Source organism: Platichthys flesus, chromosome 1 (assembly GCF_949316205.1).
Source record: "Platichthys flesus chromosome 1, fPlaFle2.1, whole genome shotgun sequence".
NCBI classification, from domain to species: Eukaryota; Metazoa; Chordata; class Actinopteri; order Pleuronectiformes; family Pleuronectidae; genus Platichthys; species Platichthys flesus.
In genome coordinates, this window is record NC_084945.1 from 19,470,837 (window position 1) to 19,542,213 (window position 71,377).

At 40.4% G+C, this 71,377-nt stretch overlaps 4 protein-coding genes across 7 annotated transcripts in view; 3 read left to right on the forward strand and 1 right to left on the reverse strand.

The window, feature by feature from the left end:
• The first annotated feature begins 10,535 nt into the window (after nucleotides 1-10,535).
• LOC133954028 (RNA polymerase II elongation factor ELL2-like) lies at nucleotides 10,536-36,048 on the forward strand. Its single transcript, XM_062388286.1, has 12 exons — nucleotides 10,536-10,786; nucleotides 11,215-11,262; nucleotides 24,256-24,383; nucleotides 26,021-26,184; nucleotides 28,715-28,956; nucleotides 29,605-29,729; nucleotides 30,500-30,614; nucleotides 31,031-31,484; nucleotides 32,308-32,359; nucleotides 32,773-32,944; nucleotides 33,071-33,115; nucleotides 33,447-36,048. Exons 1-12 carry the CDS (start codon nucleotides 10,649-10,651, stop codon nucleotides 33,555-33,557), a joined length of 1,794 nt encoding a protein of 597 aa, XP_062244270.1. The 5' UTR covers nucleotides 10,536-10,648; the 3' UTR covers nucleotides 33,558-36,048.
• Nucleotides 36,049-40,226: 4,178 nt separating this feature from the next.
• Nucleotides 40,227-48,900, forward strand: wdr93 (WD repeat domain 93). The gene is made up of 15 exons (XM_062393689.1): nucleotides 40,227-40,292; nucleotides 40,577-40,778; nucleotides 41,744-41,808; nucleotides 42,064-42,142; nucleotides 42,264-42,349; nucleotides 42,718-42,802; nucleotides 42,997-43,147; nucleotides 43,268-43,338; nucleotides 43,562-43,648; nucleotides 43,713-43,862; nucleotides 46,820-47,003; nucleotides 47,089-47,149; nucleotides 47,223-47,379; nucleotides 47,762-47,954; nucleotides 48,076-48,900. The coding sequence occupies exons 1-15, from the start codon at nucleotides 40,227-40,229 to the stop codon at nucleotides 48,167-48,169; spliced, it is 1,731 nt and encodes a 576-aa protein (XP_062249673.1). The 3' UTR covers nucleotides 48,170-48,900.
• Nucleotides 48,901-50,518: 1,618 nt separating this feature from the next.
• LOC133954037 (putative gonadotropin-releasing hormone II receptor) lies at nucleotides 50,519-55,108 on the reverse strand. The gene is made up of 4 exons (XM_062388299.1): nucleotides 54,933-55,108; nucleotides 53,153-53,673; nucleotides 52,068-52,272; nucleotides 50,519-51,290 (listed from the first exon to the last, which is right to left on the reverse strand). The coding sequence occupies exons 2-4, from the start codon at nucleotides 53,666-53,668 to the stop codon at nucleotides 50,761-50,763; spliced, it is 1,251 nt and encodes a 416-aa protein (XP_062244283.1). The 5' UTR covers nucleotides 53,669-53,673; nucleotides 54,933-55,108; the 3' UTR covers nucleotides 50,519-50,760.
• Nucleotides 55,109-61,870: 6,762 nt separating this feature from the next.
• The window catches only part of zgc:123258 (uncharacterized protein LOC641502 homolog), a 10,685-nt gene continuing 1,178 nt past the window's right edge, over nucleotides 61,871-71,377 (forward strand). For 2 of the 4 annotated variants that reach the window (XM_062388311.1, XM_062388328.1), the window contains exons 1-15: nucleotides 61,871-62,062; nucleotides 63,058-63,171; nucleotides 63,550-63,732; nucleotides 64,040-64,129; nucleotides 64,227-64,360; nucleotides 65,133-65,287; nucleotides 65,375-65,471; nucleotides 65,647-65,748; nucleotides 66,093-66,174; nucleotides 66,755-66,829; nucleotides 67,303-67,359; nucleotides 67,902-67,955; nucleotides 69,285-69,384; nucleotides 69,758-69,838; nucleotides 70,346-70,509. In XM_062388311.1, the coding sequence (XP_062244295.1) occupies nucleotides 62,009-62,062; nucleotides 63,058-63,171; nucleotides 63,550-63,732; nucleotides 64,040-64,129; nucleotides 64,227-64,360; nucleotides 65,133-65,287; nucleotides 65,375-65,471; nucleotides 65,647-65,748; nucleotides 66,093-66,174; nucleotides 66,755-66,829; nucleotides 67,303-67,359; nucleotides 67,902-67,955; nucleotides 69,285-69,384; nucleotides 69,758-69,838; nucleotides 70,346-70,509 (1,542 nt within the window). In that variant the 5' untranslated portion in view covers nucleotides 61,871-62,008. The remainder of the gene's footprint in view (nucleotides 62,063-63,057; nucleotides 63,172-63,549; nucleotides 63,733-64,039; nucleotides 64,130-64,226; nucleotides 64,361-65,132; nucleotides 65,288-65,374; nucleotides 65,472-65,646; nucleotides 65,749-66,092; nucleotides 66,175-66,754; nucleotides 66,830-67,302; nucleotides 67,360-67,901; nucleotides 67,956-69,284; nucleotides 69,385-69,757; nucleotides 69,839-70,345; nucleotides 70,510-71,377) is intronic. The other 2 variants (XM_062388319.1, XM_062388337.1) reach the window with 2 other exon arrangements.

Consider the following 71,377-nt stretch of genomic DNA (forward strand, 5'->3'; position numbering starts at 1 on the left):
ATATTACACACACACACACACACACACACTACACAAATCAGCCTCATTTAGCATCAGGCTACATACAGCTGTGTTGCAGTGTGCAGCTACACTTGATGACCTGATACGGTTCAATTCACTCTTCTCCTACTAGCAATGGAACTACAACATTCATTCATGGAGAAAATCCTGGCGCACACATCAAGTGTCTCCTAGTGTGTTTTCATGTGATAATGTCCGGGTTTGAGTCACTTGTAACTCACTAGAGACTGCACAAAATAAGTGCTGCTGATTCCACAAACCCGCAAAGTTACTTGAATTATTTTTAATCTATTTTTACATTTGACTCTGTGAAAAAGCCATAGTGCTGTTTTTAACATTGTCATTGCACACGTTGTCAATGTGCAGAGCAAAATGGGCACATGGAAATCAGGCTTATTATAATAATGAAATTAAATCATGACATTGTCCAGATGATGTGTTTTTAAATGGTTGCCAAGGTAACAGACATTTTCTGAGCCATTGCATTAGCTGAGAACATAGGGGTGACTAGACTGATGGTGTGCTCGATCAGACCAACAGCTTCTGACGTGTAGATCCAACAGCAAACTGATATTGGAAAAGGAATTCTCGCACCAGAACTGTGAAAAAAAACACATACACCCTTTTTTATAAAACTGTCAACTGCTGCAGTGGCTTTACGGCAGTTTAGTTTGAGCTAGAAAGAAGAAATAAATATAAATGGGTGGGTGGAAGTGTCTTGGTTTAGTGAAGACTGCCTATATTAAAATGCAGCTATAGGAGACTAAACAGGCTCTTTTCTGTGAGGCATTCAAATAGAATCATGAGATTCGTAATTTGGCAGAATTTCAACCACCTATTCATTAAACTGTGTAAATGTAAATACATAAATTAATAAAATTAAATTAAATAAAATTTTATGAATTCTGCACAGTCCACTTCTGCGCAGGATGTGAACAGCTCGCTTATGCACAGGAAGTGCGCAGTCCGCTAGAGGAGGCAAATAAAAAAATAAAATGTAATTAAATGAAGAAAATTACAAAATAAATAAATAACAGAAAACAAATGAAAAGTAAATTTTCACCACTTTCTGTATTAACTCAATACAACAAATTTAGCATGTCCACTGTTCCTCTGCAAATACATAAATCAAATATAAATGTTCAACGTGAATCTATGTGTTCCCAAAAGAGAGACTCTAAAAGTAGCATCCCTGGTGTGGGAGTCTCCTCCATGGCAACTGGCCTTTACCAGGCCTCAATAAGCTGAGTGGCACGTCACATGGGGACGCCTTACCCATCTTGAGACGACCAGAGGGGAGTGTGAGTACAGCTGCCTGGTTCTGTACAGTCAAGCCCATTATCGTTGGTCCGAAGGGTGGCAAACATCCACAGTGCCTTTTCCCTGGGAGAACACAATGTGACAAACATCATGAAGGGTACAGGTTGCTCCTTATCACTGAGCCCAGCGCTCATCAGATCTAAAAGCCAGTGTAATGAGGATAATGATGAATACTTAACAGACGTTCTGTTGTGAAGGGGGAGTAATTCATGGCCTCGTTTCAAGACATCATCATTTGAAATCTGCAAAGCAGGTTTTTGACCAGACGGGGCTAAGAGCATATTATAGGCGCTTAATGTTAAATTGAATTAAGAAACGCACAGAATGTCCTGTTTGAGGAGAGTTACTTTTTTACCCATTAAGCAGAAACAAAGCAACATTTCCTTCTGAGCCATCCGTTTGGGCATCTGATTAACAGAAGTCAGATTTTCCTTTTTTCCATCACTTCCTGACGAGAATATCAATTTTTCTCTCCCTGCCAGGAAGAATATATTTTTTTTTACTGAGAATGACTGGAAACAGGGCTGATGAACAGTACATCTGTAGCTGAAAGACACAAACACACTCCATGGCACTGACTCATAGCTAAGTTGGGTGTCAGTTTTTTCTGTGTGTTTGTCGCTTCTTGAAACACTTTTCACATTACACAGTCATTTAACTCAAAGCCATTATTCTTTATAGCAGCTTTAATTCAACCCATGTCATTAAAATTACACTCCGCTTGAATGTACTCGTCACCAACATGATAGTTTTCTGGATCTTATAGAAATCCACAGTTTTATTGTAGTAGTGCATGAAAATCTATTGCAGTGAACATTTTGCCTTATTAGACCATGATCAAAGAAACCAATTCAAGTTAAACAAATATATAGACCAGTGTGTCATCAGTGTGTTTTTATTGTTGTCTGCTGTTACCATTTACTCATGGTTAACTGAACTGACGACAACAGGAAATTGTAACTCGCCCACAGAACACGGTGACCTTAACTGCCTCTGCTCATCTGTCACAGACGGACCATGGAAGGAGGAGAGCTAGTGTCTGAGCAGGATAATGCATGTTCCACCCTGTCTCTGAAAATCCACCATCTTAGTCATCAGCAGTAATGATGAAGTTGTGCTGTATGCTGCACTGTATGCTTAGTGGCTCTCAGACTAGCCGGACCTAAACTTTCACATGTATAGTGTTTAATAAAGTGATTTAAAAAACAGTGCTAATAAATGACCAGAGGTGGATGACGAGACTCCACTTCCTCCCAATATCCAGAAGTGAAGCCTAAATATTCCAGGAACAAACGCTGACATCATGAGATTTTATAGTTTTATAGTTTTTATAGCATCAAATAACAAATTTAGACCAAACTCATCAGAAACATGAACACTTGAAAATCAGTGCGAGAAGAACTGACTAAAAATAATAGAAACCATGTTTGAGTGAAAATAAATTGACATGGTACTCTGATTTTTTAATCTGATCAACCCCGTCCACTTGCATGACAGAGGATTTACTCTGTGGTTACTCATGGAGCTGCTCCTGCTGTTTTTGGTCCCAGTTAATCATATTTTCACTCCTCCCAATCACACCTGTTGAACAGATATGTCTCATATGTTTCCTGATCCAAGACTGAAAGACTTTATTGGTCATTTCAGAGAACAGACTCCAGAAATTATATTTACTACAGTAGGATTATTGTGGCACTTGGGAAAGTCCGCTCACTGCGTTCCTTTGCTCCGTCAAAACATTATTTCAAAGACACAACCCGGTCCTGGTCCATCTATATAAATGTTCCAGTCGTCTGGTGTCTGACTTTTATTGGATCACCCAGCCTCTACTCCCAATTACCCAATCCTGTTTCAGTGGCAGGCGCCATCAATTGTTGTCTATTGTAAGTAGCTGGTTTTGACCAGACCAGACCAGAGTGATATTTTAATCCAAAAAAGTCCAGTTCTGCTAATTATGCTGAAAAACACATTAACTTTCCCACTGCTACAGGGACTTTCCTGTTGGTGGTAAAGTGATTTCACTAAGAACAGGGAATTAACAACAGTATGAGAGATTGAATAAATGCTTACATTTTTCAGCATTGCTGTTATAAAGACTCTGCACAAGTGATGTTATGAGGATGTTGTTCAGGTCGGGACAGCACAGGGGCAGCTCTTGTTTGACTGCTGTCTCTTTTCATGCGTGGAATGATCAGTCACACCTGTACAGTCACTGTAAAAGTGGTGGCTGTAAAGAGCCTGTGATCTCAATAAAACACCAAACACCTGGGTCTGCTTAGCAACGAGCGTGTACATGCGTGTGAATGAGTGTGTGTGTGTGTGTGTGATGGCACAAAAAGGAACACACAGGTACACACAAAGGGAATGAGAAGCTGACTCCTAGCTGATTGTGTTTCTTTGTGGGAAAGTTTGCGGCCACCTTTGCTTTGAAGACAGTGAAAACAAATGTGCAAATCTCAGATGTGGATATAATCCTCAGACTGTGCTGAATAAGCCTCCTGCTCTGCGGTTACAGTCGACTCACCAGGTCCAGATGTTTTTCTGTTTTGGTTTTTCTGATGTTTTTGGATCAGTCGGTGTGAGCTCATTCGCTGCACTCTACCGCCTGTGAAATCATCAGGTTGATGGTCTGGATCCGGCTCTCTGTGCGACAGCTTCAGCACGATTTCATTTTGAGCCACCTTACCATAGTAGCTCTGAATCTGTCTAAGGCAGCCCCAGCGGAGGAGATCATGATACTAATTTTGTATGCCTAAAAGAGCAAACAATAATCCTTGATAAGATTCCTTAGTTGTACCTAATTGTAATTTTATTTTTTACTGTTCTGTGAGATTTGACACATCACAGGTTCTGGAAACCCCCCTGACTACCGACGGCAGCTTTCAGGGAGAGATGAGGAGGCCTCAGAGCTTTCTACTGCCAACGAGCCTTTCAAGTAACACACAGCCTTGAAATTCCGCCTGTCCTTTGACACACAGTCCTTGAGTCTAGCGTGATGCAATGATATCAGGATTCCTCCTTATTATTCTCTGGCTTAAAAAATCTAATGTTTTCTTATAGAACAGTTGTTGTTTGTGTAAAATTTGGGGTGGGGCAATTGAACTTTCTTAGGATATTTATTTAGTTTTGTCTCTGTTTATAATTTGTTTTGTTCTGTTAACATACTGAAAGTAACACAAAGAATAACATATACAACACAAAATGTTACATAACTTACCTTGACTCAGATGGGTTTGATTGTCTACTATAAATTTTATAAAAATGTAACTTTAAAGTCTTGACATTTTTCACCCACTTTTATACAGTTGTTTGTGGAGTCTTGGGACTTCTTTAGATAAAATAAAGTTTGGTATTTAGGTTTACAAATAATAAAAATGTGTACTATTAATATGATTATTGAAACCCTATAGAATGAGCATATCTTCCATTGACACAATACTTTACCCTTGTGTATAAATGATTTGTACAAACTTTAAAACTATATATATATCTATATATATACTGTATATACTACAGTTTGATATCATGTCCCCTTTTACAAAATTATGAATGAATTGTCGTGCTGCACACACTTTACACAAGTGGGTGTGTTGCATGTCTTGACACATGTGATAACACTCCTCATTTTGACAAAAGTCAGATGTGCAAAAACAGTCACTGAGCCAGCAGGGTACATTTATCAGTCTCTTTAAATACCAGAGAACATGATGATAGTTGATGTCTAATTCACATTGATGGGGAGTTTCTCACACTGCACACGTTTTCCAGTTTTAACACCGCATATATTTGTTTGTTTACGTTCATATTTTTCGATATTTTCTATATTCTTTACAGTTTTGCTTTTTACTTATTACTTTCTGAGGTCTATCTTGACCCTTGCTGCTGTAATACTGCAAACTTCCCCATTGCGGCACTAATAAAGGATGATCTTATCGTATCTTATCGTACATGTACTTCCTTCATCATGCTCATTTACAAACCTCACACATGCTGCTGGGAAATATCAATCATGGACAAGTCAGTGTAAAATACATTTAAAAGAGGAATTTCCATCAGCAGGTGAAAACAGATCTGTTCTCGGAAACACTCTTCCTACAGGCTGCCAGTGAGAAACCCTCATCAGATAAGTCTGCTACACCAAAACCACATCCTTCTTCACTCCATTAAAATATATATCTGCATTCACATTAAAAACCTGGGAAAACTGGCCAGTATTTAATGTAATCACGGCGGCTGTTCGAATCTATAGCAGTCACATTTGTAGAACATTAAACTAATCTAACATCAAGTTTGTGCAATATGTTTGAGACTGTCCTTTGAGAAAAAGACCCCATATGTCATATTTGCAACAAGTTTATTTGTGTGGTAGTTAAGACGGGAGCAAATGAGGAAGTTTGGTTACATAAAAATTTACTTGAAGTGACAACAGAGTTATTAAACTTTTTATGGAAGATCTCTTTATGGTTGTGCACTCACTGCACAAGGTTAGAAACAAGTTTAGAGCTCTAGTTTAATGTTAAAAGAATAATGTTTATATCATTTTTACCTTTAACACAAAAGTACTTCTGATGCCTAAACCCAAACACATACAAAAGCCCGGATGCGATGCCCAGTTGGGTGAAAAAGTTGTGTACTTTGTACATCTTCCATCCACCCGCACCACTCTGCCCACTCCACTGCTGTTATCTAGCTTCAGTCATTCAAAGAACGGATAAACATGTTAAATCTGAACATTAACCAATCAGCCATTACATTTCCCACAAAACGTGTGTTTTGGTGCCTGAACTGAACTGTGGTGGTTCAGCAGCATCAATATGGTCGTTGTCACGGCGGGGAAAAAATGATACAGTATGACCCCCATATGGGTCATATATAGAAAAACAACCTTTGTGTTGATTTTACACATCAGTGTTTGTACACACTGTACGAACTGTACGTAGTCTGATGAATTGCCTCAGGTGATGTTACTTGGATTTGTGTGGGTTGGAGCTCAGAACACATGACCTACAACAACAAATAAAAACTCTGGTTTTGTGGCATAGAGTAAGACCATTGCTGAACCCCCCCCTCCTCCCGATCCATGGAAGACATATGATCTGAAAGTATCTGGAACTAAACACAGACGGGTCAATCATTTGAGAGTATATGCTGTCAATATAAATAAAGATTATATATCTATCATGATGCGTTTGAATCTTCAGGAATCTGGAGCATTAGGCTATTTGTTTGAATTAATAAATTAAAGTGCTAAATATATTAAAGGTCTCTGTTTAAGATGAATCTGTATCTTTTCACACTAGTTTAAATATATTTATTTAAATATATTTATTTAAACTAGATATTTGATCATGTTATTTGAATTTATAGAAAAAACAGTTATCCTGAGCATCTGTTCTTCTTCTCTCTCCTCCTCCGCAGGCTCGAGCCATAACCTAGACACATAATGTTTCACAGACCATGGTGTTGTGTCTGTGAGGCTGTGATTTCTGTATTATATAACCCTTGGTGGTAATGTAATGGACAGAACACTGACTGCTCTGCACTTAAGAAAGGAAACACGAGGGACGTAACAGAATGTGAACGAGCTGCACTTCTTGCCAGTTGCAGGTGTCCTGAGTCATTGACCTCAGGTGGGAATCGCACTCCCTAGGGGTCGCTCTGCATTACCGCTCTCCCATGCAGCAGATGGCAAACCACAGACAATGAGTGGATGAGACAGATGAGCCAGGTAAAGACGAGGGAGGGGTTGTGTTAATCTCCCCCCGCTATGCTGTTGGAGGAGCGACTTGAGACCCTCACATGCATCAGTGGGAGGGGGAGAGAACTGCTGCATGTAAGTATTATGAGTCAGTGTCTAGGGCGCATGGCTTAATGCACAGCACATATGGTTGAGAATTGCGTGATGATCAGTAGAAAGAGAAGAAAGACGATTTGTTATTATTGCAAATCTCAGATTCATGGAGGTGAGGCATGACATCACGGTTCAGCACCACCTGTTCTCTGTCGACCTCCAGTAACCCCTCCCCCTCCTGGTATATACTTTCATTCAGGGAGTAGCTTAGCAATTTAGCCAAATAGGCTTACATGTCAGACTCATCTGCTTTGCAAACGTCCATCACTTGTTGTCTTTCTCCCCGTTATGCAAACACTTAAGTTGCTTAGGTTTGCTGTGGTTTTGGCTCGGCCATGTTGCTGGCCTGTGAGGCTCGTAAACTCAAACATATCAGTTTCTGTAATAGAGAACAGGTCTGCAGTGTCTATAGCTGCTCCTGCTCCTGTTCATTCACCGCTGGGTCAAGACAATGGAAAGTTGGACAGACAGGTGAAAATAAGGATAGCTAAGCCCATTAACTCCACGGATAAGCATCTTTTCCGCCCAGGACTATTTGAAAACTGACCCACATAGTAATTGTTGCTCGTTATTTCCTTTTTCCTTTTTTAGCCATAAAGAGGTCCACCAGAAAATGCATAATTGAATGGTTTTCTATATATATTCTCTAATGGTTTTTTCGAATTGATTGAATATTTACCTTGTTCAATTTCATTCTAATATTTTCCTATGAACTGAATATGGCTGTTCCCATACACACACAATAAAAGTATTAATAGTAAATAAACAATTCAACCATTGCATTTTTGAATGTCTGTTCATACAACAATATGTATTCAGCTTGTACATCTTAGCTTGTATTGCAATAGTAAATAGTGGCCGCCTTTTAACTTTTTGTGATCACTATAGCACAATGTGAAAAAATCCACCAGCATTCAAACATTGAACCCTCTTAGTAGGAGGCCACACTGCTGACAACTGCCTTACAATTCCTTTGTGTATCGCTAAGTATTTGCTCTTTGCCCAAAGACCTGCATTTGTAGTAATTTGACAGACAGTGTGTTCTATGACTGTAAATATTACATCGTAGAAAAGATTTCATTAGCATACACACTCTATGTTAGCATCCAATACTTCACAGAGAAAATGTTCTCATCTCTTTCCCTGTTAAATATTATTTGATTAAAGTATGTGGCATCTAAAATGTGTTTTTATGTATTGGTTGGGTGTCTTGGAATTTATACCTGGCTATATTGTTGCTACTATAACTGCAGGATTATAGTGATAAACAAATTAGCTGATATTGAGCTTATCTACGTGTTGAAACAACATTTACATCAGCAAAGTATTTCCTGTTACTAAGACTTTAACCTAATTATCAGGTCTCATTCACAGATTGCTAAAGGTTGTCTTCCCTACAGTCCTGTTTCATTGCCAGGTTATGTGATGGTTGTATCATTTAACAGGCACACTGACACATGGATTATGGGTGACACATTTAACATGCATTGCTATTCATCAAGAAAATGTTGATCAGCTGGTTTCGTCCTGCCTGACCTTGTTGATTGCCAGGTTATGGTCACAACGGAGGCAGTCTGGTGACACACTTCTTCACATATTTTTAGTGACACGCATCAGAGCTGCGATATAACCCTTTTTCAAGGTTTGCCCTGGGAGATTCTTCCAACCCTTCATCACAAAAAGACCAGTCTTTGTCACAGCAAATGCTACATGATGTGTATGAGTTCATTTTACGGGCTGAAATGGCTGAAAACTGAAACTGTTTTGTAATTTTAATTTTCAATGAATGGTTTTAAGGTAAAGCTCTGAAATATGTTGGTCTCAATAACATCCCTAAGCTAGCTCGTAATTTATAATTTAAATACTGTGCATGGCCGGGATATTGGGTTTTATGTTTTCTTATGTAAATCAGTCATTTTGGTCGAATGGGACCAGAGGAACAAGCTATTAAACCAACACTGACATATGTGATAGGGTCATAGAGATTGTGTTTGCTAACCGTAGACTCTTAACACATTGAGCAAGCACTCCCACTCACATCTCTCTCCATATGGCAAATTTAAGTTCAAAATACCTTCAGCTTTTAGCTTTGTTTTGGTCTCCACCGGGGGAAATCCAAGGCTCCATGGCTGCTGAATGCCTCAATGTTTCTTCCCTCTCTGACTTTGTGTGTCTCTGTTTAACTGGCGGGCAGATAGCGAAATGTTGACTCACAGGGCTTCGTTAATGAGATGGATTAGATGAACCAAGACAGTTGTGGGCCGGTAATAATGCTGAAAGTGTGTTTGGGGAGTGGCAGAGCAGGTGACAAGCATCATCCTGAGATATTTGTAATCTTGTTTGTTTTAGTTATGTGTTTGTCACTTGTTAGAAATGTCTTTTACACGCCCACTAAATTGCAACATTTCCTCACATTAGCTCACTATGACAGTTTCCAGACATTCTATTATTAATGTCCGAGGCAACTGACTTGGATATTGTGTTCTATCATCCAGCCCCTCTGGATTATTTTAGATAAATCTCTGGAGTTCAGTGCATTTCTGAGAGCAACTCCTCCAGAAACAACTAATCCGATGAACCAGATCAGTTTTTCTCATATTAGGGTCCGTGCCAGGGTTCCTGTGAAAAGTTTCCAGATTCATAAATTGAAATTATCATAGGTATTCTGTTTACATAGTGAAGGTATTTTTAAAATATGTTCCTAGGCTGTTTTTAGACATAAATTCCGGAGGAACTTCAGAGAATTGGGCCCCTACCTTCTCCAGAGGTTTCCGTTCACACATGAAGAACACAGCAGGAGATTCTCCGCTCAGTAGCGTTCACACCAGCAACAAATCCACCAGAGATTCATGCAAAGGGTGGTGCAGCAGGAATAGACAGGATGTCACGTCTTTAGACATTCTTGTTTACTTTCTATTTTATTCATGTTTGTGTCTGTTGCATACAAGAAAGCATCATCAACACGCCCCATCGGACCCCCTGCTGTGTTCTCACATGGCCCCTTCAGGACATTCTGTGGTCTTTTTACAAGGTGGCTGGCCAGAGAGTCAGGAGGCAGTCACTGGGACTTTTGTGTTAACACAAATATCAAATAGGTTCTTCACATTTCGCTGCATGTACATGTCAAGGAGATGTTTCCAAGGGACATGAGAGGGTCCCCAGGAAATGATCTATCTTGTAATTTTGATAAAATCTGATCCAGATAAATAAAACAAATATGAAAATGTGATTAAAAAAACCATAGGAAATAATTTGATAGTTTGTTCAACTGATGAGTTTATCGTAGCAAGTATAAATACAGTCATACACACAAACAAACACACACTCAAACAAACACACAAACTCACTAAGCACAGGTCACTGGTGCTGTTGTCGCCGTGGCCCCGCCCTCGCAGCGTGACGTCAGGGCAGCGGACGGTGGAAGCAGCTCTGACTTGAGTCTCAGAAAAGCCGGAGATGGCTTCTCTCAGGCAGGAGCAGCTCTACGGGCTCTGCTGCGGGAAAAGCAGCCGGAGCGGCTCCAGCAGGACGCTGCTCCACGTCAAGCTCACGGACACGGCTCTCAGAGCACTGGAGGCTCATCAAAACCTCAAGGTACCTTTGTGTGTTCACGTTTGCGTGTGTGAGGACGTGGATTCATCAGGAGACAACTTTGACAAGTGTGGCTTCTTTGCTCCCCCACCGCTGTTTCACTCTCTGGTCGTCTCCGCTTTCTTCTTGTGTTACTACTAGTTAAACTAGAGAAGCTCCGACTTGTTCACTTGTGTGTGTTAACCTGCTGAACGTGTGAGGCTACGTGACTGTGTGAGGGACATACAGGGTCTGAGCCCGCTGCCTGACGGGAAACACTCAGCTGTCTGCTGGGAAGCCTTCACGATGAAGTCTGACTGATCGACTTGCTACTGTCTCATAATGAGCGGAGACCATTAAACACCCCAACAGGCATGACCTGTCCTATGAGCTCAAATGACACGTTATCACATTAAATGATAATGGTTTGTTTTTCTGCTTCTTCCTCTCAGGGAACTTTGCCAAATCAACCATCCATTTGTTTCAAAGGAAACCAAGGGGTAAGTTTCATTTTTGGATCTTATTATTATTATTATTATGTATGCCAGTGGCAGATCTATTCTATTTCTAAATCGCCGGCCACAATTGAGATTACATTTCATCCATGCACCGTTCCCGATTCATTGAGGTGCACATTGAAGTCAATTCCCTGTTTACTGTTGGCTCAATAGCTTTGGTGAAAGTCATACGTGATTGAACATGTTTTGAAAATTGTTCAAACACAGTGTGTTCTTCAAAAACGTAATTTGTCATATTATTTGTTAGCATTGATTTTAAGAGACTAGTTTGCTTTTAGAATTCAGTGCCCCCTGAGCCCATCCCTGGAGCCGCCCCTGATTTACGTTTAGTAAGGGTTAGCTTTATTTCTCATTTGATATATATAGGAGACCAACATGGCAATCTCAAGTGCATGCATTTCTAAAATAAAGGTTTGTGCCAAATAATTTCACAAATTCAGCAACTGCAAAGACGCTTTTGTTCATCACACAAAGCTGCTGTTGACTCACATGTGCCACCGCACTGCTGCGCCTCGCAGCGGCTCAGATGAGAGCTTATAGCTGCTCGTCTCCAGCTGATAGGAGGCATGCAGGTTATTGGGTCAGGCTGGAGACTGTGGAGAGGCTTTGTTAGGTCAGTGAGTGACGCTGGGAAAAGGGAGGGAGGGAGGGACACACAGAGTGACTGAGCCGGAGTCAACAGTGTGGAGGGGAGTAATCATAAGTCAAATAGGGTGACAACAGGATTAAATGTGTGCAAAATATGTCTGTGCGTGTGAGTATTTACTGTATGTGGTGCAAGCACATGGCGTGTCATCGCAGCACAATGATCCGCAGCACACAATCTGAAGTATTTGTGTTTGGACTGAAGTCCGGAGCAGCTGTGTCCCTGGGGAATACTTTACCTTTCAGTCAATGCTAATTGCATGGGGCTGGCCAGAAAGAGTTGCAACCCCCTTCCTGTCACGACAAGATGAGCTGAGTGGTGGTGAAGTTTGTGAGGGGCCTGTGTGGTTAACAGTGCAATGGGCGCTTTACTCCTGTATTATTAGAACTCAGCTGATTTAGTTTTAACTGAAAGAGTGTTGCACTTTAATAATTCCCTGAACCACTTGTCATTTCTTCCTTGAAGGAGTCAGGGTGGTCATATTAATTTATACGTCCTCCTTGTTGTTGTTGTTGTTATCATTAGGATTATAATTAGGTGGCTGTGGCTTTTTTATTAATCCAGTAGGTTTGCTTAAAGTGACCTGACTGGCTTGTGCACAAGCTGTCAGTCAGGGCTTGTCCACCTCCACAGGAATATGTGTGGCATTAAATTAGAAGACAAGCTGCAAATCCAATCCGAGGCTTCACAGCTCACTCACTAAGCTGAGGCACTGAGTGTGTGCTGGGGAGTAGTTGTCCATGAAACGCAGCACGCTGACTGGAGTCAGTGAACTCGACTGGAGAAACTGCTGCAGCTGCCAAGTGAAGTGTTCCTGAACGGACACACATGGATCCACTCCCCTTAAGAGGCAGTTTGTTGACTTTGCTCTCTCTCTTTTGGAGAGCCAGCTTTTCAAATCAAAAGAAAGCATTAACTGATTTTGCATCACCTTATATTGTAAGTTAGTTTTTTTCATCAAGTGCTTGTAAGACTGAATGTAGCAGAGTATTGCATTGAGGCCGGTGTCTCTGGCTTCATCCATACTACAGTATTATGTATTTGTTTGAGAACACGTCCACTCTGCATGGCTACATCTGGCGTCCACAGTACTCCGCTGAAACGGATAAGTTTGGAACCGCTGCTGTCCCTGTTTAAATCTTTGGACTCTGGAGTCGACGGGCAGAAACTGTGATGGTTGGAAACTATTACGTTGACACTCATCGTGAATTCTTCAGGCTCTTATCACATGATCTCCTTCTGGAAGAAAACCACCGGCATTAGCCTCGGCCTGCTGCCCCTGTTGTCTTTACTAACAGCAACTCACGTGTTCAGTGTGTGTGTGAGTGGTCACGTGATATCTGTTTTCAGGCATGTTAGTATGCATGGGCATTAAAACTGATTTGGAGCCAAAAGGCTTGTGTGGACAGGGATCGTTTTAGTTTGAAAACGTAGTAGTGTGGAGGTAACCCTGAGTTTTGACAGCGTCACAGTTGCTCTTCGGACCTCTACTGACTCTGTGAGGGAGGAGGGATTGTTCCCACACCTCTCCCTTATATGGCACGGAGAGCTCAAGTTATTAGCCAAATGAATGTTTAGAGGTAATTACAGGAGCCATAAGGCTGCTGATTACAGTGTGAGACATGATGACTTCAGTGTGCATTACCTTTCCCCTGTCTGCCTGACTCAGACGAGCATCAATGTGTGTGTTTTGCTATGTGTATGTAGCTTTGACACAGAGAGAGACAGAGTAGACGAACTCTGGCCAGCTGACTTTCCCCATCCTATTGGCACGTTGGAGTCCAACTTTTTCTCCCTCTGTGTTTGTGTGTGCGTGTGAGACAGAGAGAGAAAAAACACCTTGTGTGTCAAAGTGGTGTGTACGGGTTAGGACTGGCACACCATTCTTTAATTTGTTTGATTCTGTTGTGTGTTGTTGTGTTATTTGGGTGTGTGTGTTTATGCTGTGTCCTGTGTGGCCTAAAGGCATGATTTATTCATGTCCCACCTCCCTTTTCCTGTCCTGCCCTCACTGCCCATTGTGTAGCAGTGTTAAAGCAGCCCAGAGAGGATCCCCCTGAGGACCCTGTGTGTGTGTGTGTTTGTGTGGTGTGTGTTTACTTCTGTGTATAAAAGAGCAAGGGAATGAGGGAAGTTTTGCCACTTGCACAAGTATCTGTGTGTTTGAGTTTGTGGTTTTTTGTGTGCGTGTCTGCGTGTCTATGCCGAGATCCCAGGAGCCCTCTCTCTTATTGTGTGTCGTCTCCTCTGATTTGAATAACAATAAGTGGGGGAATGCAGCCTTGTGTGTTGTCACCCCGCTTAGATAACCCGAAATGAATTGAGTTTTGCAGCCCGACACATTACAGTCGGTCCAGATGTGTGGTGGCTTCTCCCCAGGGTTCGTTTGTGCTCAACATGATAGAAACTTTCCTGCTGTGGAACTAATTGAGTCAAGACTTAAGACGGAGAAGACTGCAAACATCTTCCAGCATAAACAAGTAGCAGTTTAACCGTGACCAAAGGTTGAAGTCTAGACTTTTATCTGATGTTTTTAAACATGGACCAACGTAGCTTTGACTGCATTAAGCAATGCAAGGCACATTTACTTGTATAGCTAATTACCATACAGAGAGGTCATCCAATGGGCTTCAGAGAAATATAAGGCATGAAAAGATTTAAAAGGGTAAAACATAGAAATTGTATAAAAGCACAAATTGTAAAACTGTAATGTCTAATTAAAGAGTAAGATGAATTGGTCAAGTGAAGTAGTGAACTAAATGGAGCAGTTTATAACTTCTGATTAAATCAGGTTATGGTTGACTCCATTGGGAGCTGGTTCCAGCAACGGGCAGCATAGTGGCTAAATGCCATTTCACGCTCTAGTTCTAACACACCACTAGCTACCATTTCAGAAATACACTTAAGGCCCTGACCATTTAGTGTTTTGTAGATGACAAAGCTGCTTTCAGAGATGCACTGAATCTCCTAACATTCTATGGAGGGGCTGTGTGTGAGAACGCAAATGTCCAAGTGACAGAAACTCTGTCTCTGGAGTTTCTCCGGCCAGCCCCCCAGTAAGATCTCTGGATGATATCCGAAAGAGCAGATGTGAGAAAACAGTGTGTGAAAGGCATGAAAACGGCTTGAGTTGCAACCGTTCCATCTTTGTTCCCAAACAAAACACTCGCTGTCTCGCAGATCATCTAAGTGTGTAAACCACTGTAAAAATGTACTCTTAATGTGTGTGAATCCTCTTGGAACGTACATAGCACAAAGTGTCTTCATGTTTCCAGGAACAGTATCCACCAGTGAATGTGACTTCCATTGTGCTGCAGAGTTCAAGGGTCATTGCAACACGTGAAAAAAGTATTGCAATTGAAGTTAGCACATGCAAACGTTGACATTCCATAAGAGCTTTTACTGCATTCCAGTGTGCATGTGTTGTGTGTGTGTGTCACTTGTTATAAACGTGTGGTGTTTTCTGGCAGATCTTGTTTATGATTGTGCGTGTGCCAACAAAGAGGAAACTGTTGAGGGATTATAATGTTTTGAACACCATAATCCCAGTTTACTACTATCTTGCTACGTCTGCTAAAAACCCAAGAATGAAAATCTCGTGTGGCGACAGGATTACATATTTGTTTAGCAAACGTGCAAGCACGAGATGAAGACAAGTGGCCCTCTGAGATCCTGCAGCAGCTCTGGAGAGAAAAGCTTTCTCTGTCCAATTAAGCAGCTTGAGATGTGGAGCACATCTTGGCTCACTGTGGAACGTGTCCCGTCTAATTCCCTCATGTGAAAATCCACACCATAAACTAATGAGGCATAAAAGGTACACACACACACACACACACACACACGCACACTCACACACACGTTATGGTTTGGTCCTGCATGTCTAGAAACATAGCGTTCTGTGGGGATGGGGTTGGAGGAGGGGCGGTTGTCGGGCACAGTGACCCACAATTTGTGGATAGTCGACAGTTTGGCCCTCAGGCAACTGCCGGGGATGTGTCTTTGTCGGCACTGCAGTCGGAAACCTCTGGGGACTCTCATGGCACAGCACCCCTTCCTCTCATCCTCCCTCATACCCGGCCTCTCTCTCTGAGTGGTGGAGCTCACAGCTCTGGTGGCAGCTATGTCCCTCTGTGAAATTGCAAATGAAAAGGAAGATAGAATGTGATTATAGGCTGCGGCTTGATTACATGCACTGTCTCCCACTCAAGGCAGCCACATTAATCACTCACTTCCAGCATGTGGGAAGAGGCAAGAAAGAGAAGACACTGCATGGCTCCAAGTGCTGACTGATTGACTGTTGGATTATAAACAGACTTATGCATTAAACACTGGAGCACGTCCAACACTGGGATTTTTAAACTGATGGCGACACTGATTTGAAGAGAGTTCATAGGATTTTAGGGAATGTGACCTGCTAGTAGATACGTTTGGAACAAATCACCTTTCTTGTGTTTGTTAGCAGGATTTTGCAAAAAAAATGTCTAGACGGATTCAATTAAATTCCGGGCATGACCCAAGAGGAAACCATTCAATTTTGGAGATGATCCAGCCATTTAGCTTCACTTTCTTGCATGATATGATAAGGCTTTTAGCCTTTGTGGAGTTATTCGCTGTCTGCCCTGCACTAAGGACTTTATGTGTTTGTCCACATTTGTTTGTCTGTTTGTTAGTTAGTGGTGTTGGTCAGGAAAGAACTCATAAAAGTTTGTTGCGGATCCATATCTGGGGCAGATCCAGGATTTTGTTTCAGTTCCTGGAACATTTTCATTGATTTCTCACAGAATAATTTATAGATATTGATGAACTTTTCCCTAATTACCTAATCATGTTTTAAATTGTCATGTCTCGGACAGCATATGCACCAATATACCTGTGAAAGGCATGTAGATTTGTTAGGCTTTATTTAGCATTAATATTCATCTAGTTTCTATCTTTGTATGTTCTTCTGTGTCTGCTGCCCCTCATCCTTCTCTCTTCCATTGGGCCGCAGACACAGACACACATTGTGTTGTGTATCACTGTCTTCCATTGTGGAGGGGGCTAGTCTTAAATGGCATGTGTCAACTTGTGGCCCTGGGAACGATTGGGCTCTTTTGTTTGTGATGAGATGATGAGAAGCAGTGTTTACTGAAGTGTGGTGCGGATGAGGGTGGAGGCTGGCTGTCTGAGCATGTATGTATGTGTGTGTGTGTGACTGTCGTTGTCTGTGTGTCTTTAAGCCACTGGTGGAGATGTTTAGCTGATAGACTTTGTTCCTTTCTCGGTCTTATGAGTGGCAGTAATGCTGATTTACGCCCCGGTGAGAGGAGCTGGAGCTGAGGCTCTCTCTGCTCATGCTGGATTAACGCAGACACACACACACACACAGTTTGCATTTACACCCGGCACAGACTGATTTGCCTCCTGCTGATAACAGACAGCGGTGGTGGCGACAGGTTTCACTCCGTCCACCACCTCCTCATGCACCTCCTCCCTCTCCTCCTATCCACCAGAGAGGGGAAGCTGTGCCACGGCATCCCACTCTGGAGCCGAGGAGGCCAGAACAAAAGACGGCCTGTTTTCAGAAGGCCATTACTCAGGCTGCAGAGGATGTGGAAACAATAGGCTGCATGAGATCTACACCCAAACCCCACATTCAACCAAAAGCTTGCAGGAAACATAAGCCCCATGCACTGACAGGAGTCTCTCACAGCTTTTGTTCAATCGACTTTATAGTTTGATAAAGCTAAGAAAACAAGCCTTTCCCGTCCTGCTGCTTCAACATGGGGAGACATTTATGACAGTTGAGAGTGAACTGTGGCTCATTAAGAAAGTGTTGCCACACACACACACAGGCTCGTCCTTCATTGTGTCAAAACTTGAATTGCTGAAATTTGACAGTAAAGCTGCTCTCAGACATGCACTGAACTCCGCAGACACCGTGTATCTTCTCCAGGGAGCACATTGGGGGATACCACCCTGCTGGATGGTTGAGGAAGCTTTTCTCAACAGAATCAAAACAAATCTCTCCCCGTGAAAAAGCGGTGACACACACGTAGTAGACACTGACAGAGAGAGTTGGTGATAAGAGCTGAGGGCGCGGCCTGTGTGTTCACGTGATCTCCACAGCGCTCCACCTCTCGCCTGGATAACGGGGAGGATTTGTTTCTGTTGTGATGTGCTTGTGTGGAAGGCAAACTCTGGGTAAACTCCTTATCCAATTCTCCGGATCTTACACGCAGGTCACATCTAAGATCGGCTTAAGGTTCTGTGTTACTTGGCATGTGTTATTCAGGTGAACATTTTGAATCCTAAACATGAAAATCATCGTATTTGGGGTTTTTGATTTTAGATTTCTAACTTGTGTTAGAAATGTTTAAGTCTTGGCACAGTTAGACAACACTGGCATAATAAATGTAATAAATATATGTTTTTCTCACTGAGTTGCCATTCAAAAAACATAATTAGGGAACTGCAGTCAACATCTTATCAAACCTAAAAGTGCTGCTGTGTTTTCCAGGCTGTGTGAAATGTCTCCACATACATTTTCTAACATGATTAATAGAGCAGGATCATGAACATAATTGTTGGAGGCCCTGAGGGAATGCATGTTTGCTGATAAGGATTCTCAATGAATATTCGGAATTAATTTATAGCAGAAAAGTTGCGAAAAAGATTCATTTGATTGTGAAATTAATATTCAATCGTGAATATAAAGCTGCACTACCATCGCTGTCTGCCTTGCGTGGGCCCTCCAGCTGCTGGAGGCTCTGCACAGGAGACACACAACATCGCTTCCATTTAATCACCAATTTAGTTTCTGAATATAGATTTTCATTATGTTGTTACCATCCAATTTGGTCTGTAAAAATAAATGATTTCATATGCTCCTTTTAGAGGACCCAAGTCGGAATAATAACAAATGTGTTCTAAGAAAAATGTGTGTTGTTCGCGATGTCAAGAGGAAATGCTACACTACCCACAATCATTGTGTGTAGTAGTGATGTCTCTGATTGGTAGAGCTTTCTGTTACCATGGAAATGTTTCCCATACTTCCCAAAATCTTGTTAGCTACGATCAGCTCTGTCTTCTTTACTTTAAATAGGTTACACTTTATAAAACACTATATACGCACACATACAAGACACAAGCACTATGACAACAACAAGGGTCAATTCAAGAAGAAGCTCAGTGGAAGTGAAAGGGCTCAGTATCAATGGCCTATTGGATTTGTAGGTTTGACACTTTTAAAATATTATGAACACAGTCTTTTACCTTCGTCCTTTTTTCCATATTCCAAATGAATTCACTTGACCATAATGACATACCTAATTTACATCTGTCTCCTTTAAGCTTTGTTGTTGCATCTTCGTCACACCAGCATTTAAAACCACTAATATTTGAAATTTCATTTCTTCTTGTCCATTGTTTCATCTGTTTGATTTGGTACACTTTACTTCATCCAGTTTTTTTCCTTTGCTCCAAATCATATTCCAAATAATCTAAATGGTAAAACGTATAAGGTCTCGAGTAAACAGCTAAAACTGTTGAGACAAAAAGTGTTGTGAAGTTTGAAAACGCAGAGAACAGATGGACGGATGGACATACGCCTGGAGTAACGCCTTCAAGAGAGATTGATGGAGACAAGAGGGGAGTCAGGCATGCAGGGCTTGATATTTGCTTTTTGTTGAGACTCAGGAGGAATTATTGGACCGTCTTAGCTGTACTAAATGAGATGAGGATGTGGAATGTGGAGAGTGAGACGGAGGCACAGGGATAAAAGTGAATCGACTGGAGGTGAATGTGTGAGGCTGCTCTGTAAAAAGGGGGGGCCACAGTTTGGATTAAAAGAATGAGTTGTGTGTTGAATCAATTGTCAGGTTCAGGGTTCTCTCGGTTCGCTTCTTTGCCTTTTGGCCTCTGGGGGTCACTGAGCATTACTCAGGACATAAGTCACTGGAGACTGTAGGGAAATCTTAGCAACATTTAGTTCTCACGGATTGACCCTTGCAAATAAGAGTTTTTTTTCTACATAACCACATTGTGAACTTTATCTCTGCTTGTATTGTTACTGAAGCTGTATTTCTGCTCCCTTTGACGATAGCAAAGATCAGAAGGAACCCGCAGATTCCCTGAATATTTACCCTGAAAGAAAGACAATAAATATTTAATTATTCATGGTCAGTTGAGTTCTTTAAGTGCCAAGTCCTTTTGAAAGAGAGCCTCTCTGGGTTTGAATTGTCGTGTGTGCCTCTCAGGAGGATGCACAAGGCTTTAGTGCTTCAGCCCCGCTGGCTGGGAGCGAGAGTGCTCGTCGTAATTTTCACAGCGGGGGGTCAAGAAATCTGCCCGTTAAAGTTCATTGGAACCATGTTCACTGGCTGGATGCCATCTAACTGCTGCTGAACGCTCTGCATGTTGGTGCATTTCTAACAGCTGGACTCCTGTAACGGCACACGGCACAATCCAATAACACCACGACAGTAAATTATTAATTGCTGCCACTCTGCAGGAAGACTGGAGGAAATGTCCTCTGATGATCTTCTCTCTGACTGAGCGGCACAGTCTTCTTATCGTTTTCCATTAATGAGAATAACACTTACATTCTTGCACATTAAAGGCATTTAATTCCACTTAGATGTCCATTACGTCTGCCGCTCTTCCCGCCAGCCTGAGGAAGACATGTGTGAACTCAGGCTTTTCAGCCCAGACAAAAACAATTGCTACCAGAAAGCTTGAAAAATCAAAGGTTTGTTTGAACAAGACCAGTTACTTTTTGTGACTTAAAATTTGAGCAACCATTCAACGTTTCTTTTTAAAGCAATATTTCCTGACAGCCTTTCCTCTCTGCTGCTCTAATGCTGCACATCTCAGGAAATGCTAATCACACTTAAAGTGAAAGTTGGTTTTCACTGGAAGTGGAATTCAACTCAGGCAACAGAGCTCAGAACCATCTGTCTGGTTTATTCCAAGTAATCCACGGGAGCAGCGTTTGCCAGGTGGACGCTGAATCTTTTCATTTAGGAAATTCTACCTTCTCCCTCCTCTCTCTTTATAGGATGTTGTGTTCTTTCACTTTGTGGATAGTTATTATCATAGAGTTGACAATTTTTTGTCAGCACGTAAAAACTACGCAACAACTTTCCACACAACATGGTGGAAGGATGGGAACCCATTCCATTTTGTCTTTAACATTGCGAGGTACTCTAGGTGTTTTTAGACAGGTAACAGCAATTGGGCCTTGTTGAGCCTTGGTGGAGGTATGTGCTCTAGTGCCATTAGTATTGTCCGATGGCTTTAGCTCTTGTAGGAAATCGAGAGTTCCAAACCACGATTAGCAGAAAATTGAAATACGAGCTTGTGACTACAAGCAGTTTGTCTGGTTTCATGTTGAGGCCTGATGAACACTTTCTCAAGTAAGATCTCGTAAGATGAGCGAGAAGTGAGTGTTTATAGTGACGTTACTATTTATTTGTATCCCCACAGTACTTGAATTAACAAAGCTTTTAAACTTTATTACTGTTTAGATGAGGGATAGACTAAGTGGTCATGAAAAGTCCAGTCATCATCTTGTAAAATGTTGAATAGACTATCCCCTCTGTGACCCCCTCCAGTGTGATTTAAGCATTTATGACTGCAGGGCTACCACACGTAGCTATTACACAATCCACAACAGGACACGTCAAATATAAGATCCACCTGTGCAGCTCCATGAAAGCTGCTGTGTATCTTGCGGTGCCATCGGAGCTCAGCTGTTTATAGCATAAATTCCTGTGGTGAGGGCCTGCATGTAAGGACACATGCAGAGAGCTGATAAGAGAATAGAGCCAACGTCTGGGTCGGGGAGAACAGCTGAAATGACTTTTAAGGACAGTGCAGAAGTAATGGACCACCCCTGCTGAGTATTGTCTCTGCAGAGCTCACTTCACAAATCACTTTCATACGCAGCATACTTGGACTGACAAGCCGTATCTTGTGGCACAGATTATCCTGCGGGTAATTTAAAGTCCTAATTAATTAATAAAGGCTTATACAGAGTATTATGTGCTATAACAAAACTTCTTTTAGAAAAATTCTGCTGAGAGTCTCTTTATTTACTGTAGTCCCTGTTGCTACTGACATCCCAGAATCTCTCCCTCTGTGTTTCGTATACCCCCAAAATGATGTTAAGTGCAGTTTTGCAAATTTCTCATAAAACTAAATGACAGCACCAGGGAAGTATTGCAGAATAACCGTGCAATTACATCTTTTTCAGTGGTCAAATCAGTCGAGATCCTGGCCTTTTTTACTGATTCTCATTTTCCGTGATCTGTTATTATTTCTCTGTGTGTGTTCGTGTGTGAGTTTGTCTGCCCTGGAGGTTGCAGCCTTGGCTCAGCTGCGCTCCACTGAGTCTGCCAGGAGATGTCATGGAGGCCTCAGTGGAGCGGACTCTTAAAAACACTGTTTACCCAAGGAGATTTATTTTAAGTTACAGAGAGACACAAAGTCGCACTCTGGATCCTGGGTGTGTATGTGTGTGTGTGTGTTCATACATACGATGCTGTGGTGAGATTCTATGAAAATAGAGATGAGGGAGTGACATTGTTGTTTCCCAATAGTTTCTCTAAAGGTGTAGCTGACCTTATGATTTTGCTTTAGCAGAATTTTTCTCCACAGCTCATCTATCATAGTCAAAGTGCTCTACAGTCAGCCGACAGCACGGTGTGCTCACAAGTTCTCATTATCTCCCAGATTTTCCCCAGTGACATTCATCAGAGGTCACACGTGTATGTTCTTTCCTGTCCTCTGCAGGAAACCACATAAAACTCATATGAGAGTCATCTTGTTTCAGGACGATTTTCACAACCAAACCTCTGCAGAGCATGAATCGGACTCTGCTGGTCTGTGAAGTACTTTTTACACCATAATATTGAAGTACTGGTGTTGAAGAGGTTGTGCAATTTAATGTGTCCAATGTGGGTCTTTGAAGAGAGCTTCCTTCTACAGGTGGAAACTCTGACATTTGTCAGTACAGAAAATAAATTCTGTGGTTTCTGGAAGAGAGTCTGATGAATCAATTAGGAAATGTTAAATTGCACAGATGCATTTCCTGTGTCTTTGGTTGTCCCGTATCATTACGTTAAGATTGTATTTCACAGATGAAAACACTAAGTTGTCTGGTCAAATGTTGGTTGGTTGGTTAGATTTTCCACCAGTTCGAATGCATGTTCCTTTAATGTAATAAGGTCTGAATCAAACCCTCACCTACAATAACCATTCTAATTGAGTATTTCATTATTTAACACACTAGTTGCCGGCTTAACATTTAAGATGAAACTCTCTAAAATTCAACTTCTGTCAAGCAGAAGGAAGCTGCAGATTCAGATGATAATTCATCGTACGTTCATCAACAGTAGTAACTGACCTGCGCACACCCTGTCCTTGCTCTCACTGCAAATTACTCAAGTCTTCGGCCGGAGAGACATACAGCGCTGTGAGCAGGAAGTGAGCAAGCGGGTTTCAGAGAAGTTGTCTTCCAGCAGTTCATGGTGCATTTGTATGTGTTTTATGGGCGTAGCTTTGACCAGAAGGCTGATGGAAGGGGGGGGGGGGGTGTTACGGTAGCATATTTTCAGAGTGCGTTTCCTAGCTTTTCCAGGATTACCAACCCAGTCTTTAGTGTTCATTGTTTTCCATTTATGCCCAAAAAATGTCTGAAAAATCCGAATCTGATGGTCACAACAGTTTCCGTCATGATTATACTTACAGTGAATGCTGAGGGATCCTAAGACAAAATCTGCTGCACGCAATATATCTGCTGTTTAGGCCGATGGCTGCAGGCCTCTAGGAGCTTCTCTCTTTGGTCACAGTCTGGCCTTTGCAGTGGGCTGAAAGTTGTGAAAAGAGAAACTCCATTGTTTTATGCTCATTGTAAAAACCTTGACTTTGGACGGCCCTGTGTTCTTGGCTTCGATGCTTTTGGCCTCAGTTTGCCTGTGAAATTCTGCTGAGTAGATAATCGCTTTTCCCTCCCAAGTCTGAAAGATAACAAAGGTTGCTTGAACTCGGAAAAACATTGGCGAGTTAAAGTGACTGGCTGGTACCAGGCCAGTGAAACAATATAACTATTCTTCAACACATATTGCACAGTGCACACAATTTGTGATGAACACTTGGTTTAACATCTTTACAAACAAAAGGAAGATAATAACAGAAAGGGAAATCTGGCATTTAAGTGACAACACTAAAATGTGGGTGCATTTAACTTTTATGTGTTGTTTGTGTGGTTATACAACAATGTTCAGGTCGTCTGCTTCTATGTTTTATAAGTTTAATAAAATCTGACCTTCTCCGGTTTTTCCTCCTAGTACATCAAGATCCCAGCTCCCACTGAGGAGTCGGTGTCTGCTCTTCGCATCTTCTCCTTCTACTTATCCAGCGACAGCAAAGACCAGCCTCAGGCCAGCTTTGACTGCATCCATCAGTATGTCTCAAGGTAAGCGGTTAATCAGGTGGAACTTGTTAGATTTGCCAACTGCAAGTCTTATTTTGCTGATTCAAGACTCTGCCTGAATCTCCACGGGAAATAATTGATGTTCTGATGCCAGAATCAGAAATACCTCTGCAGAAAATAGGTTGGGCACCGGAGAGTGAGCTAATCTATATACCCGATCCAATACCACGTCATTAAAGTTTATTAGTTTCACCCAGATAAAAAAAACACGTTCATTTTAATAATACCCAGAAATCACTTCTATGCCGCTCTGGTCGTACTGTACTGTCACTGCTAACGATATGCTGTGGTGAAGCGATAGCATTTGATGTGCAGCGTGAGAATTTGATTATAAAAAGTTTCCAGATCTGTCAGTCCCAATTTAAGGTTCAAGTGTTATAGTTTTTTGTCATTTTATTTTTCTGTTTCCTCTGCTCTCTTTGTCCCCGTGTCTCTGAGGGCATCGTGAGAGACATTTCTAAACAGGATGGGGCAGTTGTAATTTCCGGTATATTTCTGGGCTGACCTTCTCATTCTTCAGACCCCATTATACCTTGTTTATGGGGGGCTGTGGATGGAAACTGTGGGCTACTCTGCTCTGCTGCTGCCTCCTGCTGCCAGACAGTAAACTGTGGTCTGAAGTGAAACGCAGCTGCTGGAGCCAAGAGCAACAGAGAGAGGGAAGGTTTACTCTCTCTGCTCAACACCACATTTGATGTTTAGAGGATAAGGAGGGATATGATCTCTGGTCAGATATACTGTTATATTCATAATTTAAATTGTATCTCAGAAAAGAGGTATTCAAAAATTGAAAGAATTACATTTTTCATCACGGTTAATTCACTGATTTATTTTCCCCTGTTCCCCTGGGATGCACTATTGAGGCCATGTTGAAGGAAAAAAACTTTGATATTACAATAATAAAGAAAAAAATTAAATTTTTCTGCATCCTGAATCTTAAACCATCCTTGAGAAATTACTAAACCCTTTTGAATATCTGAGAGATGTAGTGAACGAACTCGCAGTCGACCACCGATTAACATTTTCTCCTCCACAAAAGAGGCAACGTACTCACAATCCGGATGCTTATGACAAGTATTCTATTACAAGTATTATATGGGTTGTGAAACTTATACTTATGTAACATTTCACACGATGCTCCACATTCATCATTTGAATGCAGGCAACAGACTGATCTTCTGATATTTCCCATGTAAAATTTTGACTTTCTTTCTCATTATATTATAACTTAATTCTCAAAATATAAGATTTTTGTTTGTTTAACATGGCCTTAATATTTCGTCATAGCAGCTCATGTTGTTAATGTAAACCTTTTTTCACTTTGATCCAAGATTTGGTTTTGCAATGTGCCGGTAGGTGCGAAGCCAATGCTTCCTGTTTTCCACAGGCTCTAACATGCTTTCAACCATATCTGGCTTCCTCACATGTAGCGGCCTGCAAGTCTATATCTAGTCTGTGACATAACATACAGTAACCATAGAGCAGACTTAGCCAGCGTCCACCACAAAGCCACTTTATGCTGGAGTTCACGTCGGTTCGCTGCTCCAGTTTCTACAGTGTTTACTGTATAGCCAGCAGAGAGGCCTGCGGTTCAACTGCTCTGTGATTGTGTCCTGCAGTGACGGCCGCGAGCAGCTGGAAGGTCAGGGGGTCATCCAGGACAAGATCACCGTGTGTGCCACAGAGGACTCCTACCAGGTGACCCGCGAGAGGATGTCCCAGGTGGAGAAGGACAGCTGGAGTCGCTCCGCCATAGAGATCAAACCTGGAGCCACACATCCAAGTAAGAACAGAACAGGGGCCCCTGTGGAGCAGAAACAGGAACAGAGGATGATACATGTGCAGAAAAGGCCAAACAGCTTAAAGCTTGGAGAGAGATCAGCTAATTGGATGTGAACAAACTGACGGCATATAAAAATAGAAAGAGAATAACACCAATAAAAGTCATTGGAATATTTGCCTTGGTTGAAAGAGCTGGAAACCAGATACCTTCCTGTTTTGATGTGGACTAAATCCAGATGTGAAGACTATATTTTTAGTTATAAAACAAGACCAAAACCCAACTCATGTCTACTATATTAATTATTTTGTCATTTCCATTTATTCCTTCTGTGTCTCACATCTGGCTTTAAACAGAATAGATGTTTGGTCAAAGTCAGCAGCGTTTGTCCTTAAACTTCAGAGGGAGGAGGTCAGCGTGTTATTTAGAGCCAGGTTCTTAACATTTATGCTACTGAAAGGAATTGTTTCATGCAGATGTGATAAATTAGTTAATAAATTAATGTTTTCTGCACGCAGCCGTAAAATAGTTTCATTTATATAGTCAAAATTTTAATTTGTTGCAGGTTGGAGCCAAACACTCAAATAGAAATGGAGCAATATATGTCTGCAAATGTCTGTCTGTTTGTGACTTGCACTGTTCATGAAGAGTGTTGAATTAGGTGTGATTTGGACTTGTGATACATTTAACCTAGAATGAACAGGCGACCAGCGCTCTGTAGCAGTGGGGGCTGGTGCTCAATGCAGGTGATGTGGTCGATTATCACAATAATGACAAGAGACACATTCACGGTAATGCAACAACAACTGCTTCGCCGGCTCTGTGTTTTAAGTACTGAGTAGAGCTTCTCCAAACTTTGAATAAACAGGTGAACAGCAGCTCAGCTGCTCTGGGTTCTGTGGACTTGCTGTGGCTCAATTACTCCAGGGAATTTTTCAGTGTCAGAAAGAAAAAGTGCAACCAGCATCACCACAGAACAAACAAACAGAACTAGTTGCTCCAAACATTTCACACACCTCTGATAATTACAAAAAGTTGAGATGTTTTCCACAAAACTAAAAGTAGCATAAATTAAAATGTGATACGAGCAATTTTACCCTATTTGTCAGAGTTCAAGAAAACCTTACAGTATATTATTATAATGAGAATATGAGTGGGCAAACATGCAGTGAAGAGCTGTCTCCACTTTACTTTTCTCTTAAATTCTCTTCTCCTACGATAACTGAGATTATACAAGATTGTTTCTTGGCATGATTCTTGACCCCTGTGTCGGTGCCGGAGCTCCAGGGAAGCTGAAACTCTGGCTGGTTCCAACCAAATATAGATTTAGTGGATTATGTAACATCAGGTCTTAAGGTGAAAATGACTTGGCAACATATAGGCCCAGAGGCAAACATTTAATAACTGCACTCTACATTCCCCTTTCAGTGTCAGGAGGTAATCATGAAGACAGTACACGTTATCAGGCATGCCAAAACCGATAGAGCAAGCACCTGGCACTACGCACATCAAGCAACCTAGTTATTACATAATCCAGAATATTTCTTATCACGATGTACGGCTGGCAGTAGATACATGATATGGATAGAGATATTATCTAGTCTCAGGACATACGTTTGGGTTGAGAGAAAAGCCTTCTTTTTCTGTACCTCCCTCTCACCTTCAAAGCACAGATTAACCTGTAATGGGATTAGTGCAGTGAGATAGCTTTCACTGCTCTAACTTGGCCTGTCGGCAGCAGAGATGTAGCCAATGATCGGCCGGGTGTTTATGACATATGAAGACAAATAGCTGCAGGCCTGCGTGCACATGGGATCCAGAAATAAAGGTTATCATACGATATACTGATGTATGTTTCCCCAATTAGTCAATCAACTGCCAAGACAGTTTAGCTAAGATGAAAAAAGAGAAAAGATGAACCCTATACTGTCACATCACTGCTATGAAGTATAAAAATGACTTAAGTATAAATAAATTAATCAATAAATAATTAAATTAATAAATGGAAGAGAAAAAATACAGTTTTTAATGAATTTATTGATTAATTTATTGGTTATAACAGTGTAATCTTTGGGTCAACTACTTCTGTCTTGAGTTGGCCCAAATGGGATATGATATGTAAAAAAAATGTGTTTAAATACAGTAGAAAAAAACGTAGACCTATTATATATTATTTGTTACTTGTGTTGCCTTTCAAGTTTACCAGATCTGCTTACCCGTGGCTTGACCCTGATGTCAAGCCACGGGTAAGCAGGTCAAGTCACTTCCATTTACCTGATGTGTAAATGCTCAGGGAAAGCAAGTGACACTAAACAATTATTTAAAAGACAACAACTCCCATGATCCTGTGTTGCTTTACACATCATCAAATTAGGTCTTTTGTTATTGTTTCGAATGAGAGACCCCTAGTGGCTGAAGTATCATATTGAACATTTCTCTAAATGTCTGAAAACTCCAACGATTTTATTTCTTGTCACTTGTGAAGACACAAATGACTGAGTCACTTTAAATCCTGTTCTTTTCCTGTGCTCAGGTAAATGCACCAAGTTCAACAAGAAGTCAGCTCCTTCTACGCCAGACAGCAGCCTCTGTAAGCAGTCCACCAACAACCAAAGGATCAGCGGTACAGCCACGCCGACCCAGAAGCCCCTGAGGGAACGCATTATCCACCTGCTGGCTCTGAAACCCTACAGGAAACCAGAGCTGCTGCTGTGGCTGGACAGAGAGCGAGCCGGACCCAAGGACAAGGCCGAGCTCAGTCCTTTACTGGAGGAGGTGGGCAAAAGTGATATATGTGTGCATACATGTTTAGAAACACTCACATACAAACATATGTATACATTTCAAAGGTTGCATCATGCTCAAATGGACCTGCACACGTGTGTTTCACATTTAAATGACTTGTACAATGGTAAACAAACATGTACACATCTAATAAAAATATTGTGAATTGTGCTAATTACAAACCCGGGGCTATTAAATTAAAATAGCAATACATTGCAGTCGTTTCGAAATTATACTTTTGTGTTTGTATTACCATCACTGGTGTGTTTGTGTATGTGTTAGAATGCATATGTTTTTTTGTGCACAATGTGTATAATTAGGTTGATGCTGTAATTGTCACTGCAGTGATTTTGTTTGCAGCGGGGGGGCGGGCTGCTCTGTCAGGAGGCTCCTGAAAGATGGATGTCTTCAGAGCGAGGCAGCCTGAGCAGCTTAGAGAGGAGAAAAAAGACACTGAAAGAAAGAGACAAAGAAACTGACGCACTCAATTGGAAAATTATGCATTTGAATTGAGCTTTCTGATAAATAAAGTTAAATAAGAAATTCTAGACTTGACAATAGTTGAAGGGCCTTTCCCCCAGTGTCATAAAAATCCAAAATAAGTTGAATGTAACAATCGTATGGCGTCTTGTTTTTCAGGTGGCTAAAGTGAATCCCAAAGACAGCAGCTACCTGCTGAGGGACGACTTCTACAAGCATGTGCAGAGGGACTGGCCTGGCTACAGCGAGGAGGAGAGGCAGCTGATCAGCAGGCTGCTGGCCAGGTGGGTCTCAGGCATTGAGCCCAATAGGAATCTCTGTTTTTACAACAAACCAATACTCACATTTCCCTCTCTGCCTCATCAGGATGCCTGTTTAGAGGCTCTTCTCTTTTCACTCCCTATTGGCACGAGTAATGGTTTTTGCCTCGACTGACGACACATTCTCTTACTTTCTTTATAACGCCCAAGGTCAGGTGTTAATCCTCAAAAACAAATGTAGCAGGCTAGAGAGAGTGGGAGCAACAGATGTAGACCACTCACATATATTTAGGAAATGCCAGAAATGATCAATGTTCTGGAAAACGATTGTACATGACTACAAAACAGATACTAGGATATGACATACACAAAGTGGATCCTCCCCGCCCAAAAAAGTGGATTGATATAGTGGAAAAATTCAGAACATCATCTATGACTACTTGAAACAAAGCTGGAGGAAACGTGGGAGATATTAACTTAACCCAAAACAAACATAGCAATAAAAACCATGGAGAAGACTTGATGGCCTGAAGGAGATTTAACCCCAAAACTGTTGTGTAAAGAAAGTAGGACATGAACACTTTTCTTTTTTTGTGATAGCATTGTTTGAACACGTTTGTGAACAGGCAGTGGCTGCCATCTTTATCTGGCGTCTCTTCTCCTCCTCCACGTCTTGTTCTCTCATTCCCACACATCTCACGCACCAATCAACTCTTAGAAACAGAACCTTTCTGTACCTGCTTCACAATGGTCTCATTGTCGGGGTTACCATGTTCTTTCTTTGTGTTTAATAGGAAATTGCAGCCGCAGATTAGCAACCATTTGAGAAGTCTTCAAGCAAACGCGTCGATACTGAAGACCTCAGAGGATTCGACACTTCATCAGAGCACAGTAAAAAATCCCCCAATGGTAAATAATCATATTGTTTTCCTTAAATCCTCTGAACCCCAATCCTCTGGTCTCAAATATGTTTTCATTTCTTTCAAAAGAGTTTCACCAGTTATTTTCAAACAGAGAAGTCATTTTGTACGTCTAAATAACTTTGCGGAAAAAAACCAATAAGAATTTAGATAAACAGCGTTTTCCTTTTCGATGAATAATGATCACATCTTCGTTATACTGCACACGGATGGATGGTAGTGCCATTCAGTTTCCATAGAGGTACAGGATTGTATATTGCAGTAAAATGAGCTAACAGTGGGAAAATCCTGTCAGTAGGAAAACAGATGCTGGCTTTTGCTCTGTAGAGTTGAGACGGGACGAGCGTTGTTTCAGGTTGTTTGTGTGGTTTTGGTTGATCTGTCTTTTTCTTCCTCTTATCCCAGAAACGCCCTGTGCCTTCTGACTCACTGGAAAGGCTCGCTGCCAAGAGACAAAAACTTGTGGACCAGAGGTTGCACCAACAAACACATAACAATGCAACTCCCACCCTCAACCACAGCTTCCACACAAAGACTGAGTTTCAAGGGACAACTAACCTTACTGGTAAACAGAGCGCCTCACCGGGGAGCCACAGCAGCTTTTCTGCAGCCCACAAACTGTGTAGCACCTCCGACACACCTGTTTCAGAGAGCAGGGAGCATGGACCCAAGGGAAGCGACCACCTGCCACCGCAGGGCGACTCTGACGGCACAAACCAGCAGCTCTCTACCTGCCAGAACAGAAAGAAGAAGTCTAAAAAGCACAAAGACAAAGAGCGGGAGAGGCAAAAAGACAACCAGGGACTGAACTGGTCGGAGACGAGTCCTGATCTTAAGCAGAAGCCGGAAACACTTGAAAGTAAGGCTCCTTTCGGCACATTTTATTATTTTACTGATCGTGGGGAAACATTATTCCGGTTTGGGTCGGGTTCGGTCACGTTGGATTGGATATCTACTTTATTGTTTATGCTGCAAGTGCCTGTAATCGGGGAAAACGTGGGGCTCGGGGTGGGTTCGGTTACAAAGATCAGAATGCCTGTCAGTTTTATATCATGAACGGTTAGTTTCCTCATAGACGGGTTTGAACCGAACATTGAGGCCGTACTCTCACTGGTACAGCCCCTTTTCGTTTTACCATACCCCGATATCAACACAGTGATTTATGACAAGAGTCTGTGTTTGTTTTGTTGACCTAATTTCATGCTGTTGGCTTTGTTTGAATACTCTGTCATGTTATTGTGGTCACATTCTCAGACAGCGTTTGTTTTCATGCGTCTGAAATGTTATTTTTACCCTGGCACTTACCTGCACGGTAATAAGTTGACCGCAAATACTCCGATGACCAGCGGTAATGGCTTGAGGGGTCGGTGAGTCTCAGAGCTCACTGGTGCTTTTATACAGTATTATCTCATAAGCATGTGTTCGCTCCCTTAAGCTGCGTCTCTTGGGTCCGCGGTGTTCTGTGTGGCTGATTGACTCAACAACAGCTCGAGCAGCGCTTTGGGTCTCTAAGCGGAGACGTCTCCTGACACCCACAAGCTCAAACACACACACACACACTGTGAATTTTTGAAAAACAAAAACACATTGCTTAACTTACAGTGACAACATGCCATGTTCGAGTTTTTCCACTCAACTCACACTAAAGTCATTTTCTGTGTCTTGTGTTTTTCTTTTTTCAGATCTTACCATCAGGAAAACTGTGGCCTCTGAGGAGAAGCCGGATTATGTTCTGTGAGTGTAAAGATAATTTAAACTATTTTATTATCATGATTTACATGTAGTGTCTACTCTGTAGTTTCCCTTTACATTGAGTATGTCAGTACATGTGTGGACTTCCACATGCATATGTAATAATACAACCATTCAATTTTATTTTATCTTCTGTTCATCAATAAGAACTTCCACTCGTTAGCTCTGGTACGAGATAGTAAGAATACATTGTGTCCATGTGCTGCCATCTTGTGTCAGAAAGAGCAACTGCAAGATTGATGGAAATTACCTTTTTTGAAAACTTGACTAGGACTATGTATCTTTAGCTGTATAAGATCTGTTACACTGGCAGAGATGAATATCATCTGGGATGTGTACAAATATTACATCCCATGTATATTACTAAGTCTTTTTGTCTGTGTGTCTTCTTGTAGCACCTACAGCCCCATAATAAGTATAGAGCAACGTAAGAGATACCAGGGCGATTTCTGTGAGGAGTACGATGAGTACAAAGACCTCCACTCTCGCATCGCCACCATAACTCACATGTTTGTTCAGCTAGGGTCCAAGATCAAGAGCCTGTCCCCGGGCACACACGACTATAAGGTACACATACAACCACAACTCCTCATCATCACTGACCCAAGGCACACACAAAGATGCAAAGGTATTATTTCATGCACCTGAATTCATATTAACAATTTCAAAATGTTTCGTTTTCATGCCATGCAGATCATGGAAGACCAAATACTAGAAAAGTACAACAAATATCGAAAGGTGAGTCAAACACACTCTGTTAAAAGTACCAGAAGTTGTTGAACTCTAAGTTCAGTGTCATTAGAATTCAAAGGGTCCATGCAGATACACTTGGCTCCAAATGGGTTTTGAGCTCTGCATCATCATTTCAGATACTTCACATTTTCAGGTCACTTGGCATATGGCACTTACCTATAGCACTTTATAGTTTGGCTTTCTTGATTCTTGTTGTTCTGGGTTTGTTCCCTCATAGTTGAATGCACGTATTTTAAGTCGCTTTTGATAAAAGGGTCAGCTAAATTAAAGGTAATGTTATTAAACATTGTCTTTCCTCTGTCTTTCTTCTTCACAGAAGTTCCCAGGCTACCGGGAGGAGAAGAAACGCTGCGAGTATCTCCATGAAAAACTGTCCTACATCAAACAGCTCATCATAGACTATGATGTCTCTCAGGTTTCTTCGTAGCAAACAGGCTTTCTGTCGACTGCAGAGATTTTTTTATTGGAGATCCTTCTTTGCATAAACATCAGCACACGAAGCATTTATACCTGAGGGGGATAGAAGAGGACTTGTTTCTTCAGGGACCACGGATGATGCTGTGAGCACAAATGATTTTAAGTCAAGAACAGATTTATGTTATTTGTAATTCTGTTTGTATTGAAGAAATCATTTGCTTCATATGTTATGTTCATGTTAAAAGTCCAAGGAGGAAGGGACGATGGTCTTGGGATGATGAGATTTGTCCATCTTTACGTATGATGATGTCAGGACAGATAAAACCATTGTCAGTGTCAGCCATTCTCATGGCAACATTTACAAGGTAACAAACACAACTTTAACTTATTCACTTTATTTCCGACATATTAAGTCAAATATTTCTTCAGGCAAATTTCTCTGTTCCTCTACAGCATAAAAAAAGAGTGAGTCCATATGAAAGTCGCCTCATGTGTGAATCATAATTGAAACAGACGAGTCATTTCAGTTCAGATTCTGTCTTCACCGATTATTATGAAAGTGGGGTCAGATAACTCCACTTGTTTCTAATGCTGTTTTCTTTCATGTGTTTAGAGTCCTAACTGCATCAACTTCAAGACACTGACATTTCACAAAGTCTTATTATACGTCTTATTAAGACTTTGTCAAGAATACATTTCCATTGAAAACATGCAGTTAAGGTTATTACGACTCAAATAACTAAGAGATGAATGAACAGGAAGATGTTGTTCATGTTGAGTCACCCGGTTAGCTTTTGTTATGAAATCTGAAAAAGCACATTCTTATAATATTTAAAAACATTTTGAAAGCAGCTGAATTCATGGAAAAAGAAACTGGAAACGATTTAAATGTCTGGACATGTTGATCTGTAAAGATTAACGTAGAACCTGGTGCAGTACGATATATGTGCTATCTGCTATCTCCTAAATGCACTTGTGTCTATCTTAAGTATTTATTCACCTCAGCCATTTCTTCTTAGTGATTGGTAAAGGTACCAAAATGGTCTCTGTGGCTGTTGGAATAAGTTGGCGAGGAAAGAAAGATTTCCTCCTCACAACAATTTATTGGCCTTGATTTATCAGGCACCAAGTCTATGTTGAAGTATTTGATCCTACTGGAAAGAAGTTTCTCTCTTTTGCTTAGAACTACTGATGTATTTATTTTTAAGCCTCCTCCTTTATAACGTGTTTTTGTTCTCATCTTGATGCGTCACATCTCGTTTCAATCAAAGTGTTTGTATCCCAGCAGCTCGGGAGGGAGGCGGGAGCGGTCGTGAGCAGCTTAAACATTCAGCTGACGTATTGTGTTGTTTCTCTGCTCGACCTGATGATTGTGGACTGTCACTGGGTTAAAGCTGCATCGAATTCACCTAAACCTTACGGTTTAAATGACAGAGGCTGCAGACGGGAGGTCAGGTGCCACTTCAACAAATACTTAAAACATCCCTGAAAATCATGTAATTGCTTCATCATAACCAGTTGTGGTACTTGGGCATTTTCCTTAATTAACCTGGAGGATATATATCCTTCAGTTTCCAGTTAATAATCTGCACCGAATAAGGTTTTTTTGCACTAAACCCAGTTTGAAAAAAGGGGGCAGCAGAGTCATGACATTTTCAGTCAGATTGTAGTGTATGGTTGCAGTTTCTATACTGAATGTCAATTTATAAAATCAATAATGTACATAGAAGCCTTAAGATTAAACTTCTATAGAACAAACATCTGCCAATATCAACATGGTGATATTATCCACTCTTCATCTGTTTATCTGCCTTATGTTAGAGTTCACTTTCAAACCTGTCTTAAAATGAAAATGTACTTTCAGGAGGAAAATGTCGTCATGTATTTTTAAATTGTTTAGTGCACACTTTGATTTGCTGTAATGACATCGCTTACTCAGCAGTTGTAATCCTTATGGTACTCTGTTTTGAAAATCACCAATGAGGCATATGGTCAGGCATTTATCGTCAGGAATATAACTGTGGTCTGTACCATCACTACTTGCATCGCACCGAGCCCTGGACATATGGTTGGATTTAATCATAATTAAATTGCCAATACTCAATCACTTTCAGGTAGTGGGCGGCAATTATGAGAATGTTTCAGCGAGGAAAGGGTTTATTAGTGTCAAGTAGTTGATTAAAGACCATCATTATATGTGGGTTATTGACTATGATGAATGAATCACTGGACAGAATTTTTCTCACAAAGTCAGATTTATTTATCTTTTCAAATCTTTATCACAAGCCACAATAAGAGGTTCACACTGTGTTTTTGTGGTTCTGGTTCTGGGCGTTGACGAAGCACCAGTGTGTACTGCACAGCGGGTGTGTTAATGTGCCGCACACCTGCTGAAGGGAAGAGAGTCAGAGAGCATCATGGACTGTGTTTTACAAATGTATACTTTTTTTCTTTGCAAAGTTTGAACGAATAAAAGCATAAAAGTCATTTTTGCCCTCAGAGTTGATTGGTCGAGACTTTTATTTTCAAGTTATCTGTTTCACTCTGGTCATCATCATTAGTCTTTTCTCTATTCACAAAGTTGCTCAGCGATACAGGACTCAGCAAATGTACTGGACAATAGAGGAACAACATGACAAAATTAAAAACAAATCATCCTGTAAGTGTTTTGGGTTAAAAAATGTATATTGAATGTAAATGAATATAAACTAATGCATTATAAATGTCTTATATTCTCTAGAGCACATTTTGCATGTCCACATAAAATAGATCCTTGTGTTTACTCTTCTGCAAAGTTTTTTTTGTGAAGACAACTTCTGAAAAAGTAAATTCTGGGGTAAAATCCATTTATCATCACGTTGCATTAAAACCCATCCCAACACATTAAAAGCAACTTTTTATTAACATGGGGTTATTAACAGTGAGATTGGTGAGGAGGAAAAACACAGCTCTTGCTCTGTATATATATGTAATCTTGATAGGGGCACAAAAATGAAAATGATGAATGCTGCATGTTTTTGTAATATAGGATACAATAATCTATGGTTCTATATCACTGTGTGTCAGTAATAGCATTAGATTGCACAAACAAACAAACAAAAAGAAGTCTTCTGGATCCCTGTGCTTCTAAATGGCAGCACATGACTAAATGTGACTTATAATCACTCAAATCATCAATATCTCAATTCGTGTTACGATTATTGATCTTGAATTGCTCATTTAGTTTATTTAATTCCCTAAAGGCTCCAAAGGCCCACAATATGCAACAAAAAAACAAAGTTTACTCTATCACACAGGTAGGTCGGCTCATAGACGCCATATTCACATGAACAGACCCCCCCACCCCCACACACACACACACACTGCCAGTCAGTTATTACCAAACAGAAACGACAAAGACATAGAAACAGAGCTTTTTCACAACCTGCCAACAGAACTCCTATGCCATACACCATTTGTAAATGTCTCTCTAGATTGTGAAGGAATCACAATACTTTTATTTATTTGTAAAACACAAGTGATCTGTTTTCTTTCTGCTTGAAGGATAATCTACTGTGAAACAAAGAGCCACGGACTCGATGGAGGTCTTTCATTCAAATGAATGTGAGTCAATGTACCTGACATCTCTCACTATTGATTAAGATCCATTTATTTATCCCAAACACATGCACAGACATGCATGTGTACACGGCATGCATGTGTACACTGCATGTCTGCAGGCACACTCAGGCAGGTAGGGAAATACCTGCAAACACCCATCTGTGTGCAGGACACACAGAGCAGTGAGCGACCATGTACGGCGCTCGGGGAGCAGATGTTGGGAGAGTAAGATGCCTTGCTCAGGGGCACTAGACAGGATAGGGAGACTCTTGGATATTTGGACAGATCAATCCAGGTTCGTCTTTTGTTGTCTCTCCGTGGAGTCGAACCGGAGACGAACCAGAGACCTTTCCTGCCCATAGTCCAAGTTTCTGCCACTTGACCACCGCCTACTGAACCTGGATGGAAACGAAGCCTCGTGGTGATCACGATATCGGAAATCCTTTATCCGTGACGTGTATTAACTTTGGCGAATTAAGGGCAGGACCCAGGGTGAAGTAATAACACGAGGAATAACACTTATCCTCACAGATAATGTCGCTGATGGATTATTGATCATAAAACATCAAAGCCTCTGAAGAAGCTTTCAGCCCACCTCGTTGACCTGGCAACGACGCGTCCACGCGGCCCCTGTTGCCATGACGACCCTGAGGGAGTTAGCCCCATCAGCAGGTTCCTGGTGACACCGAGCTCAACTGCAACAGAGAACTTTGCCCGAATGAAGGTAAGACTTTTTAATTTTATAGAGAAGTAAAGGTCACCGGTAATAATTGGTCCTTTCCATTGTCCTCGTTAGCCTGTGTTAGCAGCGAGCTACTTACCTGTCCAGTGCGCGAGCTGCTGAAGACCTCGTTAGCTGCAGCTGCGTGTCGAGTGGATCTCTGGTGCTTGAGGGGAACTTCCGGTTGCTTTGTCAGAGCGAAACTAGCCTGTGCAGCGAACTGCGGCTCATTCACAGCATGTCTAATGTTCATTAATAAACACGAAGCTATCAAATAAGTACAAAATAAAATAAATCAAAACACGACTCTTTCTCAGGAACATCCAGACTCTGTTACCTCACCCATTAAGTCAGCCACAGTATTAGTTACTTCACAGTCAGTTCATAGTCACGTGAAGGGGAGAGCGTGTTAATGAGAGACACGGTACACATTTGTGGTCATGTGACCATTGTGTTTTCAAGCCCCTCCCATTCCCCCCTTGCCATGAAGGAGAAGTTGGTGCTGGTGCTGTGGAAAGTATGTTTTTTCACAAAAATTGCTTTGAACTTAATCAACTGTTGTGTCAAAACAAATTGAATCAAAAAAAACTTATATCATACATGTTGATTCCAACATATAAAACCATGTGAGTGATGCTAGCTGAAGATTAGCCTGAATTGCGATGTTGTTTTTTCTAAAACGGTGGCTGTGGGGTAAAGTGAGACATGAAGCACAAGCTAAGTTTAGTCTTAAACATATTTTAGTGTAATATTACATTTGTTTTATTTTTAATGTCATTAACATGGTAGAAAAGCCAACATGCAAAGAAACTATACACCAGGAAGACAACCTGGGGCCATCACCCCTCACAGAGATGGAGAGTGCAGCCGCTGAGGTCATGCAAGGAAAGAAGTCCTTAAGAAAAGCTGGAAGGGATAGAAATATTGACAAGACAACCCTCAAAAGATTCATAAAGAAAAAAGAGAAAGGGAAAGTAAAATCAGTAACCTGGAGTGCAGTAGCTGAGGTAAAGAGAATATTCACAGATGAGATGGAGGAGGAGCTTGTCAAACACTTGAAACAACTAGCGGACCAGTTCCATGGCCTTGCTCCACTTAAGTGCCGTGAACTGGCATTTGAATATGCAGAGAAAAACAATATCCCTGTCCCTGTGCAGGTAAGCTAAGGTGTGCAAGAGATCACATGAATCATAAAAATCATAAATGTGCTTAATTGACCATCCCCATGATTCTGTTACTAGTTGGAAAATTAGTTTTGGAATGTGTGGTTGTCAATCTAGCTGTCAGGATTTTAACTAATACAACATGTGTTGTAATGGTATTTTTAAAGTGGAAAAAGTAAGTGGATCACTTTACCCCCTAGATTTCTCTTGTCTGTCTCACTTTACCCCTTAGCGGGGGTAAATTGAGACACAAGACCACTTTTTAAAAACAATCATATTTTCACTGCGCTTTGTCCTGAAGACATTCTCATCATTTCAATTGATAGGAAACAAACTGAATTAATGGGAAATGTGTACATTTTACTGATATATCACTTGAGCTCGCCTAGAGGGGAGCAAATGTAAAAAATGTCTCACATTACCCCGCTCTCCCCTACTGATGCACTTGTACTTTACTTCTGTTCAGTTATGTTGAATATGTAGATGGAGCAATATTGACACATATATATTCACAATCAATCGAATACTACTTCAAGTAATTGAAATGTTCTGAGTGACAACTTTGAAATGGTTCTATGTCAAATATAATATAACACTATATTGTTCCCATTCTTTATGAGGAGCACTTTTAGTTTGGATACTTTGAGCATATTATGATGATAATGCTTTAAAATAATAGTTCTTTCTTCAAATGGGCAAAATTAATTCTTATGAATGCGGATATTTTTCACTGAAATATAGATCTTAGTACTATCAGCTGCACCTGCTGCTTGGAATGCACTGCAAAAATCTCTAAAGTTAAAGGAGCTCATAAACCTTGAAACTTTGAAGACTCATGTGAGAGAAATTGGAGCGGCTTCATACCGCACTTGTTCTTGTTTTGGTGGGAATCCGGAGCTTTAGTCCTGTTGCCTTATCTTAAGGGAACAGGGAACTTATCTTATTTGATCTGTGTTATGTGATTTTTGTGTGTCTTGTGACATTTTTTGTATGCTGCTGTCTTGGCCAGGCTTCCCTTGGAAAAGAGGTCATTGTATCTCAACGGGACCGACCTGGTTAAAGAAAGGCAAATAAAAAAAATAAAAATAAAATCAGCCTCACTTCATACATGCCTGCATTGCCTGATTCTGACTGAGACAGGTTTTGTGCTTTTTGATGTTCCTGTATGCCACAGAAAGGAAAACCCGACTCAGACATGGAAGCAGCTTGCAACGCAGAGAAATCAAGAGTGGAACCTTTGAGACTGTCCAGGGCAGCACAGGTACTGACGTTGTGAGAGAAATTGTCCCTAAAAGTGTATTTATATCATATATTATATTATTTATTATACAGTTTATTATTTTGGAAAAATTTAAAATAAAGCCAAATAATGTAAATGTCTCATGTAGCTCAATATATGAGTTGTACAGGCACACACAGCCCTTATTATTATTCTACCAGTGAAAATAAATTTAGTTTTCTGTTTAAATATTTGTTTATTGAGTGCAAAGATAAGTGTTTTCTGAAGGAAATGGTTATTAATGACTTATGTGGCTCATCTGTCAGCTTCCAGAGAGCACCAACTGCCTCACATGCTCAGAGGATGGCAGGTACCTCGGCCTGGGTCACTCCCAGGGCTTGTCTGTGTGGTGTACATCTACTCTGACCCGTGCTGCAGACTGGCTGCAGGACAGACTGGAAATTACATCTATTCAGATGACAAGTATGGCAGAGACGGCATATCTACTCGGCACTATTGATGATATGGGTGGGTAATCTGCCTGTGATCAGTCACCATGTTTCTTTACATTTCTTGTCGATTTATTCTCCCTCTCATACTTAAAACCTGTTTCTTCAGTTGACAAATTGCGAATGACATTCAGTTATAAACTACGAAGGCTCCAGCTGCATCTCAAGGTGATCTGTGATGCACTGGACTGAAAAAAATGACACCTGCGAACCAGGGAGAGGGAGAAGTGGAAACCTGCAGGAGGTTTACAGAGACAGATACTTTGCTAAAAATGTAATGCTTACTTGAGTGCTTACAGACTCATTCAACCCCGCTGCTCTAAGGAACGATACAGGAAGTCGTTCCTCCCAACCGCAATAAGACTGTACAACGCATCTACCTCTGTCAGAGCCACCATCACACAACTGTACTAAATATACCTGTCTCAATTCATCACTTTATACAATAATATTGTCTTTTGCACACTCTGTTTACATATTCTTACACTCATAGTATATTATATTATCTATTGTATCGCCAAATACTTATATTTATACCCATACTATATATCATATATTATATCATACTCTTTATATATTCTTTGTATAGATAAGTCTATGTACACATATTTATAAATGTGTACATGTTATTATCATCATTATCATATTATCATATCATCAGTACTTACCATCATATGCCACTGCACCTTATCTACCCATTTATCTTGTGTTTCTGTTTTTATTGTTTCTACCGCAATATTTTATATTTTATATTTTTTATTTTATTTTATTTTATTTTATTTTATTTTATTTTATTTTATTTTATTTTATTTTATTTTATTTTATTTTATTTTATTTTATTCTATTGTATTTTATTGTATTCAAATGTACCGGCTGCTATGACAACATAATTTCCCTTCGGGGATGAATAAAGTAATCTATCTATCTATCTATCTATCTATCTATCTATCTATCTACATCAGTTGCTATGGTCTTTCATTGCAGGTGTTGCCAGAGTCTTTGCTTATCACTGTGACACGATCCACCTCCTCAGTGTTGTTAACATCATGGTGGGTAATATCATTCACCATTTTAACTAATTAGCCATAACCTCTGCCTTCTTCTGAAGGTGTTTGAATATGCGTTTGTATGTGTTGTGGTTAATGGAGTTGAAACTTTATTAGGTTAAGGGCACAACCAAATTATTTTTTGAAGTATTTCAAAAAGCATCATGTATAGTTGATTGGATGTAGGTTTCATTTTTAGCAGTTAAAACCTTTTTTTTTATTTAAAAGAGCGATTTTAACAAATTCTGTCAATATCAGGATGACATCAACAGAAGAAGCGTTTGCTTGACCTTTGAACTGTCTCATGGGGGACATTACGGCGCAGCAACAATCAGTTGTAAGTAAGAACTTTACTTCTTGTTTCTGCTATTTTCATTTGTGATTCTGTTTAAAAAAAATCGAACCCAGGAATTCGAAAGCTGATGAATGAATCATACGCATTTCATATCTCCTATCAGGTAACGGTGCCGTTTGGCTCGAAGTCCATCACTTCCCCTCAGAGACCTGGGTGAAGGAGTTGGAGATGGTGGTAACACAGATGCAGGTACGACACTATAACTTTAGTGTTTGGCTGGCTTGGACATGATTGTGTATCAGATGTCATCATGGCATCGTATTAACAGTGAAATGTGATTGTCAGCTATTTTAATTTAAAAGGTTTGCAGTCAATGCCACAAGGGGAAAAGCACACAACTTTAAATCCAGAGAAGTTGCTATTCCAAGTCTTCTTGTTTTCTCTCATCTCACAAAATGTTGTCTTTGTTCACATATTTTGCACAACAACCTGTCAAAATATTCCCACCTCCTTTTTTCATTGTCAAATTAAACTGCATGGAACTGTATGATATTGATTTGCAATTTGTATGAATGATAAGAGAAATCTAGATATGGTTTTTCATTTCTAATCTTCAGGAACACAACTCCTCAGGAGACCGGGGGTTAAAATGGTCTCCGTTGTCAGTGGCAACTACAATCAAGCCACCCAATATTACAGCAGGTAGAATTTTATCGATGGCACTTATAATCCTAATAATATGAGAATGCATACAGCTGTGTCTGTGGACCTACTCTATATCTCTTGTTTAATCACTGTGTGCTCAGAAAATGTAAAATTATATAAAACTGTGAGAACCCAATCCAGTTGAAATTGACACCAAGTCAATGTCCTGCCATGTTTTTGCTGTTTTGCAGGGACAACACTGGAAGGTCCACATGTGGTGCAGGTGACAGATTTTTTGACGTACTTTTCGGCTTTGGATGTGGATACCAGGCGTCACCGGGAGAAGGAACAGTCTTTCGATACGAATGCAGAAAAACGAAAACAATCAAATGAAAGCACAAGGTACAATTAATGTTACACAATTGCCATCTTTGTTTCAAAGCTGAGCTGTTGTGAACTTTATGATTGCTCTGTTGTGAACTTTATGATTGTGTGATGAAGTCTTCTTTTCTTTTTTTTCAGATATTGCACCCAGCACTTTCTTCTGCCTTGTGCGCAGTTTCCTGGTGAACGCACTGCAAAGCCTCAGCGAGGTGTGTAATGGAGGAGGGGGGGGTTGAATCTATGGATTTTCTATGAGAAACAGTTGACTTGAAAACGCACAGAAGAATCCCTGCTGACTATTTCAATGGTTTTCTCACCCTCTTATTCCTGAAGTCCCTTATAAAGGCTTTGTCTGTGGTTGCAGGTCCTGCGGTGGTGGCAGGTCCTGCTCCTGCTGATATCATTTTTCATCTTTGACTTTTTTCTCAGCAGGGTTGCCTGTTGCTGTCTGTGTGTGGTGGATTGGTAGTCACAATCTTCTTCAGTATTTGATCAAAAAGGCACCAAAGAACGAACAAGGTAGAATAATTAGTTGTTCAGAGTGTATTTGTATCTTTTTACTATAGGAGGCAATAACCATAAGCATATTTTCTCCTTTCAGACCTTGAACCTATGCCAGATATGTTGTGGCCAAATGCAAAGAAAATCCTCTGCTCTGCTGTGAGTAGATGCACCCGCTACATCGCTCTTGGACTCGACAATGCTCTGGTGTCTGTCTGGGACAGGCAAACTGGTGGGTAAAATTACAGTGAAGTACCTCTTACCTTCTATCAAATCTGAACCCAGTGCTGTTTACATACAGCTGTACAGATTATTGTGGTATTTATGGTACATGATAGTATCTACTTGATGTTAACATGGTGAAAAGATAGATAAAGCAAAATAAAGTTTACCCTCTTGATTGTGTTTATCAGTATCCTCTAGGACATTTTAGTTGTTATACACACATACATAAATATTTTTTACATTTACACTTTTCTGATCTAGTGACAATCATCAGTATGACAGCAATTGTTTAACTTGTTTTATTCACTTCATTTTCCCATCATGGTTATTTAATTAACAGACATTGAAAATGCTAATACTGTTACCCTCTATCCACGTCACTAGACCCCTTTACTGTTGAATATAAGCTACTGACATCAATTTTCTCTACCTTCTCTAGATACTATTTAAACAATAAAGTTTTTCGTTTACAAATTTTGTTTGTCAGATACAGTATCTATTGTTTTTATCCCAAAACCTCAGTCCATAAAAAGACAACTAATGTGAAACAGATGAACAATTAATTATGTCAGAACAAATAATACGTAAAATGGCTGAAAACCTCTGACAGGAAGTGAGAAGAAACTCGCTGCCTCTCTGTCGTGCCATGTGTCAGTAACATAATTAGAACTGAGCATGTATGTTATTATGCTAAAGCTGTGTGCCATTACAACGCCTCCACCATGATTCACATCAGCAGGCCATACTCTAGGGCAGTTTTGATGAGAGATGGAGGCGCCTTACTTCCTGTGTGACACTGCAGTGAAGTATTGATTCGAAAAGGCAGATTTTACTGTAAGAGACTGTGACCTTTAAAAGAAGGGACAGCATGTTCCTCCTCTTACCAATGTCAAATGCAATTCATTAATTTCACACTCCTGAATAAATTACGATTCCACATTGCTCCTTTTCCACATTCACAATCACTCACTCTGATATTCAAGATCTAACCAACTAACTCTTCATGCCTAGATATGGTGAACCTAACTGTTATGGAAGATATAGTGTAATAAACACTATATACATAATATACATAGTGGCACATACAGTAATGAGGATGGTCAAAAATTCCGTGGGACATCAGTTCGGCAGAATGAGATGAATGAGAAAAGCTGCTGCACGATACAATGGGTCAAACAGAGTGTAAATTCAACATGACAGGTCTCACACACGAAGCCTTAATTGGAATGCACAAACAAGTCACCGTAGAAAGTAGTCTGTCACAGGCAAAAGCTCTTTTGCCTGTGACGTTGAGGAGAAAACGTTGAGGAGAAAATTGTAATCACAACATCAGGATTCTTCTTTGGGGCGAGTCAGTGAGTTTTTAATGATCATCATTATATATTAAGGGCCAGTGATGCATAAAGAGAACGACTACGTACATTGAGACGCACAATATAAATCAACCTACATCAACATTTCAGACCCAATATAACAGTTAAACCTTTATCATTCCAATCAGTTCTATTCATATAGTGGCAAATCTTGCTTCCGGTTCACGGTGGGAGTGGTGTCTAGGGAGTGAAGCCTTTGACCTTGGTCCTGCTCTCGCACTTCCCCAAACACAACAGACAGCTGCACTACATCTCAAAGAAAGGAGACAGTGTCTGCAAACTAATTCCTGCTATCTCCATCCTCTTCTCAGAAAGACTCATTAAGGTCTTGAAGGGATTTGACATTAGAGAATGCATCGAACTCAACATATTTTTTAACAGATCCAGTCAAAGGCCATTATCTGCGTGTTTCTCTTTGCTCTTAAGGAAGTCTGAGGTGGTTTGAGTCAAGTTAGCTTTGTTCATCTGACCCCTCTAAACCATGTCAGTGTGACTGTCATCAGTTATTCTGCTTGGCGGTTCATTTAGCTCCTTTTATTCTATTTGTGTACAGTTTCCCTCTGCGTCACCTTTCATGGGCGACTGGGGGAAGGGCTGGCATGTATCTTGGAGCGTTGATCCCTTCAGCTTTACCTTGGACCCTAAGGGCTGTTCTGCTTGTTAACAGCACCTGGAACAAGGCTTTTCACCCTTTATGAGACAGAGACACCTTTGTAGAGATTTGATTAGTACATAATCTCCTCCATGAAAGGGATGAACAGGTTCATTTGAAGGTTTTGGCAGTTTGCCTGACTCCTATAAATGAAACAAGATCTGGTTTAGTTGAGTTAGTTGGTTGGTTAGTTAGTTAGTTAGTTAGATAGTTAGTTAGATATATAGATTTATTAACATACTCTGACTAGTGGTCTTGATCATTTTCCTCAGTGTTTCTTTTATTGTGTTTCATTCTCTCACCCTTATAGCGAAAGGCATCCTCTTAAGGGCATTTAATTACCTTTTTTTGCATCTTGTCTCCTAGTAGGGAAAGCATCAACTTACTTCAAACCTGGTTTTCAACTACTAGCAAGTATTTTTTGCTCTAAAAGCTTCGCACATGTTCCATATTTGTAAATGGACCCGATGAAGGTAAAAAGAAATTCAGCTTCAGCAGAAAACCAATAATGTGAGAATCACTTAACTGTACAATAGGATGTGAACACCTACATGTGCTGTTAGAATGGGTGAGGCATGTAGAGGGAGTTATATGTGGAGGATGTGAGTGACATCTTCAGACTTGGGGGGGACAATTGCTCATGTGTTAGTGCTGGTACATTGTTTCACCTTCTAAATCTTACACACTCAACTTTTAAAGCAAGATTCTGTGAACTCCCTGTCTCAGTTAGATAGGAGATATATCTAGGATTCCCTAAAGACACACTTCACAGAGAAGAAATAATGAGGCTGAATCAGTTGATGGAAAGTTGCAACAACACTGTGCCTGTGTGTGTGTGTGTGCGTGCGTGTGTGCATGCGTGCGTGTGCGTGTGTGTTACTGACTAACTGATATGGCCTGTTTGATAATCCTTCTATCATTTTCTTTTATTTCCCTCAGGGTCTCAACTGTCTGTCGTTTCGATGTCCGCAACAGACTGTGCCATCTCCAGGATCCAGTTTGCTGATCACTGGCATGTGTCCACTGATGAAGTCCATCTCTTGCTGGTGTGTAAGAGTGGAGCAATTCACAGAGTCACCACAGGACGAGGGACAAAGTGCTGCACAGAGCTGCTCACTGAAAGGTTACCTGAGTGAATCAAATGCAGTCTCATTCAAATTTTAAATATTTATATTTATCAACACAAATTATATCTTGTGTTGCTACAGGCCGAAAGACAGTGGGGGCCTCCCAACTAGCAGCGCGTCAGTGCCGTTCCTGCAGAGCACGGTAAGGAACACAGCAGTTGTTTCATCTTCAGCTCCTTTGATGCTGTTGTCTTGTTTTCTTCTGCCTCAACTAGTTCCTCGTGGTGCAAAGAAATGGAAAAGTTTTCCTCCAAGATGTCATCGACAAAACCCCAGTGCGCTGCTTGATTCCCCCTGAAACTCATCTGATTGCTACTCCCTGCAGTCCTGTTTATGCTTTGAACACTAAACGGCAAACTCTGTTCATACGAGGTAAACCCAACATCATCTTCGGTGGCCGCTGTCTGTTTGTTGGTTTGTTGGTTTATTTGCCAGCCAGGATATGCTTAAACTATTAAATTTTTTTTTAACATTTTCTCAGGTTTCCCAGAAAATAATTCCTGGATCAAGATTTAGAAAATCAGTAAATTTGATGCTGTGGTTTGATTGAACAAGAGGGGATTGTTGGGTCTTTCTAGTTTTTCATTTAACGTTTTTTTCAGCTTCAACAGAAAAGCAATAATGTGAGAATCACTGATGATAATCTGCAGGAGCGTTAGATTCAGATGAACTGTCTATTTAAGTTTTATGCTTATTTAAATTGTTAAGCTTCACAAACAAGGTAACTTATATAATATTTGTATGTTTCACGCAGGTGATCAGGACTCCAGCTACAGCGCGACCCCTAAAGAAGACAAAGATGGCCAGAGTCATCTTCTCGTCTTCAATTTTGGAGAGTCTGATATTATCAAGCAGTTTATTGTTTCCCCTCCAGACTCTCCACAGCGGGAAGAAACACAGAGCTTTGTCTCTCTAGAAGAAGCCTGCAACCTCTACCTTCAGCAAAGGTTTGTGTTATTTGTGCCTCGATGCCTCCGATATCTGATCTTCATCCCAAGAACAAAGCACAATCAATTCACACATGGATATTAATGTTGTCTCATGTGTGTCCTATGTTCCCATATGAAGGGCACTTTCTGTGGCTGAGAGGAACAAAGCTCTTGCACAAACATGGAAGCAACTACAAGAGGCTGCAGCAGAGACACAGCCGAGCTGCAGCTAAATGAAACACTGCAACACATGGTACAGATATAGTCAATATAGAAAAAACAGAGAGGCAATTTGAGGCAGTGATTTCGAATGTGTCTGAAATGGAAATTTCTCCTTAAAAATGTCAAATGTAGGTTGCTGGAGGCCACTTCTAATCTGTCTTTTGAAAGGGTGACTCATCGTTTGCCTTTGGGGTCCATGAATGTTTCATATTTCATGTTTTAATGTCAAAAGAAAAAACCAGCTTGGACAGGCTGCAGAGATGTAACAGGTTTAGCTTGGCTTCGGCCAGTCAGCAGCAAAGAGACACACATGTTCACCTGCATCTAAACATTCGCATGCTACTTATGCAGCTTATAGTAATATAAATAGACATTTTCAGCCTACTGAAGACATAAATAAAAATATATCACTCAATGTACAATGTAATGCCAACCACCTTAGAATCATGGCCAGGAACTGTGCTTTACAGGTTTATGTGACCATGGGAAAGAGTTGTGAGCAGTATTTATCTCAGAGACCTCTCTGTTTATGTGTGACACACTGAGATAAACAAGAGCACAATCAACTACAAAAGCATGTCCATGTTTATTGGGTCACAGAGTAACAGCAATCTGAATAAAAAATGTATTAAATAAATGTAGTGAAGATTCTAACCTGTCATCAGCATATTGTTCATCTCCAACCAATCAGCAATGCACAGCTGTTTCATTAGACCTCATTGTCACCCTGTTGGTGTTTAGATTGGTGACCAAACACTGATGGGAATATTAAAATGTCTTTTTGAAAAGATTTATCTGCACTTCATTTGTTTTACCTCTTCACTGTTCGTATCAGATTATACTCTGGCATCGCTCGAGAACGACAGCACAGGTGCTCCATTCAGAGAGCTCTGTATGTGCTGCAGTCAACATCAGTTATCAACCAGATAAATGACAGCGATGGCTGTTTGTTTGTCTGAAAATCATCTGTCTACAAAGATAGATGAAGATTTGTTGAACAGTTCAATGATACAAAAACTAGTAAGAGCAGCTCTGAGATTATTTCTGATAAAAAAAATATAATTTCAAGGAGTTAGACATGAAAGGGCACTACAGAAACGTATACCACCTGTATGGTAAATATGAATCACCAAGCAGCACTCGAATAATTAAGATAAAATCCGTACACATCATAACTTTAATGTTGTGATTTAGCAAAAATATATTGTGTTCAATATAAAGCTCCCCTTTTCTTTATGATAAGCTTTTGTAACCAGCTACTGGAGTAAATACCTTGTTGCTATTTTAAAAGGGATTTCTTGGACATACTCATAATAATAAACAGTAGGGAGTAAACCATTAAGATATTGCATGTTAATGAGCTTTACATGTGCTGGTGGTTTTGGACAGAGACTATCAGAAACTGTTTCCAATGTTTTTGCGTCCTTATATGTACTGACAACAAATAATGGGTGTATCGCAATAAGTATAAATTATGAAATATTTATTTATGGCTGACAAAAAATGATTAAACTACGTTTTTCAATTTTGCATTTGCTTTTCCCTGTATGATAGTTTATAAGATAGTAAGATATTGCTGGTTTTCAATTTAGCAACACTAAGTGATTAATTGGCTAAAAATAACTATATTTTGAGATTGTGTGTTCGATTTAATATTCAGGAAAATAATGCATGCCATTACTGACATAATGCACACAATCTCAAATTGGAAAAATAGATTCAGCTTCTTATTTCTGCTTAAAATTGTGATTGCTGATAGCGACAACAGCAGAAACTTACGTAAGTGTTCCACATGAATCCTGGAACATTTGTTACTGCCTCTGCAATGACAGATGTTACCTGCTCTAGCTAAAATATACATTTTTTCTAAATACGAAGGAGGCACAAAATGTTAACAATAATGATAACATTTAGGATGATAACTGTTGCTCACTTAGATATTTACTGGGTGAATACCTTAAGGTTTTATACGTTCTTTCTGATTCTAGCAACTCTGCAACAAACCATGAAAATGAAAGTTTGAGTTGAGGATGGTTCCAAAGTAATCTCACAAATCGGCCACAAATTCATTTGTCACAATTTGGCTTTTCCATTAGGGAAATATGAGTCATCTTCATGCTTGTGGACAGTCGGCCCCTCAATGTTCCAGATGCTACACGTCAATACAGAGACACACTTGTGTTTGCATTAGAGGTCTTCTGACAAATTGCACTGCATAATGTTTTTTTGTTTTCAATTGCAGCAGCATGTGTTTGACCCAATTTGCACCAGCTCACTGGACTTTTGCCTCTGAACATTGTAAATATGTAATAACCAAAACATATTCAAGAGAGACGCTTATTCCAAGTGTATACATTTAATTTAATTCATGATGTCAAATCACAAGATACAGAGCACATACAGTCATTTGCCAAGTTTCTCCTCTTATAGGAAATATAACTTTCTTTCATCTTATTTTAAACAAGCAAAATTTTATAGGTAAATTTTCAGTGTTCAAGGAATACAGGACACCACACATTAGACAGTCAGACAATGAATGAAGATGAATAAATAATAAAGTTATACAACATTATAAAAAACACTCAGGTCTCTTCTCCTGTCATCACACAGTGCTGTCGGAGCTGGACTGGTTTACATCTCTAGCTGTATTATTGTCTGCTGTTAAAAAGCTGCCACTTGGTGACGTTGACTCTTCTTTACTGTGATTGCTGCTGTACATGCTGAACTTCTCCTGGCTGGCAGCAGGGCTCAGCTCTCTTTTCAGTGGTGAAAGACTGGCAGCACAAGTTAAAGATCCAGTTATAACCGTGTGGTTATCCAGGTCAGATGCTCGGGGGGCTTTGCAAAAATACCTCCGGAGCCCCTTTCGAAAGTGAATGGTGAACAGGCCGTAGATGACTGGGTCCAGGCAGGCGTTGAGGAGACCGAAGATGAACAGGATGTGGGTTAGCGATTGGGAGACTTTCCCCTCAAGGTCTTCAGGGAAGAACCAGTACCACAGTCCCAGCAGGTAGTACGGAGTCCAGCAGATAATAAAAGACAAGACAATAACTATACTCATTTTTAGAGTTCTCATTCGGGCTCTGGGGATGTTGTTCTTTGAACACCGCAAACGCACCTCATTGGACGACACTGGGGGTAGAGCAGATGACAAACAAAGCAAAGAACACACTATTAAAGCCTTGATACAAAAAAACGATAAATGTATTGTGTAAGATGTGAAAAATGTAGCACTAATTGCATTCATACTAAAAAAAAGAAGTGTGGTCAGCTCAAAGTTTAGCAGATTGCTTCGCTGAGCCAGGCTCTCTGGGATGTCTTAAAATTGCCTTTTAACAGAATTGACAGACTACAGTCATGCTATAGTAAGACTACACAAAGTAGCTGAGGCCGATGGGTTAGTTTTTAGGTTTATGGGTATTCAATCAGAAGTCAGGACTAGTATTACATTCAGGGATCACCAATGTTACCTAATAAATGAATTCACTAAAACCGAAATTTAGTAACATACTGTGTAGCAGCATCTTACATGAGAATGATCTACATGATCTATAATTCTACACATGAATATGCAGAATGTGGAGGTGTAGTGCTGTAAGTCTCCTGTTTCTAGATTGACCAATCATGTTTTAGAAGCAGGCTTTGGTTTTTTCTTAATTGATTTGCATTCATATGAAGAAAGCTGTTATCGGAGATTGGCCATAATGACACATGGATCTAAAACACCAACAAAAATTATCACTGTTTTAGTTTTTTTGTGTGACATGATCAGAGTTCAGGCCCAGTTATCCCGTGTCTGCACTGGAAGGCCCAAAATATTGGTTCATACCCCCAGAAGCTTATTATTTGCAGATGAGAGCCAATAAGTGTAAATCGATCCACTAAGCATCAGCCTCGAGTCACACTCACAGTTGTCCATATTCAGTCGTTTGGAGATCTCACACAAGATCCTGGTGTAACAGGTGATCATGATGACCAGAGGCAGCAGGAACAGGCAGGAGAAGGTGAACATGTTGTAGGCAGTTTCATGCCAGTGACTCACGAAACTTCCACGAGTCGTGCACTGAGTGAACTCCTCGGGATGAATGATGGTCACATTGTGAAAAAGGAATATCTGAGGAGGGAAAGGAGCATTATTTATCTTCAAACATGTGAAGTAACACCCATTGATAATGGTAAGTGTTGACAAGTTACCATGTCACCATTGAGGTCCACCTCATATGTGGTGCCCCAGGATATGAAATGTATTAGAATTATTTCTTTGCTCCTATTTGATCATGCAGATGCAATTTATTGTATGTGCCCTGGTTTGCAGATAACAGGTCCTGAGATTTCTTCTAGAGTTGTAGTTGATATCTGTGATCAGGAAGTGGATTAATCCTCCAACTCTGTAAAATCATCCACTTAGAAGTTTTCTTCCTTTGTATTCCTAAGTACAAGCAACGACAGCATGCAAGGCTTCATCTGATTCTTTCCAAAACAGACTCATCTCATGTTCTTTAACAAGGAAGATAAGAGAGAAGCCTGCAGGATGCTGCTATGAACAGATCACGATCAGGCCGAGCTTATTTGGCTGCAAATCCTCTTTTATCTTATTATTTTGAACATTTCGCTTGTAGAAATCAAAGCCAAGGAGGAATTAATCAAATTTTTGCATCGCCACAGCTTGATATCATTCCACAGTGCCTCAAGTGACGTCTGTTAGAAACATGAAAGAGCCACAGGCTGGTAAATAAATCTCAATTTTGGAAAGAAGCTGTTCTTGCAGATGCGGTCTTATTTTTTCAGACTGGAGATGGGCGAGCAACTAGCCGCCACACACTTCATACATTTTTGTTACAAGGTAAATATTACTTTCGGAACAGGGAAAACATAACCCCAGAAATATTGATCAGAGCAAATAAAGTGGCTGTAATCGTTTATTGGACCATACACCTTTTAATTAAGGCCTTTTTAATTAAAATTATATCTGTCGTGTTGTTAAGTGACTTCACCTGAGGGACCGACAGCACAGCACTCATGGCCCACGCCACAGACAGCATGACTCTGTTCCTCTTTCTGGCCTCGTTGATAGCCAGAGGGTTGAGAATAGCTGACTGCCTGTCCAGGCTAATCACCACAGTGACAAAGGCGCAGGAGTACATCGCCTGCAGCTTGAGAAACATCAGTAGCCTACAGGCAAGGTCCCCAGCAAGCCACTGGACTGTGATGTTCCACACTGCGTCAACTGGCATCACGATGAAGGTCATCAGCAGATCAGCCACAGTCAGGTTGATGATCAGCACCCTGACGTGCGACTTTCGCTTCCCATCGCTGTGGGCTGCCCACAGCACGGCCAGGTTGCAGAAGGCCGACGTGGCGCAGAGGATGAAGGTAATGGTCACCCTGACTTTGGCTGCTGTGGTGAATGTGGGCAGCTGCAGGGTGTCGCCCCCTGCTGTCCAGTTGGAAGAGGGCGAGGAGCAGTTGCAGCTGGCGTTGGGTTGCTGGTCTGCCGGCAGGTGATGCATGGTCACTGCAGAGTCACACAGAGTGCTGTTTATTTTCTGAGGCGCACAGAGGAAGAAACATGCTGCTCATCCACTGGAAGAGCAGGGCTGTTAACCAGAATGAAAGAACCATTGGAAATCAACCAGGTGTAGTTGAGATGAGTCAGGGGCCAAGTACCTGGTAAAGGTCATTCAGTTTGTGTGTCACATTTATGGACACAGCATTTGCTTTACAACTCAGTGAAATGCAAGGAAGGAGCTAATGCAGTGTGAGGAACATGGAAAACATCTATACAGTACATTTAGCTAATAACTTGTATGCACATGCATGCACACATTTGCTAGAGCACACACAAATAACATTCAACCACAACCTGCGAGCCTGTAGTGCTCTTTGGGACCATTTCTTAGAAAGACTGAGAACAGTAAAGATTCAAATAAAGGTATTTTGTTCTTCAATAACAAAAGTGTTTCCAAATAAATATACTAGTAAATACATTGAATATTTGTTTCCAAAAAATTAAACAAGTGTGTCTGTGTTTTATAAGTTAGTAGCCTAATGTAGATGCCCACACATGCACAGCACTGCACTGTGTATATGACACTGGATTAATTCTACAAGCAGCACTTCTACTAAATAAGCCTTTGGAGACAAATATGAGATTTCTACTATTTTCACTTTGTGCAGGGCATTGAAACTAAAGTGGATCTACAGCCTCACTAAGCGATATTCATGCAGCAGCTGAGGTTTAAAATAACTTATCAGTGGACATGGCACCTCCTCATTTAATCATGAGATGAGAAAATCAATGGACTCATCCAGATTTATGGATGTTAAATACATCTCACCTTATTTAATCAAAAAGAGGAGTCATATAGTCATAAACATGAAGGTACACTAACAAAAGATAGCATAAATCATGTCAATGGAAATGTATGAATATCGGCTGGCTCAATTTTTGATTGAAATATTTAGTTGTTAACAATATTTAAGATGTTTTTAAGAGAAACTCGTAAAAATATCTGTAATATGTGAATACAGGCAGAAAATTGACTATTAAAGATATTTTATTATTCAGAACATTGCTCCACAACTGTGATCTCTCATTCACACATTTTACATTGAAGCGTTTGAAAGAATCTAAACGGTCGCGTTATCCCTAATTATTTTATGGCCACATGTGGAAATTTAACATTAAGTATATATGTATAGTGAATACTAAGCACAGTTCACTGTCATCACAGAGTACAGCAATCACAGTAACCAGAGAAGAGACCAACTCACGTGCACGTGTTGTGGAGGCTGCGGGTTGAGCCTCATGCGCAGGTTTGGAACCCCGAGTATTAAAAAAAGAAGAAAAGATCCCAGCAGCTGTGAGATCAGGAAGGCGTCAGGTTCAAGCACCACATCTGTGCAGCTCCTCCGCTGTCCTGTGTGTCCCCTGTCCTCTCTGTGTCCTCTCTGTGTCCGCTCTGTGTCCGCTCCACCTTTATCTGTATACCAATCAGAGCCCAGCAGGACAGACCTCCGGGGTGTGGTCTGTCACCAACTCCACATTCACGGACTCGTCCGAAAAGAAAAGAACCATGGAGGGGTTTTCTTCTCAATACATTTTCATTCAATCATTTAGATTTAATATTAATAATCATAAAATAACCTAAAATATTATATTAACAAAACAGCTCAGATGGTGCCAGTGCAGTGTAAACGTAACTGTAACATGAGACATGAGACATGATTCATGAGACGGGACTCAGGCAGCAGAGTGGCTCAGGGCTGCTGAAAACGTAATATTCTCTTTGAGAAACATGAGCAGGTCGGCATAAAACAAAATTGAAGTCTGTCTGCTTCAGGAATGTAGAGACTGGTATTAATGAAATCTGTGCAGAAAATAGAGCAACCATACTGAGCATTCACAAGCTCACAGGGTTGTTGTTCAACTTCAGTCTGTATCTGGAAAAAACATGGAAGCTGTCGTATATAAAAGTGTAATGACACTTTGACACGTCTGTCCAATATTTGCACAGCAACGAAGAGCATAGAAAAGGGAAGAGGTGACACTGATAGATAATTTAAAACGTATCCGTATTAATTGAAAAACATCTGTATTGGTGTATATGGTGTTATAGAATTAAATAATTTTTGGCCAGGAGCAAAGAGTTGAAGCTCCAGAAGGTAACTGGTCCTGAATCAGAATTAATCCAGCACTCTCTACAGAAGAAACAACTCAAATGAGTTCAGAAGAGGCCATCACCAAAACTCAGCCATTAATATGATGAAAGCTTTTCCACCAGCATCAGAACATGCAGCAGGCACAGTTAATGATGTAGTGGACAATTGCATTACAGAATATGTTAGACTTAACAAGTACAATTACTTTTGTAATTAGTAGAAAGTACAAAGGTCAATGTGGTACGTTTACTTTTACTTGAGTAAATTTGTGTCTATTTGTTTGAATTTGTACTTTAGTAAAAATGTTCCCTCCACCGCTGTTTATCCCCTTCGAACGAAGTGTCACTGCTGCCTCCTGTGTCCGGTCTGGTGTATTTCAGTCAGCTACACCTTGTCATGGCTCCATTCTTCGGATGTTCCCTGAATTAACCAAGCAACATGCTAAGGTGAAACAGGGAACATGTGGGCGTAGCAGGCAAGATATGTTTGTTCAAGATGAATATCCTTTACCATGACCATGTATGGGCTAAAAGGTGGAGGCTGGGGTGATGGAGGCAAGTTGCCGGCAGCAGGGTGTGAGTGGCAGTGTAGCTGAGCAGGGATCAGTGATGATGAGGTCGTAATTAAATGGCTCGCTTTGGTGAAATAATTGACTGGGATTGGTCGGTGACTGACGAGCACCTATAGATCGATCAGTTGCTGACAGCTTATGAAGGCTGAGCACATGAACTAATGTGATGCTTCATCGAGCTGACTGTTTGGCTTTTTATTCACCACACAGAGAAGAGTGTATCAGTTTTTATCTCATGTCCCATTTACAGGCAGCATCCCCCCCCCCCCCACCCCCTCCAGTAAATGCATTAGCACAAAGATATATATCATTCCTATGAGGGTTTCTCATTTCTTCACAAATGTGTTTCAATGGCACTTTGCCCTGATGAGAGCCATCTACTCTGTCTGGTCACACAGGTTACTGAGATTTCATGAATTCGTCTCAGTGAATCTGACTCTTTTTTGCAATGGCAACATTTCACTGTAAGTTGAACACAGGCCAAGACGAGGAGGAGAGGTGACAGGGATTAAATGAAGCAGCCTTTCAACTTCTCGAAGCACATTCCTATGATTTAGCCATGTCACTGTGAGAAATGTAAAGACTTAAAGGGAGGGGAAGGAAAGAGGGAAACCAACAGGCTGCGACCATGTCATCAAAAGTCCAATTCCATGGCAGGAATGCATGTGAGAAACTGAATCAATGTGGGGGCACATCAGGCTCAGCAAGGTCAATACATTGCAGCCTATAGCAGTCTCCTCCATTTCATAGGGTTGATCAATTCCTTATTTACCACTATTGACCAAAGTTGTTGTTATGATTATACTTATCAATAGGCCTAATAATAATAATAATAATAATAGGAAGAATTAGAACCATTGTATAGTGCTTTTAACAATGCAAACACACTTTACATAGGATTAAAAAGGTAAAAATATCAAATATAATTATGAAATACCTGTCATATTCACACATTGATATATATATATACACATCATGATACACGTCATAATTTTGATTTAATTTTGTGTGATGTAAAAGACGCATGTTGATTTGTGTCTTTGCACAGGAATGACAAACCTGTTTATCTTTCAAATTAATCTTTACTTTAATCCTAAATCGCTTCTTTTTAGTTGAAACAAAATAAATAGATTTTAAGGCAGAAGAAACAGTTGTTGTTGTTGTTGTTGTTGTTTGTCAGTTTATGTGCTGGACTGTGATCTCATTCGGATGAGTAATTGTGCCCTGAGGCTGGGTGGTCTATCTGTTTTTCTAGTTTACCCTCTACACTGGTCTGTATTTGGCGAAGTGTTCGTGTCTCCATTCACATTCCTTCTTATTTACGTCCATTTATTATTGAAGCATTCAGGATATGTTCAGAACCAACACTCCAGTGCACTTGAAGTACCCATCACTGTTGATTGTAGTGAGCTGAATATTTTTTTTAAGTTCAACTAGATTATTTTTGTGTACAGCTTTATACAACATTACTCGTCATTTTCACTTCACCCAGACAACTCTAATGTGAATCTTTCTTCTGCATGAATGTGCTACAGTATATATAGTAGGAGTAGAATTATGTTTGTCTTTGTACCTTCTCACATGACTCCCTTATAAGGTGAGAAAATCTAAGGATATTTTCTAACAAATTTGCAAAATTGCTCTTTGTTTAAGAATCAGAATCAGAGTTTATTACTAAGTAGGTTTACACATTTAAGGAATTTGTTGAGGTGTGTTTTGAGCAGAATTATTACGTTACGTCCTGCCCCTGCCTGTTGCACCCCCCCTCACCTGACCACTCCGGAGAATTCTGTGTTGTTGTGTACATGTCTGAGCGGAGAATCTCCTGCTGCGTTGTGCCTGGGCGAAAGGTCGGACGAATTCTGCACCCATTACTCTGGACATCCTCTGGAGTTCATTTTCTGAAAACGGTTTAAGTGGTGTTGGATTGTTGGGTTGAGGCTGTGTGAAAGAAATCTATTCTGTCTATAGAGTTTTATGTTTAGTTGCTGTTCATTATAGAACGGACGGTAATCATCTGAAAGGTTTCCCTACGGTTTGAACCAAATGTTTTTCATATCTACCAAAATTCCCCATGTCAGCCAGGACACACAATTTACAAAACACATGTAAACACATTGAGACCTTGCAGTAAAAGCAGAAGTGAAAATGCACAGAAAACAAGGTTCACCAATTTGATATGAAGCAGCCAGCTAGCTAATCCCCCTGCAAGGGACTGTCAAAGCACCACTTGGTCCCCGTCCTCTCTGATGGTGTCCTTGTATTTTACAGGATCTGTTGTGCGTATTGCAATGGATTAATTTCCCAGGTTCCTATTTACGTTGGCTCATTATGTGGTGTTCAAGTTACAGCCGGGAAAGAAGAGAACATGCTGACCCAAAACATGTTGTTACTCGTCAGCCTAGTTGTCCGGCTTCGTTCATCCTGAGCTCCTGAAGCCAGGTCATGACCCAACACTACTCAGTTCTCTCGGGTTCACACTGAATTACGTTTTTAGGCTCGGCAGAAAAAAGGAAGGATAGAGGTATTGTCTTTGTTGAAAGTTGGGTGGATTAAAATAAAGTACACATAAATGAAGGTCTGTGTGTGTTGCAGTTTTTTGTTGAATATATTGTGGACTTTAACACAAGAAATAAGGACATAAACAAAATGTACTGCTACTTAAAAATCTGCAATACTGCAGGCTCAAAATGCAGAGCAAGCACCATGACAGTTTGTATCGACACAGTACAGTAACCAGGGGGTTTGAGGAGACATCATGTAGATAACTGTCACATATAAAGCAATGAAAAAACGATACACGTTTTGAACACTTGGTTGCACAGGATGAAGCCAGGTAGTGGCTGTTCATCTCAGATTTTGATGTCAAGAAGTCCCTCTGTACGCTGGACAATCCATCTCCATATGGTTAATCTTGGCTTCCTCTGCCGTACTGTGAAGATAACATTCATGCAATACAGATTCACAGATATTCTTTACTAATATATAGAAAGATAAATCGAAAAATGGCACAGAGGATGTTCAATTTATTCTGCATGTGTGCAAGGAAATTAAAATAACTGCTGCTAGATAATGAGGGTAAACCAGACTCAGATACAGGTTTTGAGCTGGGCACATTTTCACATTGTTGTTAGCATGGCAACGCTAGTTAATATTAAACCTCCACCGTAATGAGGTATGTAGCCAAATATAGCAACACTGGTATTAAAGGTGAAAACAATCTTCACTTGAGCTGATTTGCGTATCTGCACTTAAGCTCTGATATTGTTTTAGACTTTCAACATTTTCGGCTGTCCATGGAAAAGGCAGTCATGTAAATCTTAGGAATTGGACATATCAGGCTCAGCAAGCATCTGATTTGATCTCGGTCAAGCAGGCAGCTAGGCCATTATCTAATTAGAGCTGAGGACTGTGCTTTATGACACCACATGGTGGATCACCACTATCAACATGATGGGATTTATCTCCAGGCTTGGTCACTTTACACTGAATGGTGTTGATTGGATTTCTGTTAGTCATACATTAATGAGGCTGGAATATACAGCGAGAGGCCTTGAAAAGTGACAATGGTGAACAATTAGTAAAACGACTCATGTAGATATAGATAGTCACACTAGAGTATGCTATGGAGTGATTCATGTGATAACATCATACTACATACTACTCAACACGCGTCTCTAGCGAATACAAATAGATCCGACATTAAAATGTTACTGTTCCGTCAGTACAGACAAGTTTTAAGGAAAAAAATAAATATAAAATTAACATTGGTAATTTATTTGCTCCTGTGAAATATAGGTCCTACATCTGTATTCAGGCCACCTTCATGGGACTTGTGTGTCTCACAAAAATCCTATACTCACTCTTCTTGTAGCTCCGTTTTGGTCTCCCCAAGCCTCTGAAGGAAACCTCTGGCTCTTGAGCTGCTTGAATATCATGATAATGCTGAAGACAGCAAACTAAATGCCAGTGTTTTTCCAATGTTCAGTCACCCCCCCTGACATCAAAGTAGCTCAATGCTGCTGCACAATAAAGGGTAATCAGTTTTTATCATAGATAAGCATCAGATTTTATAACCTGAATTGTCCCTTCCGGCAAATTGCAGGTCATTTCTTTCTCGAGGTGAGTCAGTGCCGATAATCTGCACCTAAAAGTTGTTTACCAACCGCCATTCAAAAATAACTGAATAGAAAGAAGGACCATACGAGTGTCTGTGAGACTTCATGTCTCTAGAAGGGGCACTGTGAAATTGTTTCCTACAAACGGCCAGACGGTAGTCGGACGTCCTGGTCAAATCATCTAGTGTGTGCATTCTGACTATTATAGGATAAAAAAATTGGTTATCTGAACGACTATCTGAACCTGACACAATTAATGATATTCATAAAGAAACTTTTCATAGCAGCTGTTAGAAAGTGCTTCACAAAGAGTACAACAGCCCTGCCCCAAGAATACAAAACATACAATACAACAGGCAAAATAATATTATTCATGATGCAAATCGAACGAGACACTGCAGCAGTGCACAATGTGTATGAAATCAAATGTTTTAAGAGAATCGCAGGAATTTCTGCCGCTGTTATAATTGTTAAATCACATGTGGTCTTTTCTTTTCCAGGCACAGTGTGTTCAGCACAACACAAAAAGATTCATGATATACAGCATTTACTCTCTGTTACAGTGGAGATTTACAATTAGGGAAAACTGGGTAAAGAGCGTCATCATGTATCAACTGATTGAATCCTGCTCTATCATGTAAAAAACAAAGTCCTGTGTCAGGCACATGCAAAATGCTTCAAAATCTAAATGATTTATGTGTTTATGATTTATTCTTAATAAAGTGTATATAGTTAATTTAACAAGTGAGTGTTAGCTGAACATGTGACATGCTGTCTACAGGAAGTCACACTGAAAGATGAGAGGAACCACGACTCTCCTCTTTCCTCTCTCCACCTCTATCTACATATACAATACCAAAATTAAATAAAAGTGGAAACACAGAAATTATTAAATTTACAACTATATAAATAAATACATTTATTCATATAGGAATACCAAAATAAATATATCAAGAAATACACTAATAGATAGATGTATAACTATATAAATTAATGTATTAATATATGTAGAAATAATAAATACAAATAAATGTAGAAATACATAAATAAATAAATGTGGAAATGCAGAAATAAACAAATGTAGAAGTACAGAAATAAATAGACGAATTTATGTCGGAATCGAGAGATCAAGAGATAAATAGTAGCAGAAATACATATATGTGAAAATGCAATAATACATAAATGAATCGATCAAGAAATGCAGAAATAAATGAATGAAATATCTTAGCAATAGATGTTTGATGAATATATGTACAAATATAATAATATTTTTACCGTATTAATATTTTTTGTATGCCAGCGACGCACTGCAGTTCAGAATAAAACGATGTGGTGAAACAGCGCGTCAGGAGTCACGGGACAACAACAGGAAGTAGCACAGAGCGAAACCGCTGCCGTGAATATGCGAGCAACCCAGCGAGCTAAATAAGTCGAGACACCTACAGTCAGACTATTGGTGTCAAAGCTCCAGACCTCTGTGACAAGCCAGTGAGATCACAATGGAGAGAGCTGTGAAAACCATCACGTTGTTGGTTGTGTTCGTGGCTTCGCAGGTAAGTTGAACTGGCGACCATAAGAGTTGGACTAGCAGTGTGTTAGCGGGCCAGGCGAGGCTAATTCACGTTAGCTGGAGCCACTGTTAGCTAATTAACATGTTGCTCCAGTGTGTGGTCAGTGCACTGGGCTCACCTGTGTGTCAGGAGGACGTGTGATACACAACGACACAAGTGGGTGCTGTGGTAGCCGATGCTAGCTGTAGCGAGCGAATGCTAGCTGCGGTGTACTGAAACCGAAATCAAACAACTCCTAGGTCGCTAACTTACTCCGAAGTATAAATGGAAGATTGGCAGAGGTTAAGCCCTTAATTGTGTCTATCTTTAACTGTTTCTTCTTAAATTGTAGACATGACTATTAGAGGTTCAACCAGCAACAGTTGTAACAGTATTAGTTTATTGCTCTATCTATCTAATAGGTGTGTCTGTCTGCCTATGACATGTCTTGAGAACCCTTCATCTCATCACACGTAACATGTGAATAGTTAAGGGTCTACGCAGAAGAAGCGTCTTGCTGCCATTTGGACACGAGATGCGTTCAGTGTAAATACAGTTTGAGACAGCGAACCTCTGCTTCTAGCACCGGCTGCTGGGACTCATGACAACAGCAGCTGATTCTCCTGTTCAGGGCTGTGTTGAACCAGCTGCACTGAACAGCTCGTTGTGCAGCAGCCTGGTTCTGTGGCCTGAGTCTAGCAGTCGGTCTTTAACTGCTGTGGCTCAAATAACGCAAGTCGCTTTTACAGTTTTAGAAAGAGAACCACAAGCTGAGCAAACAGCCAAGTCATAACAGGCAGGTTTAGAATGGGCGCTGCAGTAGTAAGTAAAAATAACGCACCAACCACATGCCCACTTCGATGCAGCATATGTCAGCGGTTTCTCAAGGCCAGATCTGTGGCTTTCTGTTCACTCCTTCAGCATTTGTAGTTGTGTTCAGATATTTTCTTCAAAACCCTTTTAGAGTAAATGTGAGACTGACCACTTGCCTTTCCCAGCAGATAAACTGCCAAGAAGGGATTCTGCACATTTCAAATGGAATCAAGGATAGAGAGTACTGCATCGTCCATAATCACTCCTGGACCCCACTGGCACAAACCCTCGATGCTGCTGTAAGTTTTTCAAACCGGGTTTTCTGCACTATTCTGTTGGGAGTGTCACAAGTATCACTGACTTTCATTGGCTTCTCAAGCCATTTTTCTTCCATTAAGTTTCTTTTGTTTCATATTTGGGTTTATTTTTTTCAAATGTTCCACAATAAATAGTCAAATAGGGTTTTAGGCAGCCGGGCATTTGGCAGAAAATTTATACTGATATTGATTTGTTTATTAAGAATAAACAGTCATGGTATTGACAATAATTTTAGATGATATCACTTAATTTGATTTAAGACTCATTGTTATTTAACCTCCCAGCTGTTTTTATGGGGACATTTTTTTCATTTTCTTCCTCGTCTTACTATGTCAAATAACTTGTCTTCGCTTTTCCAGATCCAGTTTCCGCTGGTGAATTTGATGTCCACTTTGCTCTGTAACGGCTCAGGGGTCAGTCCAGATGTGGTTCGGGGCAAAGCAGTAGTGGTGATGAGGGGGGACTGTAATTTCAGCCAGAAAGCTCTGATTGCCCAGAGCCTCGGAGCGACCACTTTGCTAATTGCCAGCAACAGAACATTGGTAGGACATTTACATCCAACTGTTTTTGTTCGATTGTGCAAGGGGATGTGATTGGACACTTATGATCCTGTGTTTGAAATTGTTAACAAACTGTCTGTCCCTGATCAGAATTCTGGTGTTGGTGTGCTAAAGTGCAACATGTAGATACATGCAGAAGTGATTCATAAATTGGGAAGTGAAACACCAGTGGCTTGGATCTGGGGGTTTTAATTTATTTATAGACATTTGCTATGTTGAAGAAAATGGGGTTTCTTTTACCATTTAAATAATGTTTTCATAAAATATCTGGACTATTTTCTTTTTTCAGATCACTCCATCAGCCAATGAATCGGAGTACGCAAAGGTTCACATTCCTCTGGCTCTCATGAGGTTCAGGGATTTTCTGGAAGCACAGCAGGTCAGGCATTCTTTACCTTAACTGGTGCTATTGTATTAGGTCTTATAACCTCCCACCTTACAAAGGTTGATTTGATGACTCCTGTGCATGTCTTCAGGTGATTGGTGAAGGGATGATGGTGAAGCTGTATGCTCCAGCTCCCTCCAAGATTGATCCAAGCATAGCAGTCATCCTACTGATAGCCATAGTCACAGTTGCCTGGGGCGGCTACTGGAGTGGGGCATGTGAGAGGTGATACATCCCACCCCTCCCATCGAGCTCTTCGCCAAAGCTGCCCGTGAAAAACACAAACTCACACTGCCTGACAACTGTTGACTCACTCTCTGAGTTCTGATTTCTGATTTGTCTCTGCTTCAGCAGTGTATGCCTTTCTGGCTGAGAATTCATAAGGAGCCAGGGCAACAGATACCAGTTTTTTTTTTTAATCAGCTTTTTCTCAGACGATCAATTATTATTTGGATGTGAAGAAGATTTCAACAACACAAAAGTGTTACAGTAACCACTTTTCGGCCCTACCTTTAAATGTGTAGGTATTGAAATGTGACAGAAAAACGCAGTAGTTGTTAAGCTGAAACAAAGAATACCCAAGGTGTGTGTGTGTGGGGGCTTCTGTTCTGGGGTACATGTAGGTCACTCATGTCAAAAAAAAAAGAAAAGGCCAAAAAGGTTTGTACATGAATCCTAAGTAACCCTTTCACAATCTGCCTATTGCCTTCCATGGTTCCAAAATATTTGATTGTTCATTAGACAATGCTTTGTGTTGATCTGTTATGAAGTTATCTTCTTTGGAGCAGGTTAAGTATTAAGCATACGAGTTATCGTGACAATTTACCCCAGTAAGAAGTCAGCCACCACCATGAAAACCAAGGGTTAAACCTGCAATTAGCTGATTGACTATAAATCCTGCTTACTAACTCTTCTTTTGCAAAAACTACAATTTTCAAATACTGAAAGAATTTAATTGCACTCAAAAACAATTCATACGTTTCTGTGTTTGTGGCAGAGATCGCTTGAATAATGGTTTGGCAATGGAAGGAGGAGAAGACAGCAAAGCAGACAGCGGAGAGCTTTCCCTGTACTCTCCTCTCAAAGTGGTTTTCTTTGTCGCCATGATGTGTGGGATGCTGGTCCTCATGTATTTCTTCTACAATGTCCTTGGTTAGTGGGATGAAAAACAGCTCCTCCATATTCAAAGAAATAACACAATTCAGTGTTTCATTGTTGTGTTCTGTCTTTTATCCCCAGTATACATCATTATTGCAATATTCTGCCTGGCAAGTGCCTCTGCACTGTTCAGCTGTCTTGATGCGGTGATGGAGAAAATTGGCTGTGGCACTGTGAGGTATGAGCCACAAACACTATATACAGACAACCCCAAACATTACACAAGGCGCTAAACAAATCGGTTATAATGGTTACAGTCGGGGGAAAATGTGAGAATGAGTTGTTTCCAGCTTTCTTCTCCTAACACATCATGTGAAAGCTTTTGTTTATTTGAGTGTGTTTCTCTTCTCTAGCTTCTCTGTCCGAAACTGGAACTTCTCAGTGAGGTCTCTCTTACTGGCTGCTGTGTGCATTAGCATTGCTGTGTTCTGGGCAGTCAACAGAAATGAAGACAGGTAATGTTGTGGCACACAAGACATTCATCCACAGTCTCTGTCTGTTAGGGTTAGGCTCTCACACTCACGCATGTCTGTTCCACCACCAGAGACTGTTTTGGTGGCAAAGCAGGAAATGCTGGTTGGTTAAATGGATCTGTTACACACCCTCATCGTAGTTGCTTTTGAGATTGTAAAACCCAAGCATGACTACACTGCGTTTCCGGTGAAGATGCAGAGGAAGTGTGGAGTTCACTGCATGTCTGAAAGCAGCTTTAGATACACAGTCTTCCTGCTCTACACAGTAGGACGAGGACACCTGGACCGCCTTGTTACACTTCATTTAATTTCTGGTGCCCTTTTAGGTGGATCTGGATCTTACAGGATCTCCTCGGCGTTGCTTTCTGCCTCAACTTCATGAAGACAATTTCTCTATCCAACTTCAAGGTAGCTTTTCTTTTATCATTGGCTTAAACTTTGTTAAGCATAAGGAGAGGTTCACTTGGCTATATATGTTTGATAGAATCCGACATTTATATTGGCCTCTCACAGACATATTGTTATTAGGGTTTACTTTTGTGGATATTTGCCAATATACAAACTTTTATTATTATCTATTTTACAGCAAGACAATCTGCATTTATGTTTACAATTTAAGTTAAATTACATTAAATGTCTCTATTAAAGCTTTATATAATCTATTGTAGTTGTTATTATAGTTTAATATAAATCCCTCAATTAATTTCTTTGTCATCATAATTAAATAATATCTTGATAATCGTTGCAGATGTTTTTTTTTTAGATATAAATGTATCTATCTACTATCAGAAATGTTCTGCTCCCTAATAATGGCTTCAGCCCCCAAAAATTCACATTGAATGGGCTCTAATATTTAATGTAAATATATTTATGTCCCATTTTGTAATTACCAATATTGCGGTTGTGATAAAGCAGGGCAATGCTAAAATACATGTTTCTTTCAGGTTTATCAGCTCTGGTGTGTTTATTTTATTTTTGGATCTCTTAGATCTGTGTTATTCTGCTGAGCCTCCTGCTTGTGTATGACGTCTTCTTCGTTTTCATTACTCCTTTCTTCACCAAGGTAAGAATGTATTCTCTCAGGGCTTTTTTTACATTCTTAAATAACTACCATTGATTTAAAAAGATTTTTAGTTTTTGCCTAAAATATATTATTACTCTTATATGGAATAGCTTTATTAGAGTCTGTAAGTAAGGATTTGCAGAAGTGTACACAAACAGTCAAGTCCGCATATATTGTAAGTGACACAATTTTCATAATTTTGCCTTTGTACTCCAACAACATTGATTTGAAACAAAGCCATCAAGATGTGGTTGATGTGTAGACTTTCAGCTTTAATCAAGGAGTTGAACAAAAATATTGCATTAACTGAATTACGACCATTTTGATAGATGGTAATAGATGTAATTGGACTAAGTGACATATTTATAAATATAAGGATTGTTTAGATTTTTGCCTGACAATCTTTTGCATAGTGTCTGTATAAAGAGATGAGTGACATCATATGAATGTTTGGGATCATTCTCTGTCAACAGAATGGTGTGAGCATCATGGTGCAGGTTGCACTGGGCCCAGATGCATCTGGGGAGAGAGTAAGTTTCCCTTGATTTCCTCCTTTGTCTTTTCAATTATTTCTTCTAATATTTGCGAAAAGATCAGATACCATTCTTTTCACTGCATTTGTTTTTTTGTTTTGTGAGGGTTAGAAATAGTGGACAGCCTTTTTAATATTAGTTTTAATTTCTATAACTGTGCTTCTGTGCTTGTCTATACATCACCTCCAGGGAACTGTATTTTTATACCGTCCCTAGATGTTTGTTTTTTTCCTGCTTATAGCACTAGACAATTAAAAAAGAAAATAGTTAACTTTATTGTGAGACCAAAAAGGGAAACATCACTTGGTGAACAAATGTAATTTGTGTTCAGGAAGTGAGCAGATGTTTTTGATCTTTTGATGGTCATCTCAGTCACAGCTAGTTAATAGCTCAAAGTTAAGCTTGTTTCCTTGTCGAGTTTGTACCAGCTTTATTAACGCCCTGGCTGATCTGCTCTGCTTGTTGTTGCTGACCGGAGGGGACTGACTGATTATATGAGTGATTAACTGTGCACTGGGGTTGGGTGGGCTCTGTCATAGACTCAAGGTAACATGGTGGAGATCCCGGCTGAACCCCAGGCTCCCTCTGAGAAAGTAAGGCATGACTTGTTAACCCTCCACTTCTCCCTTTATAATGTTAGATCTTGCAGTAGGGGTTGTAGATATTTTGGTCTCATATACATTATCATGAGCAGATTCCTACTTTTATAGAGGTTCTCTAGGTGTGTGTGTGTCCGGGCTCTTGAACAGATACTTTTGTGAGGACCATTTTGAGCCTACAACCAACAATTCCTCAACACTTTCTGAACCATTTGAATAAGTTTGAGGGTTAAGACTTGGTTTAAAGGTTAGAATAAGGTTTGGGTTAGAGTTAGGCATTTAGTTGTGATGGTTAAGGTCAGGGGCTAGGGAATGCATTTTGCCAGTGAGTTTCCTCACTATGATAGATGTACAAACATGTTTGGGTGATCAATTTAATGGGAACGTGGTCTTACTACCTGTTCAGACCTGGTTTTAACATCTGTCCTGAGTAATCCAATTACAAGCGGTCAGCTCCCGTCTAAATACGAGTCTAAACGCACCCAAATCCTGATTGTGAATTCCGTTACATCTGGGGCCACATATGAAGAGCTGCCTACGAAGCTGAGGTCCTTTGACCCCCTACAGTTTCTCTCTGAACTAATCATTCCCCTTATGTTGAATTGTTTGTGGCCGCTGCTGCAGCATCAACACGGCCAATGACTGATACCTTTCTTAAATTGCTCAAATCTAGATTCACAGCAGAGCGGCACAAGATTCATTCAGTTCGCTGACTGTTCTCTCTCCCGATTGCTCGTGCAGACACACAAACACACACTAAGACACATTAAGGACACATTTTGATCCAAGGTGTGAACATGTGTACTAACAGCTGTGTACTTGTTGATCTGATATCTCAGGATGGATGTTTATACCAGGTCTTTGGGTGCTGATAAGTCAATTCAGAGACACATGGAACAAACCTACTATTAAAGTTTGGTTAACGGGAGATAAAACATGGAACTAAGAAATACATATAGTAACCTGCAGGACAAATTGTTATCCCATTAGCTGCCTTATGAAAGCATGACACTTATCTAATCTACCTATGATTTTTCCCTTTTTGAGCTTGCAGAAAGGCATAGTATGTTATTTCAGGATAAATTGACCAGTGGTTCTCAAGCAGAAGTTTATGTTTGCTGTTTTCTTTCTGTGAAATAAGAGGTAGAAGTGAACGCTTGTGATTGGCCGGAAGATTATATTGTTTATATTGCTCATTAAACAAAATTGAGAGATTGATAAGAAGTGGAGACCTTGCAGCCAGATTGAGTCAGTTTAACACACACAATAGTTCACTCACCGTTCTGCTGTCACAGACATCTAAAATGTTTTTTATGTTCTCAGCTGCCAGTGGTGATGCGTGTCCCACGGTTCTCAGCCTGGGCTCAGAACTTGTGTGGGATGCAGTTCTCCATTTTGGGTTACGGAGACATCATTGTTCCAGGTGAGGTCAAGTTGTCCCCAAGTGGGTGCTTAAACTGTTCGATGGTAAATATTTTGATTTCCACATTTGCGGCCGGACACCAGTCTGTTTAACTATAGTATGATACTACAGTACAGATTAGAGCCGTCAGTGGTACAAAGAAAGAAAAACTAAACACACAGTGCATACACTCCAGAGCAAATGAATCATCTTCTATTCGCCGCCAGATCTCAGCTCGATAGGCAGTGGAATATATAGATATAGAGAGAATTGGTGTACAAGTTTTGTAAACTTAGTCTTCTTTCCTCTGAATTGTCCAATGAATAAAGGAAAATATGACACAAATACTTTTCTTTGCACAAACTGTGTATGTCTGCTCTTGTCTCGTCAACAGGTCTGCTGGTGGCCTACTGCAGCAGGTTTGATGTTTGGATCAACAGTCCTAAGAAGATCTACTTTGTCAGCTGCTGCATAGGTACCCCTTAGCAAAACCATTATTGTCTTGTCCTAACTCTACTCGTCACTTTGCATTAACACATGCAATCTTGTTTGAAACTTATTTAAAATGTTACATTTTATTCAGGTAATTGTTGGTTTATAGCCCTCCTAAGCACAGGTTTTAATATGTAAGAATACATTTTTGCCGTCATTAATTTGGTTATATTTCATATTGCTCATTTAGTTATTACATGTTGTTATTGTCCTCTTCACACTGACCTTAGATCCAATTGTATAACATTCCCAAACACTTTAAATTGTTGCATTGAGATAGCTTTTTTTAAAGAGTGTGTTACATGAATAGGTCTTTTAGTATAATCTTGACCTTCTTGCTGTAAACGTGGTGTTGCAGGTCTATTAATTTCCCCATTTTAAGTATTTTACTGATTAGCTTCCTGGTATCAAGTTTTGGTTGTCTTTGAATGAGCTGAAAGCTTCAAGTTTGTTTTCTTCTTTGTTTGTGTGTCTCTCTTATGCCATGTAGCCTACCTGCTCGGAATGATCCTGACCTTTGTGGTCATGCTGCTGTCAGGGATGGGTCAGCCTGCACTCCTCTACCTGGTGCCCTTCACCCTGATCACCTCCGCTGTGGTGGCTGGGTGCCGGGGAGAGATGAAGCACTTCTGGGCAGGGGCCAACATTTATGAGGTATAACTACAGAGAGAATTGAGGGTTTTTATAAAGGGTTGGCACAGTAGCTGTGCTTGATGTATTAAGGATTGCTTGTATCTGTGACATAAGCTTTGAGGGGGAAAAAAAGTCAGGATTGAATAGCAACCTCAAGAGATGATATCCAGGCAGCGTGTTTCTTAATTTTTTCCCTGATGTTGAAAATGATGTGAACTCACTTGTGACTGTGAACGTTTCTATCGACAAATGCTTTAAACCATCTTTTATCTTCTGCACGGCCCAGAGCATACAACAGAAAGCCTCAATGTTCAGCTCTCTGCAGACTGAGGGACTGAAACCTCGTTCAGACCTGGTACTAACATCCGTCCTAAGATCCGATCACTCAGACCACATTCAGAGGTGGACTGGGACACGTGGCAACATTGTTTTAGATGTGTGAACCTAAATATGTCCTGGGCTACATTTGAAGGACGTTTCTGACCCCCCCTTAGGTTAAATGCATTTTTACGCTTGATTTGTTTGTATTCACCGTCACAATATCATCACAGATCACCTCAATATAATGTCTGATACTTTTCTAAAATTGGTAGCATTGTTCTTCAAAGCTGCGCTCATTCAGTCCATCCTGACTCCGCGTGCTCCTTATCTCTCGCTCCCCCATGTGAACACAGGCACACATACGTTGTCTTCTGTGACATCTGTAGATTCAAACTACAAAACATTATTTGGTCTTTGTGAACACACATGAGGACGTGAAACCTGATCCAAAGCGCGTTCCCTTACGAATTGAAAGTACAAGGCAAAGACGTACGTGATTTGCGCACTCTTTAGCTGAGGTGATCATGACAAGACCCTAAATGAGCTATGGACGTGACATTTGCATAAT

Bases quoted from the DNA above. Each gene is read 5' to 3' on its own strand.
- LOC133954028 (XM_062388286.1), top strand. From the start codon at position 10,649: ATGGCTTCTCTCAGGCAGGAGCAGCTCTACGGGCTCTGCTGCGGGAAA. The intron at 11,263-24,255 runs GTAAGTTTCATT...TTTTCCTCCTAG, and splicing joins GTTTCAAAGGAAACCAAGGG to TACATCAAGATCCCAGCTCC. The intron at 26,185-28,714 runs GTAAGAACAGAA...TCCTGTGCTCAG, and splicing joins ACCTGGAGCCACACATCCAA to GTAAATGCACCAAGTTCAAC.
- wdr93 (XM_062393689.1), top strand. From the start codon at position 40,227: ATGGAAGCAGCTTGCAACGCAGAGAAATCAAGAGTGGAACCTTTGAGA. The intron at 42,143-42,263 runs GTAAGTAAGAAC...ATCTCCTATCAG, and splicing joins CGGCGCAGCAACAATCAGTT to GTAACGGTGCCGTTTGGCTC. The intron at 43,148-43,267 runs GTACAATTAATG...CTTTTTTTTCAG, and splicing joins CAATCAAATGAAAGCACAAG to ATATTGCACCCAGCACTTTC.
- LOC133954037 (XM_062388299.1), bottom strand. From the start codon at position 53,668: ATGCATCACCTGCCGGCAGACCAGCAACCCAACGCCAGCTGCAACTGC. The intron at 52,273-53,152 runs GTGAAGTCACTT...TTCCCTCCTCAG, and splicing joins CTGTGCTGTCGGTCCCTCAG to ATATTCCTTTTTCACAATGT. The intron at 51,291-52,067 runs GTGAGTGTGACT...CTCTACCCCCAG, and splicing joins ACGACTGAATATGGACAACT to TGTCGTCCAATGAGGTGCGT.